General features: G+C 42.0%; 1 protein-coding gene across 5 annotated transcripts; it reads right to left on the reverse strand.

Moving 5' to 3' along the window:
- Nucleotides 1-7,752: 7,752 nt before the first annotated feature.
- LOC147446474 (beta-phenylalanine coenzyme A ligase-like) lies at nt 7,753-34,425 on the reverse strand. 5 transcript variants are annotated; one of them, XR_015189865.1, is made up of 7 exons: nt 33,310-34,425; nt 32,547-32,736; nt 32,321-32,466; nt 30,718-30,785; nt 30,540-30,642; nt 14,841-14,979; nt 7,753-7,892 (listed from the first exon to the last, which is right to left on the reverse strand). XR_015189865.1 is itself a non-coding variant. In XM_086525681.1 (6 exons), the coding sequence occupies exons 1-6, from the start codon at nt 34,393-34,395 to the stop codon at nt 14,926-14,928; spliced, it is 1,647 nt and encodes a 548-aa protein (XP_086381807.1). In that variant the 5' UTR covers nt 34,396-34,425; the 3' UTR covers nt 14,572-14,925. The 5 variants fall into 5 exon arrangements, 2 of the variants coding, with proteins under 2 accessions (XP_086381807.1, XP_086381806.1); XM_086525681.1 differs by lacking the exon at nt 7,753-7,892 and having other exon boundaries at nt 14,572-14,979; XM_086525680.1 differs by lacking the exons at nt 7,753-7,892; nt 14,841-14,979 and adding an exon at nt 29,720-30,043.
- Nucleotides 34,426-72,089: the final 37,664 nt, after the last annotated feature.

Genomic DNA, 72,089 nt, shown 5'->3' on the forward strand with positions numbered 1-72,089 from the left:
ATGGCGCGAGAGAGGGGGGTGCTGAGCGTGCACGGGGAGGGTGAGCTAGGGCAGCTGCGAGGTCTCAATCCCCAAAAGTCTTTCTAGATTCTTCATCAGTTTAATTTTCAAAATTGGAGAGCCCTATTTGTATTGTGAATGGGCTATAATGCACAAATTGGTGTAGGTCATAAATAGGGTTAAGTGGGGGGAGTCTCACTTGGGGGGGAGGGGGTAAGATGAAAGAGAAGAGAGAGAGATGTATTGGAAGGAGAAGAAACTATGTTCTCTCTATGAAGTCCTTCAGTAACACATCTCCATTGATATTCATCAAACTTCAACATTGCTGGCAGGATATATATATATGTAAATCCCATCTGGTGCTCTTGAGGTCTATGTCAAAATATGTAAGTGTTGCATGTGAGTTCATTGGTAGGGGTTTTGTAACTTGGTAGAGTTAAAGAATTAAATTTATAAGAGGGGCTAAACCATGGCGAGGATTTTCGAGTAATCTTTGGCCAAGCAAAGAGAAGAATAACTTAAAGTGCATTATATACACATGTAGAGACTAAAGGGCATAACTAATGAGAACATGTTAAGCTCAGATGCTTCTCAATTAACCACAGCTTAACTAGTTTCCCAGCTTTTATTTGCAACATTGTCTCTGAATTGAGCGGGAAATTAATGCTTCACTAGTGATCACATATCAATCGACTCAAGTTTCACAATCGCTGGCTTTTGGAGCTCACAATGGTTTTGAGAGCTCAGGTTCTTCTCATGCTTCTCATTTTTTGTGGTTAATGAATATCCCAGCATTACCTACCATAGAACAGCTTTAATTCCATTGACAGATCATGGGAAGAAGCAACATTCGCTACATGAGAATTCATGACCAGTCTAAGACCGTATCTCACTAAAAAGATTTGTACCAAGTTGTAGAACACACTAAACTTCACAATATTGTGTTATTTCTAAAAGTGCATATTTAGGAGTACATTGGTGAGTGCGTATGTTAACGCATGGAAGCATGCAAAGTTCTTGATGGTCTTCTTGTCCAGAATGCTATCATTGGGAATGCATTGTTTCTAGATATGGCCAACTGTTTTGTGTTCACCGGTTTCAAAAGGAAGTTCTCTCTCTAGATGCAATCACCCGCTAGCACTATGTACGCCAAATGTGGTTCCCTCACAAAAGCACGAAAAGTTATTGATGGGCATCCTCTTTGAGATGACATCTCTTGGAGCATGTTGATTGCAAAATAGGCCCCAGCATAGCTGTGGCAAGGAAGTTTTGATCTATTTAACCCAATGCAAAGGGAAGGCCTTTCTTCAATTGCAATCATATATGCTTGCACCATGAAATCCCGTGGCCATGTGCAAGACCTTCACGTGGATGAGAGAATATATGAAGTTGTTGAAAAGATGTTTTGCTTGGCAATGCTTTGGTTGTATGTATGCCAAATGTGGTGCCACTGTGAAAGAACAAAATATTTGATGAGCTTTCTAGGAAAATGTTCTCTTGGAGGACATTGATTGCAAGACATGCCTAAGATGTGGCAAGAAGCTCTGGTCTTTTTCAACCACATGCGAAGTGAGGGTTTCTATCCAAACGAAGTCTCGTAGAGTGCTTTTATAGTTGGATATACCCAGCAAGGGTAGGTTGAAGAAGCTCTCAAGTGTTTTTCTTGGATGCATCACCTTTGCAATTGCAATCACTTCTCTTAATGTGTAGTCACTCAAGTTAATTTTTTGTTCGAATTGTCCTCCCTTGAAGCACAATAATTGCAAGATATACTCAAGATGGTTGTGGCAAGGACTATTTTAACTAGGTGCGAAGTGACTGCTAGTCAAGGGTTGTCAGAGAAAGATGTGTTGGGTGGTGCTTAGGTCAATAGATAGTGTTGTCATGGAAGCACAAAAAGTTCTTATATGGGCATTCTCTCTAGAATGTCATGACGTGGAGCATGTTGGTTGCAAGATAGGTCCAACATGGGTGTGCTATGGGATGAAGGAAAGGTCTTCCTAGTCGAAAGGAAGTTGGCTTGGTAAAGGTAAGGGCTTTAAGCACAACCACTACGGTTCAACCCTTGAGACATGAGGGTGTGGGTGAGTGGGCACAATCTTGTAAAACTAGTCAAAGCAAAGCTTTGAATGTCTTTTTTAAATTATTAAAAGAAAGGCCTTTCTCCAAATGCATTCACTTATGCTTGCACCTTGAAGGTTTGTGGCCTTATGCATAAGGCGATGTTGCAAATCAGGGGCGACAATTACATAGATATCAACAACTCTCCAGTACGAAAAGCAACTCCTAGGTCTTTGTGGTTGATAAAATATCCAGTAAGCATCATCGGTTTTGAGTCCACATACCTACAGTCTTTGTGGTGGTTCATTGGATGCGAAGAAAACTCTAGATGCAATCACCTACGCTGGCCTTATGCAAGACTATATAGAGGATAGAGTTCACGATGACATTTCTAGCCAAGGGCACCACCTATGCTTGCACCTTGAAGGCTTTTATCGTTCCACAAGACAAGGAAGTTCAATGTTCTAGTTCACCGGATTGAGGGAAAGGCCTCTCTCCATATGCAAACACCTATGCTTGCTTGCACTTTTTCAAGGTCTAGGCCCTTCCGCAAGACGTTGACATGTGTGAGAGCATCCATGATGAGATTGTTGATATGGATGTTGAATGTCACAGAAGCAAGAAAGTTCTTGATAGGCATGTTCTTGGAGCATGTTGATTGTAGGATATGCCTAGCATGGTTGATTGTGGCAAAGAAGCTTTAAGACCTAGGGGATTGGCACATGATAATCACCACCGAACCATGCCCTATATAGGCCCTTCGTCATATTATTTATAGGACCCTCTTTACTACATGTCTGCCTTGGTCCTTAGCCTGTGTGGTCTTACAGTAGGCCTGGCATTACTCCGCCCTTGGACAAGTGTTTTTGTCCTTCAAAACAAAATTGGTGATATCTTCATAAAAACACTTATGCTTTCCTCAGTGGCATCCTTCATGGTTTCCGTTATCCATTTGACTAGAATATGGTTCACTAAAATCAAGAATAGCATCTTGATTTTCTACATTGTTGTCCCTGTGCAACCATATTGTGTAACTTGATTATGTCTAATATGAAGTGTAAACTCTATTATAACTCACTAGAGTATACTTAATGAGTAACTAACTAATAGGTGTTTGAAAAAATACTTCTTTTCACTTTCCATGAAAGTAACATGTTGAAATAACTCATCAATAAAGATGAAGTCCTTGACTTAATCAGTAAAGAACCTCACCATAGTTGATGATTGAGGTTGAGAACCCGACTTAAACATGAAGGGACTAAACTTTGTTGTAATATGCTTTGCCTCATAGTAAGCAAACTTTTACTAGAGAGATAATTTTTCTAATTGGATTGCTTGGTGCTAGGGTATGTACTTACCATATCCTTTAGCACAAGATCAACATCTATCCTCTCTGGATGACTGGTAGTACTAAGGGTGTGGTTTTCCTACTGTTGATAGACGGTCCTCCAAAATGACTAATAAATAGGGATCACAATCTTTGCAACATTGATAAGGAAACAACAATGTTACAAACAAAGAACTTGGTTAAATTTAGTGAACTGATCTACAAGCTCCCAAACCGAGCCATGACCTTATTGGTGATTGGTAGATTTACAATTAATCTCATAGAGATATTGCACATAGTGTGAAATGCTTTAAAAGCTACTAATGTCATGAATGTGCATGCCACTCCAAATCAGTCTTTGCTAAACACTACTGTCCATAACACCTAGTGTGCATGCATTTGGCAGAAACAAATCGGAACTTGCTTATCTATGACTATATTTGCCAATGCTTATAGCTAATGTTATGCTCACAGGCCACAGGAAAATACTATATTTTTTCCACATGAAAACCATGCTAATATACTTGGATCATAATAAAATATGAAAATCAATCACATCTAAGTACTAAATAAAACATAGAGCAGAGCTTTGCTACATGTGTAAATAACCACCGTTACAGTTGTTGAACCATAGTAACCTTAACAAGTCTTACTAGGTATTCGATAATTTTTTGCCACTTAAATTGTTTCTAATATGATGTGCTTAGATTCTAGAATGGTCCAACGAACGGAGCGAACCAACACTTCAAAACTCTGTCGCAACACATAATTGAAATATGATTGTCAGTGTCAGTTCCAAAGACTTGTATTCTCTATAAGTGGAATATGTCTCATATAAGGATGTCCCAAAAAATGACATCTATCAAGTACAAGATATACTTGTGTCTGGAAATAAATGTAAACACTCAATGACATGAGTGAGAGGGACCTCGTAAACCTTGCTCCACATTGGCTAAACCGAGCTCCATGAGTTCTTAAACCATGTTGCTCCACTTGTGACAATATGTGTCAAACAAAACCCTATCATATGGGTCCATAACTATAAGATGCAGAAATGTATTTGGTACCCTGTGGTCCCAAATTCCTTGCTCCTACATAACCGTGTCATGTGTGTGAAGACCAAAATGGATGAAAACATTCTAACTTATACATCTTGGAAACTTAAAGTAAAACATATGATGCAGAAAATGAAATAAACCAAATCATAGGCTTATGTAAAGGTGAAAAATAGTGTACCTAGAGGTTGTACATAGCGTTCACTTACCCGTAGTCAAGTGCATATGATTAAAAATCCTAAGTATGTGTTTGATCTAAAAAACATTAATTGAAAGATTAGTGAAAATCAAATAGTATTGAATCTGTAATCTCGGGTGTTGCCTTTGCACTCCAAATCCCTTAGTTAAATTTTGCATGGAATTTGCTCAAACTAGTAGTCAAATGTGACCAAGACAGTCTACCGTGTTTAATAGTGATTGAAATCAACTTGAAGAATTGAAGTCGTCACTATCCCTTGGTAAATTGTGAACTTGTTTCCTTGAAAGTACAAGTGTGAGGAGGCTAATCAATGACCATCAACATTCATGGAGTGATTTGGCATTGGGTAGGTCATACCCCTGAAAATACCGCCAATATAGCCACGATCTTCTCTCAAGTAGATCATCTGCATGCTTGGTAAACAAAGTAGTTTCAACTCAACTATTCTAAAAACCATGCGCGTCCACATAAGCATATATCTTTTCATACCAAGCACATGGAGTTTGCTTCAAATCATACAGTAGTTTCAACTCAACTATTCTAAAAACCATGTGCGTCCACATAAGCATATATCTTTTCATACCAAGCACATGGAGTTTGCTTCAAATCATACAGTCATTTTGTGCCTATATATCTTGTTTTGAAGCAAAACCTTGGGTCAAAGCTTCATACAATTCTTCATGAAAATCACCATTTGAAGATGCAACCTTTGTGTTCGAACGTGTGTATAATATAACCGTTATGAGTTACCAATGCACAATGCTATGAATGTAGTGGTACTTGCCCCCAAAAGGTGGATGTACCCACCCCACAAAAGGGACAAACATTTGGAAAATGTTTGGAATTTGCTTATGTGTCGTGCTATGATTTGTTGAAAAGTGTATGAGTACTTGCCCTCTTAAAAGTCTATTCCAATTTTCTCAAATAGAGCATTGAGATGAAATCCAAAAAATATCAATCTTGGTATCAACTAATTCCCCTTTTCATGAGGAATCTAGCACAATCTTCAAATTTCAAATTTGGCAAGATACGAAAAATCTGCCCAAAATAATTACTTTTTTCTTAGTTGTTTCACTGCTGGCTTCTTACCCTAGGGCAAATGTGGTTGTCTTACTTGTTGAAGCCCCATCTCAGTGGTTTGCCTTCATATGTTCCCCTCTAGGATAATTGCAGGCCGAGGCCTGCAGGCTTGTGATTGCTCTTAAAAAGATCCTATGTACATGGCTGGCTTGAATGGTGTTGAAGTCTCTGCATTTTGAAAGCATCTTGAGTTGCCCCTCAATTGGTGTATGAGTGCTTACTTCATGTTTGCTCATGGACCGGCCCCCTTGGAGCGCGCTCGATTGCTTTGTATCAAACATGTGTATGTGTCTTGGGTAGTTTGATATCTTTGTATCCTTGTGCTATATTGAACTCATGCTATGGTTCGTGCCATCATGGCATCATGGCTTGTAGGAGTGATGGGTTTTGGGCCAAAATTCACCTCGTGTGAAGTTGCATATCCATGTGCTCTTGGTGGCCCACTTGTGTAGGCCTCATGGTTGCTTTTCTCCATGCTTCATTACCTCTTACAGAAAGTCTTCAAGCAGGTATTTAGCCTCATGGTCTCTTGGTTCATGGGCAAGTTGCATAACCAGGAGCCTTAAGGACTTGGAGCAAGCATTGGTTACCATGTGTCAAGCTCATAGATCGTGTCTATAGTTGTGCTCTATCACTAGATGAGGGGTCACTAATTATGAGCTTGACTATTCTCCACAACCTCTTTTCATTTACCCTTTCAACTTGGTCTTCCAATTGCGAAATCCCTCTTCATTAAATTTCCTAAGCACTTTTTCTTTCATTGTGCAAGATTAGAGGGGTCTTAGTGTTTGGAGACTCTCCAAGTACGAGTGTCTGTCTCTTTTACAAGAGCACAATAACTCTCGAGTGCTAAATTTATGTTGTGCGAAGGTGCAATTCTTTGATACAAAATGAGAGAGAGAGAGAGAGAGAGAGAGAGAGAGAGAGAGAGAGAGATCCCTTTGATGTGAAGCGCCTCTTCACCTAGGGTGAAGTCACTCTTTACATGAGAGTAGTAAGAATATCCTTTTCCTTTATTTCTTGCCTTCTTGAGATTCTTTTGAATCTTTGGTTGAAGTCCCTTTAATAAGAGATAACCATTAAAAAATCCGATACCTTAGAGCTAATGCGCGAAGTCCATTAAAAGACTTTGCTTGAGATTGATTGAAGAGACTTATGGCTCGTGGTGGGGAAAGGCACCCGTGGGTAGAGGCTCTTATGCTTACGAGCCTTGAGGCACTCCTTACCAAGGTACTACTCTCTGAGAGACTACTGTGCGAACCTGAATTCAAGACAAAAAGGCATTTTGAATACTTTTCATGTCCAGCTGCACCAAATATTCTTGCATACGTGCACCATAGCTACTAAACCAAGCTACAATTGAAAGTGCACAGGGCCTGCAAATATACAACAACAAAATCAACAGATCTACATATCTGGCAATGCATAAACACCCATGATCCAAGGCAAGAGCAATCGAAGAGAGAACTAGAGAGAGAGAGAGAGAGAGACCTCTTAGAGAAGAGTGCTATGCATAAGGCAGGAGAGGAGAGAAGAAGAACACATAGCACTAGGTGCAATCTCCCCTTGTGTAAGAGTGAGCATTTTGGTCTTGCTTGAAACTACTTATAGATTTTGGGAATGTTCAAGTTGATTGCAAATTATCTTCCCGAACATAAGTGATCATAGCTCATAAAGAGCACTTTAATAATAAAATATCCATAACTTGTTATCCTTTCGCATAGTCCATAATTCGCTTATGCTTTTGCCACTTGTCAGCTGCAATAAATAAGTCTTTATCAATTTCCATTGCATACCTCCCCGTTAAGAAAGCAATTGTCCTCAATTGCTAAGTTATTAATCTGTAAATTATGCTTGTAAAAATTAATGGTTAAAATTATGTGTCAAAAATGTCGTATAAAAATAGAAACTTGTATACAAATAAATTTTCTTATGTATGTTGTCATCCATATACTACATATTCTAGTGTCCCTTAATACAAGAATAAAACAGTATATGTCATATCTTGATGTATCAGGATATCATTGCCCATAGTCGTTGTTCTAATCAATTCTCATTAATTTTAAGTTAAATATACTAAACATTGTCGACATCAAATCATCATGAACCAAATTCAAATCCAAATCCAAGTCCATATCCAAATTACTTCGCAGTTGAAAGTGTGGTGTGCCTGCAAAATACATAAACAACATGCACAACCATTAAATCAACAAACCTACATACCTGGCAATGCATATATACCCATGATTCAACATGAGAGCAATCAAAAAGAGACATAGAGCAAGAGAAATCAAAGAGAGATAGATAATGTGTGTGTGTGTGTGTGTGTGTGTGTGTGTGTGTGTGTGAGTGTGTGTGTGTGTGTGTGTGTGTGTGTGTGTGTGTGTGTGTGTGTAGTGTGAGAGTGTGTGTGTGTGTGTGTGTGTGAGAGAGAGAGAGAGAGAGAGAGAGAGAGAGAGAGAGAGCTTGTGCACCTCTTAGAGTAGGGTGCTACGCATACCACGTGAGAGTAGATAGGAGAGGAGAGAAAAAGGCACCCAGCACTGGGTGCAATCTTCCCCCATGCAAAAGTAAGCATTTTTCTCTTGCACGTATTTTTTGTTCGATTTTTTGAATACTCAAAATGATTACAAACTATCGGCCTGGACATAACCATAGCTCATGAATAGCAGTTTAATCATGAATTATTCATAAACTTGATATCCTTTCGCATAGTCCATAATTCACTTATACTTTTGCGACATGTCAGCTGCTATAAATAAATATCTATCAATGTCTATTACAAACCCACCTTTGAATATAAGTCCGATTAGATGCAATTTAGCGGGTATGTCCAAAATTGGCTATGGAATTTGTGTGTGAACACACTAGGACTGCCAGGGCATTTTTTCCCTCTTTAGGAGGTCTTTTCCCCCGTGCATTGTCTATACGCCCATCACTCTAGGGCTTTCTATCTTTCCATTGCACACCAAGTGGCACACTCTCTAATGTGTGCCTTGAGCTTCCTTCGTCTTCTCCAAGCTGTGTGCGTTTCTCTGTAGCCCTAATTCCAAAAATTGGTATTCGGGCAGGTTGCATACTCTCGGGCTTGGTCGCCAGCTGCTCAGCACACGCCTGCTCACTTTCATCGATTACAGTGAGGTTTGGCGAGCGTTCGCAGGTCGACCAATATTTCGGGTGAGCTCGTAGAGCATAGTCTGCTCAGATTTCTGATTTGGGCTCATTTCAGCCTTCGTTTCCACTACATGCAGGTCTGCACAAGCAATTTCCTCATTTTGTGCATAATTTTTGTCAGTGTCGTTTTTTGCACAATAGGTGCCTTACAGTCTTCTACGGTTTGCTATATAGCACGTGTTGTTTCCGCTCCATTTCTCCTATTTTCGGGCAGTTTTCACATCAGCTCTGCAGCATTTGCCATGGCTGACAACAACACAGATGTCTTCAAGATGTTTGCTGCTGAGGACAGGTTGGATGGGGATAATTACCCTATGTGGGCTTATATGATACAACACGTTCTTGTGTCAAAGGGCGTCTGGAATATTGTGCAAGGCATTGATGTACGTCCTGGTTCTGAGGATGTAGACGATGTTGAGGATGTTGTAGGTCTTGCTGCAATGATTGCTGCTATTAGAGTTGTTTTGTTGTCCACGGCAGAACAAGCTCATTGGGATGTAAAGGATGCGCAGGCTCATGCATTGATTGCGTTGTCTGTGAAGCGCACCATTGTTCCTCACATCCGTTCAGCAAAATCTGCAAAACAGGCTTGGGATATTTTGGCTGGTCTTTATGCAAGTCGCAATGAGGCTAAAATTGCTTTGCTACGTAAAGAGCTAGAGTCGAAGATTATGCATGAGGAGGATGATATGGACACTTTTCTTGCTGGTGTCAAGGATATTAATGAGCAACTTATTTCTGCAGGTGGTCATTTCAGACAGTTCCCTTGTGCAGACTGTTCTTGATGCCTTACCAGATTCTTACCAGACTTTTGCTAGTACTTAGAGACTTATGACCCAAGGAAATCCAAAATTTATCAAGTTTGATGCATTATGCACATTGCTGTTGCAAGAGTCACTTTCCATAAAAAACAGGAGTAGACAGCGTGCAATTGAACAGGCTTTTATTGCTTCTCAAAGAAAGGGTGGTAACAGCAATGCAACCACTTCTTATGGTTCTGCTGCGAGTGGCAAAACTTCTGTTCCCCATGCTTCTGCTGGCAGCACTTTGTCTAGCAATTCTAGTGATAAGGGCAAAAAGAAGATGCGTTGCCATTATTGTAAAGCTAATGATCACTTGATCAAGCAGTGTCCTACGTTGAAGGCCAAAGAGGCTAAGAAGAAAGAGGGTGGTTCCACTACAAATGCAGCCATTGTTGAGTCTTCTGTAAAAAGAGATTGTAATGCTGATGTTGATGCACAATGGGCTTTTAGTGTAGAGTGCACTTATAATCCTGTTGTCCATGATGCATGCATGTCAGTTGTTGCAAATTCACATGTGTGGTATTTTGACAGTGGTGCTATAAAGCACATTACCTCACATCGTGAATTGTTCACCTCTCTCGAGTCTGTCCCTCATGGGATTTTAGTCACTTGTGCCAACAATGCCTCTTATCCGGTTCAGGGAGTTGGAAAGATTGTGCTTACTGCTGCTAATGGCAGTCTTTCACACTTGTTAATGCACTTTATGTATCAAGAAGAATCTTTTGTCTGTATCTGCACTTGCAAGACTTGGACTTGTAGTCAAATTTGTGGATGACAGATGTACAGTTCATGATCTTAGTTTTGGTGATGAAATCGTTGCATCTGGCTTTTGTGCCGTGGGCTGTATAAGCTCACTTTGTATGACAAGTATGGACAAAATTTTGCAAATGCAGTTGCAGATTCAAGGGCTATTTCATATGTAAACTTTGGCATGCATGTTTTGGTCATCTGAATTTTACCAGTTTGCTGCGTTTGCAGAAATCTGATATGGTTGCTTCTTTGCCGCCTCTTGAAGCACTTGTCAAACATGTTTGTGAAGGCTGTATTTTGAGTAAGATGCAGTGTTCTAAGTTTCTAAAGGATGGTTCAGCTCAGGCCACATGCAGGTTTCAGCTTGTGCATAGTGATGTTTGTGAGCCCATGCAAACTCCTTCCTTGGGCAATTACCTTTACTTTGTGACTTTCATTGATGATTGCTCCAGGCATGCATGGGTATTTCCGCTTAAAGCGAAGTGGCCAAGTTTTTATGTGCTTCAAACAATTTCTGGCTATGGCTAAAAATGTATCGAAATGTACTATGGACACCCTCCCTTCCGATCGAGGGGGGGAGTATATGTCTCATGAATTTAATGCATTTCTGGCTAGTTGTGGGATAAAACACCAATGTACAGTGCCTTATACACCTCAGAAAAATGGTGTTGCTAAGAGGGAAAATAGGTCACTTACGGAAATGGCACGATGTATGGTCAAAAGTCAAGCTTCGCCACATTCTTTTTGGCTTGAGGCCATCATGTATGCCACTTATGTACTAAACATGTGTCCCACGAAAGCTTTGCAATCTATTACTCCATATGAAACATGGCATGATAGAAAGCCTTCTACTGAGCACATGCTTGTTTTTGGTTGTTTGGCATATGCTTTCGTGCCACAAACACAGCGCAGAAAATTGGATGCTAAGGCTGTCAAATGTATTTTTATTGGTTATAGTACTGAAGCAAAGGTTACAGGTTGTATCATCCGCAAACAAAGCGTATTCTGGTTTCACGGGATATAGTGTTTGTGGAAGATACTGTTCAGCCCTTGCTGTCATGTACTAGAGACAATAATGTAAGCTCACAGGACATTTATGACACTTGGTTGCCTCTTTTCAGTGGTGGAAATACAAATGTAAATTCCAATGAGGCAAATGTACAGCCTATGGGGGTTTTCAAAAATGTTACAGATCAGCATATTACTGATGTAGATGTACATGATGTACATGATGAGGAAAGGGCTGAAAATGAGCAGGCTAGAGGCATGCCAAAATCGCTGGTGCATACATTGCATGACAGTAAATTGGATGCACCTTTGTCTAGTCGTACTCGTTCAGGCTCTCGCCATGCACCTTATGCATTATATTGTTATGCTTGACTTTGTCTAGCTTTTGATGAAGCACAGAATTCAAAAAATTGGATGGTTGCCATGCAATCAGAATATGATGCACTTATAGAAAATGACACATGGACTTTATGTGATTTGCCTCCTGGCAATAAGGCCATTGGTACGAAGTGGGTTTACAAGTTGAAACGCAAGCCGGATGGTGAGATCGATCGCCATAAGGCTCGACTTGTTGCAAAGGGTTATGCACAACAAAATGGCATAGATTATGAAGAGACCTTTGCTCCCACTTGTTGTATGACTACTGTGTGTTTTCTATGTGCATTGGCAGCTCTTTTTGGTTGGGATGTACATCAATCAGACATTGTTAGTGCTTTCTTGAATGGTGACATATTTGAGGAAGTTAATGTAATGCAACCTCGCGGTTTTGTCAAGAAAAGACAAGAGGACAAAGTGTGCACATGTAAGAAGGCTTTCTATGGGTTGAAGCAATCTCCTCGTTCTTGGTATGAGAAAGCTGACACTCATTTGGTCAAACAAGGCTTTCGTAACAATCCAACAGAAAGCACATGGTATGTAATGCATGAGGGTGATGTACTTCTCATTGTGGTTCTTTATGTCAGTGATTTTTTGATGACTGGACCAAATGAGAGACATATTGCTAAATTTAAGGCTGATTTGAATGCTACTTTCAAGAGGAAAGATTTGGGGCTGTTGCATCATTACTTGGGTATACAGTTGAAGCAGTGTGATGGTGGTATTTCCTTGTGCCAGAAAAGTTACACAGAGACATTCCTATGTAAGTTTGGACTTGAGGATTGCAAACCTATTGCCACTCCCATGGAAACAGGTTTGAAATTGAGTCTTTATGACGCTGGTGATCCTGTTGATGTCACTCTTTACCAAACTATTGTTGGATGCCTCATTTATGTATGCAACACGAGGCCAATATTCAGTTTGCAGTCTCACTAGTCAACAGATTTATGCATAGCCCAGGGTCTAAGCATTGGCAGGCTGTCAAGAGGATTTTTCGCTACCTTAGTGGCACTTTACATCTTGGCTTGTTTTATCCCAAGGGAGGTCATTGCCGCCATACTTACATGCTTTTTCGGACTCAGATTGGGATGGTTGTTTTGACACGCGAGTGTCCACAAGTGGTTTTTGTTTCATGCTTGGCAGTTCATGTATATCATGGTTGAGCAAGAAGCAACCTACTGTGGCCACTTCGAGTTGTGAGGCTGAGTACAGGGCAGTCTTCACAGCTACGATTGAGTGTGTATGGCTCAAACGCCTTATGGGTGATTTGGGTGTTGGACAGGACACTGCCAACACTATCTACACTGACAGTCGAGCGCATTGGCAGTTGCGAGGAACCCAATTTTTCATGCTCGCACAAAGCACATTGAGGTGCATTACCACTATGTCAGGGAGAGGCTCTCAGCAGGAGAGATCGGCTTGGCTTATGTGCCAATGCAGGACAACCTTGCAGATATTTTCACAAGGGCATTGTCTAGTGAGAAGCTCGAAGCTTTCCTCAAAGCTTTGGGCTTACTCCCCTTTGTGGACTGATCATGTCCTCAGGGCATGGCACTTCCCTTTACGCATGTGCCATCTCTCGTCCACCGCATCACTCTAGGGGGGATTTGTTACCATATACATGTGGTAGTGATGTGTGGGGGAATTTCAAACTCCGAGCAAAACTTTCAACCAATCATAAAACCAAGCAGATCCAAACATGATTGATACAAAGGAAAACCATAAAAGGCATTTGCATAGAAAAAGACATACAATAGTTTAGCTATCCCTAAACACCCCCCCCCCCTTCTCTCTCTGCCCAAACTGTAACTTATTTGAAATTCTCTCTACTCTCAGATATCCCTATATCATCATTTTAGATTGGCCATCATAGCTGTCGATTATTAGTCCTAAGCTTCCCCACTACTATTACCCATCCACAAGTGTCAATGCTAGTAATAATGGCTAAAAACTAATAGGACTCACCACTTTATGATACTCTTTGTAGAGAGACATATTTGTGAAGATTTTAAGGGCAGTCAATAGCATATGAGGTAACCGTGTTGTTAAAAGAAGCACGCTAATCCTCTCTGTAAGGTGGTAGGTCATGCATCTTTTACTAGAAGAAAGTGAAGGGTGTCATGCAAGCACCCTAGTGCTTTTCAGAAGGTGGTAGGTCTTACTAGAGGAAAGCAAAGGGTGTCAGGCAATCATCATGGATGCCAAGTTGGTCACGATTGTAGCTTCACATCTGAAGCACTCACCCTCAATTAAGCTTTACGTAGGATGTATATCTATATTATCTCTTTGATGCCTTTGATAGGAGAAGAAAGAAGCTCAATCCTTTGAATCCTTATGGTATTGCAATCGATCTTGGGACGTCTTTTGAAGCCTTCTGGTATTTTAGTCTGCCTTGGGAAATCTTTGTAGAAGAGCTTCCCTTCCTCATGTCTCAGAAGCTTGACACTAACTATGGCATCCAATTGTGTTGGAGTGGTGCTACAAGCTAGCAATGAATTTCAAGGCTTTTGAATTGCAATGCAGTGTATGTTGGTTGATGCCATTCAGAACATCAACAAGAGTTGTGTATGGTTGTTTGCAAGAGCTTTGCTTAGTGCCAATTTGAGGGTTTTTTTTTTTTTTTTTGGAGGTCTCCACCATGTCGACTCTCTCTCTCTCTCTCTCTCTCTCTCTCTCTCTCTCTCTCAAATGCATTTCTTGAGTAGTCTTATGTCTACAAGTGTTTACAAGTATGTTGGAAAATTTTACAAGTATGGATGCTAACCAACCAACCAACCGCAAAATGTTACAATTAGGTGTTCTTGACATGATGCACCTAGGTACGTAGACCATGAAGGGAGAGAGATACATATTCAAACCCTTATTTGGGTATGCTCATAACATCACTCGAATAAATATCTTTATCATCATATCCATTTGCAACTTTTGAATCATGCACTAAAACGGTGAAACCCTATTATAGCGCGCAATGGAGTAGAGAGCGTCCCCTCTTTCAATGTTGTACTTACGTGGTATACTTGGGTTTGCAAAGAAATGCTAGATGCTCCATGCAATGCCACAATAACACTTGTCGTCTTTGCCACCACTCCATCGTTACTCCCATTCTCGCTGGATTAGCAAAGGACGTGCTCTCGGGTCTCTTCTAAGCTGCAGTAGGTAGTAAAAAACCCCACAAGCATAATTCACAATTTGCTATAGTTGAAAGCATCTCTCTCTCTCTCTCTCTCTCTCTCTCTCTCTCTCTCTCTCTCTCTCTCTCTCTCTCTCTCAAATTTAAAGACAAACCCTCCGAAAACAGTCCGCGCCGGCGAGGACTATTTCAAGGGGGTTTTTAAAAAGGTTTTGGACATGCTACGGACACTCCTTTTGTCTCTCTCCCTCGTGTATCCCGTTAGCAAGAACCCCATGATCCACTAAAACTGCGCCGTCGGGAGCTGCAGAAGAAACCTATGGGTGGTGGAGTGGCCTCAATGATGGAAATAGTAGAAGATGATGATGACGTCCACCGGATGGAGAAGCTTATTCTGATTGTGAATGATGTCAAGGTGGGAGAGAGAGAGAGAGAGAGAGAGAGAGAGAGAGAGAGAGAGAGAGAGAGAGAGAGAGAGAGAGAGAGAGAGAGAGAGAGAGAGAGAGAGAGAGAGAGAGAGCTGCGCGGAAGAGACACAGAGAGAAATCTATGGACTGCAGCATTGAGAGAGCTACCACACACTTTGCAAGCGTCTAGGACTCTTAGATCTGCTGGTTGCACAAGTTGGATATCATTTTATGGCAAAGTATGTGAGAGCGATGCACCTACATTCTGCTCATTAGCTCAACAAGAAGGAATCCATCCTTAAGCCTATTGGTGAAGGAGTGTCCCCAAAGCGCATGTCAATCATGGTCATCGTAATATAGTGGACTTCCCACGGGCACGGCACCTGGAGCATCAATGACGCAAAGCAAGAAAAGGATAATACTCAATGCTCTTTATATTGAGCCAAGAAATGTCTTTTTGTCTTTCTCTCTCTTGCGTTCAATTGAGAACTCAAGAAACGTCTCTCTCTCTCTACCGGCGCGGACTGTTTCCAGTAGTTTTTTTTAGGTTTCTGGTGGAGAGAGAGAGAGAGAGAGAGAGAGAGAGAGAGAGAGAGAGAGAGAGACGTTTCTTGAGTTCTCAAGTCACCTGCAAAGCATGAACGCCTTAAAAAAATAATGGAAGTGTAGAGAGAGAGAGAGGTTTCTCGGGTTCTCAACTCACCTGCAAAGCATGAACGCCTAGAAAAACTACTGAAAAGAGTCCGTGCCGGCGCGGACTGTTTCCATTAGTTTTTGGTGTAGGGAGAGAGAGACGTTTCTTGAGTTCTGAGGTCACTTGTAAAGCATGAATGCGCACGCATGAGAGAGAGAGAGAGAGAGAGAGAGAGAGAGAGAGAGAGAGAGAGAGAGAGAGAGAGAGAGAGAGGGCGTCAGTGTTCAACAGAAAATCAGTTTTACAAACAAACAAAAATTTCCAAATAATCGACATTTTTTCACACTTTAACTTGAGATTTTGAATTTTCTCCTCCTTCCCTCCCTTTAATCGGCTATTTTGATTTTTCAACATCAATGTTCACAAAATCAGTGTGATAAAATCGGCTCAAGGCTAAGCTGAGGTACAATTTTCTCAAACACTATTTTGATTTTTCAACATCAGTGCTCACAAAATAAGTGATAAAATCGGCTCAAGGCTAAGCTGAGGTACACTTTTCTAATCAAACACTGGTCCACATGGCAGAGAGAGAGAGAGAGAGAGAGAGAGAGAGAGAGAGAGAGAGAGAGAGAGAGAGAGAGAGAGAGAGAGAGAGAGAGAGAGAGAGAGTTGGCATGGTGACAACATCAAACTTCCAAAAACTAAGAAAACTCTTGAAACAATCCATGCCGGCGTGGGCTGTTTCAAGCGGTCCCTTCATCAAGTATGACTACGAAACATTTGATGTCTAAGGATTGTAGACTTCTAAATAATCATGTTAGAAGCTTCCTTAGTCTCTTTAAGAACTGCTTCCGTGGAAATCTAGAAGGGTTCTGGAGTTTCGTTTTTCATATTCAATGTAAACCTCATTATCTCCATAAAATTTGAAGAGCTTGCTTATAACTCAGGTCGATCAGAATCAAGCAACCCAAAATTTCAACTCTTTGTTCTGCAAACATGTTTTATTCTTCGTGCCACAAGGTCCAATTGTGACACCAAGGATCTACACCTAACTAGATACACTCAGATAAGCATTGACTATCTGTCACCAATCTAAATAGCACCAAAAGAATTAATGGCTAAGATAAGCATTGTGCAGTTTCATCAAAACCACTTTCTATCCATATACCTTCTACTACTAAAGAAAAAGCCAAAGTTCCAACACAAAGAAAGGGGCAACAGAGAAAGGAGAAAAAATATTCTAGCTCAATGCATGAGGCTTCTTGGCATAGGTGTGTATAATAGTGTGTATATGCGCGCGCTATGTATATCTACAACAATGTACATGTGTGTGTGCACATTTGTGTGCGTATCATTGACAGTGCAAGCTCACTAACTTCAAGCTGGTTTTGAAATATCAGGAAGCTACAATCAAAGTGGGTTGTAGCTAGCTTCAACTATAGAATATTACCAAATGAACTTCCACCGCTGATGAGGAGGCGTAGACTATTTCACATAGGTTTTTGTATGGAAAAATTTGTGTGCATGCACAAAGAGAGAGAGAGAGAGAGAGAGAGAGAGAGAGAGAGAGAGAGAGAGGAACACTGCTCAATGCGATGAAGAATGTATTCTCATTAGTTGCATTGAAACTCTACAACCCAAACTTCAATTGCCCATGTTTTTGGGTCTCAATTATCAAATGCATGGAGAGCTCCTCTTTCTCACGGGAGACCATGGAGTGAACTTTTTTGATCGATCCTATTTTGCAAAACTAGACTGACCAATTGGGGAGGCAACAAATAGAGTTCACAAGTGGTTGCAACATTGATAGAATGTCACATGAGATGTTGCTAACAACAAAGCCCAATGTTTGTGAGAAGGTTGCTCGGTTTTTTCTTTGCTCGAGAATGTTTGCTCGCCGTTTGGTAAGACTCTGATGTGTGTGAACACACTAGGACCGCTGGGGCATTTTTCCCCTCTTTAGGAGGTTTTTTCCCCCGTGCATTGTGTATACGCCCATCACTCTAGGGCTATCTATCTTTCCATTGCACACCAAGTGGAACACTCTCTATTGTGTGCCTTGAGCTTCCTTCGTCTTCTCCAAGCTGTGTGCGTTTCTCTGCAACCATTATTCCAACACAGCATCCTTAGGCTCAACAACTTCCATCTTTAGTAGGCTAACCTTCCAATTCAGTTGTGTGAGGACTCCACAAAAGTATACCTTTGTATTCGGTTGTGTAGAGTAAACACACACGCACGCGCACACGTGCACACACACTCAAAATATCAGCTCCGATTAGGATGTGCAATTCACCTCGGTTTCCAAAGCTTAAGGGCTCTAACTGGAGCAAGTAAAAAGGACTCTTCAACGGTGCAATTCCTAATTGAGTTGAAGAGTGTGATGGAAATTGAAAATTGAGGAGCACACCTAAAAAGAAGAAACACCCCTAATTCTTAACCCCAAATAGACATGCCATTAACAAGAAACGTGGCCATATAGAAATATCCAAGGCTCATGACATAATCTAATGAGCATCAAGATAATCCATCTTGAAGATTTATGAATCAATCTAATGCTTACAAGGAGAGGGAAGCATTAGATCTAGATCTAAACCAAGTGTAATTAATAGATATTAATCATACATATATGTCTCTTATACCATATGTTAGGTTTAGGGAGGCTAGATTAGAGAACCGTTCATGGCATTGGCATGATAAAATGACACTTGAATACACGACGGAGGTAGAACAGATACTAATCATACATATATGTCTCTAATACCATATGTTAGGTTTAGGGAGGCTAGATTAGAGAACCATTCATGGTATTGGCATGATAAAATGACACTTGAATACACAACGGAGGTAGAATAGAATATAGAAACAAACTCAACTGATTGATTGAATCAAAGTGTGTGCAAAGAGGCTTCTTATATAGAGCTAGTGTAGGCATCTCATCTAACTTCATGCATGACATCACATAGAGGCTCCAAATCAACCCAACCGACTTGCAAACTCGTGGGTGACCTTTCAAGGCACTTTAGGAACCTCTTAATTATCTCTAGGTGAGTCCACACCCTCTAATAAAGGACCTCATGAGCACCTACACACCTTAAGTGCCTTTTCCACATGCTACCACATGGTTCTATGCCGCCTACACATTCCAATAGACAAGAGGTTTTACACACAAGCATAAGCTAAAGCTTAAAACCTAACAATTTAGAGGCGCTTTAAAGGAAATTATTAATTTTGGGGGAAATTTTCCAAGTCTAAAAATTTTAGAATGTGAAACTTGCATCAGATTTTTCGTGAAAAGACGGGTCGGATAATACCAATATTGATAGTTTTTTGCTTTTATTTCATGCTCTATCTTGAAAAATTCAATTTTCGGGCTTCTTTGAGGCATTATAGACAGCAAGACCCAATAATGATACACTTTTCAGCAACTCACAAAGTGACATGAAATGTGATGACAAGATGTTAGGCTCATGTTGTAGGGTTACAGAATCAAATTTAGGAATGGTGGGCACTGGGTTGTAAAATTGAAAGTGGATTTTCAGGCATGAAGTGATTTTCACTGTGCCCATCCCAAAACTTGCAGTGTTAGGATTTTAAGGGCTCCCTATTCATTCAAAAGAAGTGATACCCTTCCCTATGGAAGGCCATAGTTTCATTTTTCCCTTCTAATGATGAGATATCACAAAATATTACAAGTCAATTTTTGTAACGAAGCAACATGTTTGGTGAAGAATATGATAAGGCTTTGCGCTTGGTGAGAATATTGGTAAGATTTCTATTTAGAAGCTTTTGTGTAGGTAGAGGAGTCAGTTTAGAGACTATTCTCCAATAAGAAAGCAACACCCCAATTTAAGGACAAAAATTTGGAACCTTGCTCCCTTGCCAAACCCCCACGGTTAGCAATGAGTCACTGCAATGCCCATGTTCGCCCTCAATGCTGCTCTCACAAACTAGTTGCCCTACCTTGTTGAATTAGTTGTATGCCCAACAAGCTACCCTCTCCATTTGTCACCTGTTCCTCTTATACCAACTTACTCACTGCTTTCATACCAATTGCCATTGCTAGTATCCCCTCAATGCAAATATTTGGGGGGTGCCCTAACTAAACTTCAGTCCCCTCTCTATGAGGAGGTTGGTTTTGGGGGGGGCGGGGGCGGGGGCGGGGGGTTTGTCAAGTGAGATAGCCTTACAACAAAGGAGGTCCTAACTGAGGTCATTGCAGCTAGAGGGGCGGCCGACAAGCCTAAGCAATCGAGCACATTGCACTACTAGGCAACAGGGATGAAGTGTGAGGCAAGGAAGAGGCTGTTGTTGAGTGGAGAAGAAACCAAGCATTTTGATTAGACTAGCAAATTGTGAATCAACCAGTTGGAAGAGGTAGCTCTTGAGCTTTGTCTACCAACAACTGGCCAAAAGGTGCCCTGCATGTGATGATTTCAATAAGCGGCTTGGGCTCATTACAAGAGATGAAAGAGGGGCACTTTGTGGAATCTACTGTTGAATAAGGTGTTTTCTTTCAACTACACACCTCTCAAGCGTCTTCACTTTCCATGTAGCAATTTCCTTGCTTCATGGTTGAGAAACTCATATGTTGGATCTTAAATTTGGACCTTGAAAGTTAAGGAGGCATTTCCTTGCTTCATTCTTGAGGAACTCATTCTTGATGTTCAAATTTGGACCTTAAAAATGATGGCAAGTGTTAACCCTCACGGCACACGGACACCCTATGATCTATAAACGTTGTATTATTTAGAGTCAGGTAACGGGCTTGTCGGACCAATAAGAAAAGGGTAGGAGTGATCGCCGATGAGAGGCGCACTTTAACTTGGACATTCAAGGGATTAGTTGGTTAAGCATGGGCGTCCAAGTGTGAATGGGGTGAGCTCCTATAAAAGACAACTAAACCTAATTTTTACTCATTCTCTCATTTGTGCAATAGAAGAGTGCTCTTGCTCCATCTCCATCTCCATCTTCTTCTTCTTCACCTCCTTGTGTGTGTGTGTGTGAGAGAGAGAGAGAGAGAGAGAGGGAGAGTGTGTGTGCGATCGAGCATTACGAAGGCACGACGACGACGAAGCGGTTGAGCGTGGCACGACTGCAGCTTCTTCTTCATCGCGGCGAGGAATCCACCACGAAGGCGAGCGTAGAGCGGTGAGTGACACACCCTTTGCTCTCTTGAGCTTGCTAGTTTAGGCTTGTTGTGTGCTTGGAGCCGTTTGTGGCTCGCACACGGTGTATTGGCAAGTCCCTTGCTTCGACAGTGCGGCAAGGAGCGCACATTTTGGCGCCGCTGCCGGGGATATGCCCTACACTAAGCTCGGTTAGCACTTTACGCTTCCTTGTGGTGCAATTTCTATCATAGGAAAGGCAGGGAAGGAGTGTGTGAAGATTTCTGTTTTTTGCGTTTTCTGCATTTTCTGTCAAGTTTCAATTTCTGCTATTGTCTGTGCTTTTTCAATTTTCTGCATTTCTTGCGTTTTTTCAATTTCTACAATTCCTGCATTTTCAATTTCGGCGTTTTCAGTTTCTGCAATTTTCTGCATTTCTACGTTTTTTCAATTTTCTGCATTTCTGCAATTTTCTGCATTTCTCGTTTTTTTAATTTTCTGCATTTTTAATTTCTGTATTTTCTGCATCAAAAAAAAAAATCTGAAAAAAAAAGTGATTTAAAAAATTTGTGAAAAAAAAAAAAACGGAAAATAAAAACGCGAGCGAGCGGACGGTTAAATTTTTCGAAAATAAAAAACGTGACTTTTAAAACGGACGGGTTGGTTTGTATAAAAGATAGATCGGGATCATTTCCCCAAGCCCAAGCCCAAGCCCAGGCCCAGGCCTCAATCCTCAGTCTTATGATATATAATAGACTCACTCTTATATATATACCCTACTCCCTCAAGAGAGAATGAGAGCATGTGGGACAAGTCCTCCACTCTCCTCCTTTCTCTTCCCACTTGCACCCTTAGACTTTCTAGTTTGGGCGTAGTTCCCTACTGGAAATTGACAGTTTTAGGGATTCCGAGGGCATAGAGTGACCAAACGGAGGGCTGTAAAGTACGGCACGACCCTCTGACCCATACGCTCGTTTCGAGCTATCACACGGCCCATTCCACGACATGCTCTAAAAAATCTAGCAAAAAAACAAACAAAAAACACGCTAAAAACTAGTCACAAGGCCTCCTAGAGCAGCTTTTTGACACCTTAGGGTATCAAAAACACATGCACTTACGCTTTGGGCGGGTGCTAGAACACGAGCATATTGAGGGTGCCTCTGTTCATACGGACACCCATTACCCATCCACGATAAGCATTACCCATCCACGATAAGCTCTAGACCCTGAGCGGGGACACAAGGTAGCACCACATGAGAGAAGGCCATGCACCTCCCGAAGCTCCACAGCCTAGTACTAGTATGTTTAGCCGTTTCATGGAAACATTAGGTAGAGCTACTCGCTCGGAACCTGATGCAAATGAAGCACACGAAGGGGGTGGGGAAGTGGACTCTCCTTTCACATCGCACGTGGACCCCACACCCCCAAAGAGTGTCCATGTGGATATCCTACCAACTTCTTACCAAGAAGGCCCTGTTGAGCTGCCTCCTTCAGAAGTTCCCTCTAGAGTACCGTTGGTGACAAGTAAAACCACGGGGAGCAACATTGCTTCTACCTCACAAGAAACCGTTAACACGTCGACTCTAGAAGGATTGTTCATTAATGATCATTGGACATACGACCTCCACACTGAGGTGTTGACGGATCTACACTCTGGCCACGCCTACCATGTAGGATGGATAGAGATTGTACAATCCACCTCTAGTGCCACGAGCATCGAAGATCAACAGAAAATGATCTGTAATGTTATCCATGGCATTATTCAATCAGAAAGGCAAAACCGAGGGGTAAATATACTCTCAACTGGCCCCATGAGATTTCTGGATACGAGCAAGGCTCAACAGCCTACTCTATCACAAATGGAGACTCCTCTAATGAGCCCCATGGACCCATCTTACGTCATTTCACCTGGGGTCTCTATGCAATCTGAGCCTCCGAGCGAAAACTTTAGCTTCCCTAACTTGGCTCAACCCTCTATCAAGGAAAACACAGTGCTCACTCCAGGGATAAGCCTGACAGAGAATGTACCGATGACATCTACGGTTAGCGCAGTGCCACTACCTAGTGTCGTAGTACCTAATATGGGGCCTCGACCATATGTGCCTCTAGCCCCTTATGCACACATGGCCCCCACACCTCCAATTGTACCACTTGCTTATGCTCCTCGAGTGCCGCTCCCTAGCTCTTATCCGAGTGGACCTATGCCCGGTTATGTTCCATATCCTGCATCATCCACACATATGCCAAGACCGGTACCCGTTCCTCTCCCACATATGATTCCAAGAGTACCTCCACCGGCCCTGCCTCCTCACATAGGTGACTTGGCAGCGTTTGCTCAAACCATAGGTCGATCTATCGCGGAAAATATGCGTCATGCATCTGATAGAGAGCCTAGAAGTAAGGCAGTACAAATTGCCAAACTCACGCAAAAATTCAATGGGGACGAAGATGCTAGAAAACACATTGAAGTGTTTGAACAAGTATGTGATTCCTTAGGGGAACGCAACGAACTACATAAGTGCAATGCCTTAAGCTTGACATTAAGTGGGAAGGCTGGAGATTGGTATAGGACCCTAAGGGTGGACGAGAAAACAATCTACCCTACCCTTCGAAGGTTGTTTCTAAAGGAGTACATACGAGAAGGTGTGCTTTGGGGTGTAGCATCTCAGCTACAGAAGGCCGAACGTAAGGAAGGAGAGTCAGTAAGGGACTTCATTAGTCGTCTAAAGCACTTAAACTCTCGCTGCCCTGTAAATGAGCGCTTCAACAATAACCAACTGCTTGATCGATTCATTCGAGGGTTGAGGAATGAAGGAATCTATAATGGACTAGTGATTAGAGGTATCACAACCTGGGAAGATGTCACTGCCAATGCAATCCAATTAGAGGACAACTTGATGATAGCAGGCATGAGGGTGTCTACTGACACGAGATCCACTAGCTCACAAGCCATTGAGTATGAACCCATGACTGCAAAGCCCATTGCCAATGAGCCAAAGGTATTTGAGACATTCTTGACAGACCTCACCAAGGCAATCCAAGAGTCTCTTAAGGATAATCGACCCCCTCAAAATAGTCACATGTATCCAAGAAGGGAGCAACAATGGTGTTCCATTTGCTTAGGTCCACATAGCACTAGTGAGTGCCCTACGTTTAGAGTAAAATTTAATGGAACTTGCAACGCATGTGGTAGGTATGGTCACCAAGCTAAGGATTGTTTAATGATCAAACGTATGATGGCAAATAGACCACCTATAGCCTGGACGGATGCACCTCGAGCTCCTGTATTGATGCCTACTCCACCTGTTGAGCAACTACCGCAACACATGGTCCCTAGATCTCAAAATGTTGTACAAGCTACACCGCTACCACCTCCTGTGCTAGGACCGCAGCCCCCGCATCCAAGAGTCGCCCCTATGAACCAAGTGGGTTGCGAGCCATCTAATGCTTATGCAGATGGCTGTGAGGAGGAAATAGATACTAGTATTGCCTACGGACTTGATACATTGGAAGAGTGTCCTATATACTACATGGAAGATTGTTGGGGGCAAGTCAAGCCGGTTTATCAAGCTGCTGCTCTCGCGTCCAGAGGTCAAAATATCAACACCCAGGCTAGGAGGCCACCTCTTCAATGCTACGAGTGTGGTGGACCACATCGAGCAGCGGAGTGCCCTATTAGGCTGCAAAAGAATGCTGCACAGATGCAAATGAATCAAGGGAGCACGTCTGCAATGCCAATACTCACATATAATCGTTGTGGCATAGATCACTTGATTGCCCAATGCCCCTATAACCCAAATGCGCCTAAAATCACACCCCTGAATTTGGTCGAAATTGCTAGTGTGACATCGCCAATACCACCCGTCGCACCCGCTTATGCGATTACACGGTCCATGCTTCAAGGGCCAGGCCATATCCTCGAAGAGAGAGATACCGCGTCAGTTATCCAAGCAAAGAAAAAGAAGACACGAAGGAAGAAGTCGCAGAATACGGAAAATTCAAAGCCAAGTTCCAAAACAAACATAGGAACAGGAGATGACCCCGTGTATATGAATGACCTCGAGGATGATTCAGATTCAGTCGAGACAATGGAGACTAGAACCAATACCACAAAGGGAAAGACCGACAAAGAAAACCGTAACATGGAACCAAATGAAAACCGAATAAGAGAAAACCATAAAGAGCCTCTGAAAACACCACAAGTGTTTCCAAATCCAATCCAAGACCCCCAAGATAAACCGCAGGGGCAAAAAGGGAAAAATCGTAAAAAGAAGATTGGGACGTACCCAAACCCAGTAGACGAGATTAAGCAGGTGAAACATCTAAGAGGTTTAGTGGAGGAGACTCAAAGGAAACTAGAACCAGAACCCATGCATGTCAAAATTCATGACACAGTGTTTCCCACGCAAGTTCATCCACCCCACATGAACCATAGACCGTTAGCCATATCTAGTATCATCCAAGAAGGGAGTGAGGACGGGACATCAGAAAGTGAGCATACACCTTTCTTGTTGGAAAGGATGTTTAACGAAGGAATACCTGATCCCATTGAGGAATATGAGATTCCATCCTCACCAGTTCCTAGTCAAGGACCTACACCCTGCAAAACGCCAATGAATGTTGCCAAACTAGTGGACTTCATGTCTTCTGAGGTCCGAACCACGATCATAGCAAAGCTGTATGGAGATCCTGAGTTATTCCTTGCACTTCGAGCATTCCTTAACGGAGAGCTACGAACGGGATTACCGCAGTTTGCGCAACCAAATAGGCCTGACTCGATTATGATTGATGAGGAAAATCATGTGCAATCACTTGACTTAGATGGACACGAGTCTGTGATCGAGGTACCCATTAACGAATTAGGGCAGTATTTTGAAGGCGACGAGTCTAATGCGACCCTACCCATCACTACCAAGGGATTAACTATAAAGGGAATTCTTGATGGTGGTGCGGGAGTTAGCATCGTTACAAAAGATTGTTGGGAATCCATGGGAAAACCCCGCCTCAGTGTTACTAACATTGTGGTAAAGATGGCAAATGGTACCATAGCCAAACCTATGGGGATGCTCAAGGATCTTAAGATCAAAGTTCTAGGACACAAGGTACGACATACGTTCATTGTAATGGATTTCTCTAAACACCTTATGTCATATGAAATGATTTTAGGACGACCATTCATGAGGGAAGCACAAATGGTTCATGATTGGTCTAAAAATCATGTCTATTTGCAATTCCAAGACTCTGTCCTTAGAGTGGATTTGGTGACTGGTAAGGTACACCCCTTAGGGAGTAAAACCATTATTGATCATCGCTCTGACACCACAGTTCACTCGGCCCCACTACAATATTGTTACACTTGTAAGAAGGATACAGACATTGGCCAAGATTCTCCTTATATGGATATCCTACCTGGGATGACTGAGTCGGACAATGTGGATTGGGTCCACCTAGCATCAACCATAGACACTTGGGGAAATAGGGGACGACCTGGGTAACACCTGAGGGGGATGAAATGCCTATACCCTTAAATATGCTACAAGCAATGCATATCGCTTCCGACAAGACTCATCCTAATGTAACGAAGAAAACATACAAGTGGGTCCCTAAAGCTTCTTTAGTGACCATAGCTAGTGCTAAAAAACAGAAGCCTTGTAAGAAACGTACCACTCGCTCCAAGAAAAGTAAGAAAATGTTGCGATGGATCCCTAAACGACTATTGGAAGCCCAAGGCTACTATCAAGGAAATGATCAAATCTGGGTGCCAAAACGTAGATTGTGCTCTTACCTATCACCTGACCCAAGTGAGCCCAATCCCGTAGCTCCAAAACGAATCAATGATCGTGGAAAGAAAAAAATCACAGAATGCTACACACCCGCTTCCGAGCTAGTTTGGGTACCAAAGAAAGAACGATTTGTTCCACCTAGCTCAGGAAGGGGGGAGTCCCATGAAGATTCTAGCTCCTCATGTAATACATCCATAGAGGTAAAAGCTTCTACACAGCCTCCATCTATAGTAGTGGACCTCCATGAAGCTACAAAAGAATCCACACCTCCCAATGTTCAAGAATCACCTGATGAACCACTTCAAGTTCGATCCTGGGAGAGTACCTTACCACCGTTGCAACTTGACGAGGCACCTAGGGTAATAGAAAACTACTGGCAAAAATCCTCACCTATTACCAACTGGAACAATTGGTTTCAAAGGGTGACAAGCTCATTTCAAACGGTATGATCTACCCAAGGAAGGGGGGAGTGTTTGTGAACATCCATCATTCACTTGCTTCCCTCTCAACCTTTTTCCCTGACCTCTCAATTCTAATCTTAGGGAATGTACATATAAAGCTTTATACTCACAAAAAAAAAAAAAAAAGAGCAAGAGCAATTAGCAAACGAGTATGCACAATAAAAGTCAAAACATTGACTCAGACCTACACATGTCACATCTGGTACAGTGAAACAGAAACCTATGCCATAAAAAACCTTTGATCCTCATCACTTGAGTGATGGAGGGTAGGTAAGATTAGTACGATAGGAGTGTTTCTGTTTTAGAGTTGAGTGATTAGCAAAGTTCTCTTTTCCCACTGATGTGCCTCCTGGAGGTATTGTTTGTGTTTCATAGTGTGTACAGGAGCGTGTTGCTATTGATAGGATTTGGACCTTCATGGAACCTTTCTCTCGTTCACACTTCAAATCAAGCGCGACCATCAACACAAACAGGTGTTTCTTGTCCATTAGCATTGCCCTTATCTTTTTGCATCCATGTTGTCTGCTTTGATTGTGATTGGTAGCATAATATTCAGCGCATTTGCTTAGTATCAAACATTTAATTCAATGTAATGTTTTGTCATAATCACTTGTCTAGGTTTAAAAATCAAGCAGTCCGACTAAGCTAGTTTGACCAAGCTAGGTATTAGAAATCTTCTCTTAATACCATGGGGAATGCCTTCCTAATAAGCAATGGTTACTTAGGTTCTTAATCCGATTTAGGCAGCATTGTATGAAATGTACTAGGGCTTTCTAGTGGGCTTAACCCTAGTGACCTTTAGCTTAAGTATTATAAAGGGAGTTTACTAATGTGATGAGCCTGGGGAGGGTAACAGTGTTATATGACCCCCCAAAGTTACAAAATTTAAATGCTGAAAATGAACAAGCAAAAAATCAAAGTGCCACAATGTAAAATTTTAAGCTGGAAGAGAAATCTCAGCTTGATTTGGTACTTCACTCACATGTATCGCCTATGGTACTAGAGCCCTAGAGGTTCCCAGTGTGGGCGCTTTTCCTTGAAAAGCAAAAAACCCAAGGCATACAAAATAAGCACACACATCATAATTGAATCAATGTGAAAAGACTTGGGGGGGTCAAAGAAAAAGTAATCAGTCAGGCGATGATTTCATGAGAAATTCCTTTTATGGTAGCTTAACTACAAAGTCTTCTAAATATAGCGTCTAGTCAACCCTCGAACATGAATACTTGGCTCTCGCGATTAAACAACTTAATTGACCAGTGAAAATTAAGAAGCTTACCCATGGTATTAATATTCGATCTCTAGTGCCTTTCGACCGTCAAATTAGCGACCCCAGACTTGTTTAATTTTCTACCTGTACATCTGTTTATGCATTTGATTACATTGCAATTTAATGTTCATTGCTAACAAATTGTTTGAAATTCTTTTACCAATCAATTTGTCTACCTAAAACTGCATATGCTTTTTAAGAGAATACCACTACTGTGCCAATGTTGTTTGATTTTGCAGTGACTGAAGAAGGCTAAGGACATTCATCTCAAATGCTCTTCCACCTCGACGAACCAGCTTCAAATCAATAGCTTCCGAGGACGGAATCTACATCAGGAAGGGGAGAATGTTAACCCTCACGACACACGGACACCCTATGATCTATAAACGTTGTATTATTTAGAGTCAGGTAACGGACTTGTCGGACCAATAGGAAAAGGGTAGGAGCGATCGTCGATGAGAGGCGCACTTTAACTTGGACATTCAAGGGATTAGTTGGTTAAGCATGGGCGCCCAAGTGTGAATGGGGTGAGCTCCTATAAAAGCCAACTAAACCTAAATTTTACTCATTCTCTCATTTATGCAATAGAAGAGTGCTCTTGCTCCATCTCCATCTTCTTCTTCTTCACCTCCTTGTGTGTGTGTGTGTGTGTGTGAGAGAGAGAGAGAGAGAGTGTGTGCGCGATCGAGCATTACGAAGACACGACGGCGACGAAGCGGTTGAGCGCGGCACGACTGCAGCTTCTTCTTCATCGCGACGAGGAATCCACCACGAAGGCGAACGTAGAGCGGTGAGTGACACACCCTTTGCTCTCTTGAGCTTGTTAGTTTAGGCTTGTTGTGTGCTTGGAGCCGTTTGTGGTTCGCACACGGTATATTGGCAAGTCCCTTGCTTCGACAGTGCGGCAAGGAGCGCACAGCAAGACAAAGGAACAAAAGAGACCAATAGTAGGGACACATTGACAGTGAGGTCTTGCAAAGGGACAATGGTTGTCAGTAACAAGGTGAGAAACCATAAGAGAAAAAATATAATTGTGCAAAAAAGAAGGAAGCGCACCCAAGAAAAGGAAAGCTGAACCACAGTAGAAATTACAAGGATTGAAAAACACAAATTTTCCTTCATTTAGTGCTTTGTCAGAATCGGCGTTACTTATGATGGGCGCTCGGTTCCTTAAAAGATGACAGCATTAGATATATAACATTGTTGCATGGTTCCAAATGGCATTGGTGCGTTCTATTCAGTAGAATATGATGTTGGGATGCTATCTTGCAGGCATAATGCAAATCTCAAGTAAGATGTTCTCTTATTCACAATTTAGAAGCTGCAACAGCCGAAAGTTGCCGTCTCAAAATTTTCCCTGACGCCGTCTTCGGGATGCATTCAACAAAAGCCACTCTTCTTATTTTCTTATAGGGAGCTACCTGTAACAAAGCATTAGAATGTAATCGAAGAAAGAGCTGCACACAAAGCCTTGATCATCCTAGCACACAACTATCCTAAATAGATGCACCCAACAATGATTTTGATGAGAAAAACGCTACTACTTAACCCTCACACCACATAAGGGATTAGCGGTGTGCTCAATCACCCACAGCATTTTTAGTTCCTTTTTGCATCCTTTTTATAAAAAAACCTTGCTTTCACATTTTCTTTAATGTGTAAAGCTTTTCTTTCTCCACCTCTAAAAGCATAACCGAGAATCTGTTTCACATGAGAAGCCTAGCAAAATGGTGACTAAATTTTAATGTAAATAACTTCATCACTCTAAACTTGCAAATGTATCAGCTATATTATTCCCTTGCCTGTTATCGGAGGCATAAAAAAGCTAAAAACAAGGAAAGGAAAAAAAAAAGGGGGGGGGGGGGGGGGTTTAAATTAGGACGTTAGGAAAGCCCTTCAAGCTAATACAAATCATACCTGCTCTGCCACAAACTCCATGACCTCCACCTCTGTAAGTGAGCTCTGAGGATGTAAAACAACAAAAGCCATGGGTACTTGACCTGCCTCCTTATCTGGAGATCTGTGTGAAAACACAAAATATGACATGCAGAATGGACCACACATGCAAACTACAAAGACTAGACCAAAGACTTACCCAACTACTGCTGCGTCAACAATCTTAGGGTTTGACAAGAGCACTGCCTCCAGTTCTGCAGGGGCCACCTGCCAAATGCTCTCTTTCTCAACACGGGGCTTGTACTCTGACATATTACTACACACAATCGAAGTCGAAACACAAGATGTCCTAGTAAAAACCAGTGAAATATAGATATACAATGGTTACAAACCAGCTTGGAAAGCCGAACAACCCAGAGCTACAGAAAAATAAAGGGGATTGCAAAAATGAACGTGCAGCTTAAAGGACAAGCTAGAGCTTGAATCTGCAATATGCCCAAAGCACTTGGGATTATATAGCTCGTATGACCATACAACTTCACAAATCTGCCTGAAGCTCTTGGGTCCACTAGCCCTTTAGAGTACTCCTTGGATGCACCATTGCTCCCATTCACAGGTTCAGAGATATACAGTTTATCAGAACATATCTCATGCAGATTGATAGGGAGAGGACATGGATGACGACTCCTCGAAAGAGGGATTTCACAAAAAGCATCTTCTTCAGACTACTGAGGATGGATATATTTTACGGCCAGACCAATGGATTCGCAAATAATCGTCCCATCAACTACAGATAGAGAGACGACGATACATTTCAGTACCTCCGGGGCAGTGGAGATGCCAGCTTTGCGACTTAAAGCCACAGACAGAGTCTACAGGAGTATTACAAATGTTGGCACCCAGGATATTATGAGGTATGAGGACGATTTTATTGTCTTGTCAGTGAGTACTTTCAGGCCTCTGCCAAGATGACACTGATCAAAGATGCCTCCGGCTATTCTTGCTGGAGCTATGCAGACACAAACATGCTTTATTACCAAGTTTCACACATTCTAGCAGAGGACCCACTCAGAGGCAAGTGACAGATTTCTTCCATAGCAAAAGCTGTTCTCAGCAGTACCCTAGAACACGCCACTTTTCTGCCAAGGGCTCTCCCCTAGATAGAGCTACAATGATTAGTAGATCTCAACACCCTCGTCCCTCTGGCACATCACATCACCAATATATCCATCATCAGCGCATCCAGGCCATTATTAAGAGAGAGAGAGCAGCTCGTACAAGGTTCTTTCCAGGGAAGAAGATTGATGCCATGATGCATAGTTGTAGGAGAGAGTTTATGTGATGGTACTTACAATGGCAGCCCCTGAGGAGATCTGGCTTTGCGAGACACCAGCTGGCTCCACTGGTTCACTTATTTCTTCCATTTTAGCATTTGTTGCATTGGTCTTTTGTACTTTGTATACTGGACAATTGAATCGCGTGATGATGATGTAATTTTCTGACCTTGTAGGCCTTTTGCAAATGTGAAAAAACATTTCATCATCTCTTTGTGCACGCATTTGTGAACAAACAACCCCCCCCCCCACCCCCCCCCCCCCCCCCCCCCAAAAAAAAAAAAAAAAAAAAGCGAAACAAATATCAAACATGTGTGCATCTACAGCCTGAGCTTCTACAGTTTGCCTCTTCTTCTCAGGACTAGCATAACATGACTGAAGAAAGGAGAACTGAGAAAGAGCATGTTAGCATGCATTCCAAAAACTGATAGAAAGAGCAAACTAGTCTTCTTAATAACAAAGCCATACCTGAAATCCCTTGTACTTTATAAGCTCTTTTAAGCGATCAATGACAAAGAGGTATCCTTCCTCATCAATGTAGCCTAAATCGCCAGTATGCAGCCAGCTCTCCTTGTCAATGGTGGCTGACGTTTCCCCCACTCTACCAAAGTATCCTGCAATCTACATCATCAACAAAGAGGCTCCAGAATAGGGGCATGAAACACTTCTCTCATGAAAAATATCAAGCTTGCACCTTTCATTATGCATGGCCCACGAATCCATATCTCTCCCTTTTTCTTAGGGGGAAGAGGCTTCCCTGACACTATGCAAATAATCTTCACCTCACTGTTGGCAGAAATTCTACCAACAGAACCATAATGCATTGACTCCTCTTTAGTTGCTGTGTATGCTCCAACTGAAGTAGATTCTGTCAGGCCATATCCCTAATCTTGAATCAAAACCAATGTCAATAAGTAGGTTTCAACATTGTGAGGAATAGCACAGAGTAACCATGTCAATGCACCCTTCTCTCTCATAACACAAGAAATGGATGGTACACAGTAACCATGTTAACATGCTGCCCTCCTCACACCATGCTGCATATCTTCTCGGCAATCTGTCTAGCCTATTATCGCTAAGAGCTCCTCCCCAATCACATTCGAGGATGAATCCCAAACAAGCTCAAATTCACCTTTAAAGAACTTATAAGCTGATCATAATGATCCACAAGACAATGTATATACCATCAGCTCCATCATGCATAATATTGACTAAAAACCTACCACATCCAAATTCACATCGTCAATGCGCAACAGTAGGTGTCGAACTAGGTATACTAGGTATCCGTATAAGCTGCCACACACCAATTCACATGCATCAGCATAGTACATACATTTATATGATACCGGCCACTCCCCTCCAATCACTTCAGAAAGGAAACTCTCTTTTCAATACAAAGGCTGGCACAGTTAAACAGCTGTAACAAGACTTTTTGTGATTGTTATGTGCACACAAACCTGACGAAGGCATATTTTGGGAAACCGGATGCGAAAGGCGCCCATCACTTCTTTGCTTAATGGAGCTGCTCCAGATCCAACCTCCAGAAGAGAGGACAGATTGAACTTGTCCACCAGAGGTGTTTTCGTCAGCAAGAGCACTATTGGTGGAACAACAGGCATATGTGTCACTCTATATTTCTCAATGGACTCCAGGGTTTTTGCGATCTCAAATTTTCCCTGAATAACCACTGTTGAACCCCTCACAAGGAGCCCACTTGCAAAAAAACCCATGCCATACACATGGAACATTGGAAGCAGGCACATGTAGATGCGCGAAGTCCATGGTATTCCATCATCTCCAGGGAGGCTGAAATGGACCTGGGCTATGAAGTTTCTGTGTGTAATGATCACCCCTTTGCTCGTTCCTGTTGTGCCGGACGAGTAGAGCAGAGCAGCTGTATCTTCTTGTAGGCCTTTGAATGTAGGGAAGACATCATGGCGTGGCGAACTCAGAAGCTGTGAGAGTGTTGTGTTTTGAGGGAACTCTGAGTTGAGGGCCTTAAGGCTGCTCTCTGGCTCAGGAAGGAGGATCAATGGCAGCTTCAAGCTCGGAAGCTTATGCCGGAGAGAGGGCACGGAGGAGAAGAACATGGCACCCGAATCTGCAGCTTGATGTGCGATCTCCGAAGGGTGATTGAGAGGGTTTGTGGTGGTGACAATGGCACCCACAGACATAATGGCGAGTAAGATAACAGGAAATGCAATGCAGTTAGGGCAAAGGAGAAGAACGACATTACCAGGGCGGAGTCCAAAGCTGAAGAGACCTGCAGAAGCAGCTTGCACTTGCGACCTGAGATGGCCGTAGGTTAGGGTTTGACCTGTGGAGGAGTCGATGAAGGCGAGTGCAGTGGGATCGAAGAGAGGACGATTGAAGATAAGTGCGGGCAAGGAGATATCAGGGTCGTCGGGGAGCTTTACGAACTCGCGCCTGCTGTAAAAGATGCCGTTCTCTGCGCAGAAGCCACTCTTCGAGTCGATCGAGGGCGCCATTGCTTCCACTCGCAGGGCTCTACAGAAGAAGACTTGTCTTCCAAAGGTGGCCATTTTTTTTTTCAATACAGACACCAATGCAGATCTGCCAGCTCGGATTCGGCGTGATGGCCTTTTGAGTCTCTGACCTCACAACTAAGGCCTATGTCACACAGGGGCGGCGCCCATCCATGACATGGCACGTTTGAGGCGGGCGCGTGAAAAAAGGATGTCCGAGAACCCAGTCAGACAAGGCGGACGGAATTTATATAACTAGTTTGCCTTGATTGCTTAACTATGTTTATGGTAAATGGTAAGAAGTAAAAAAGTGATAATGATGTGGATTTTACCGCATAGCATAGCTCGTGACGATGGCTCCATAGCATCTCTCTCGAAGCTTTCGCCAAAAACTCTATGACCTCGCATCACAAATGAGATTTTGCATGAAAAGATTATGGATGTAAACATTTCCATACTATAATAAAAACGAAACGAGATGCATTTCGTGCATTTGCGATGCTTGTGCCCGTAAAAAGAAGGAAAAGACCATACGTACGTATGGTGTGGAGTTGGCACCGTTCTCCACATTTATAAAGATACCGTAGGGAACGTACCCTTCCCCCGCCACTTTTATCTCCTCCAGTGTTGAAGGGGTACTTATGCTTTTCTTCCGGTGTCGTAGGGACTTTTTATTGTAAAAATATTTTAATTATACAAGGAAGAACTCATTACCGATGTTTTATAAAGACATGTATCATTCCACGTTGCCAAATACATTCCACGTTGCCATGTGTTGGTGTATTGTCCGTATGTTCCTTTGTTGGACATAACAAGTCTTTGCCACCTTCATCTGAAATCTTTTCAATAAAAATGATATAAATTCATTGCTTTATTGTATACACTATGTAATCTAAGAACTTTTGAGATCACATAGAGGAAATCAAAACACAAAATATAAGTGTACTTTTGCTATTGGTCGTCTACATTGAAGCACAATATTGAATGGATCGATTGCTAGACCTCCCTTGCATTGTTGCATCACCTTCCCACCAATATGTTTTGTGTCATCGTCATCCCTTCCGCAACTTCTGTCAACATGTCGACTGTCACATTCAGTTTTTCTATCATGCCTACCATTAACTGCATTACTGTGAAAATGGTGTGAATTAATGAAGAGGAGCAGTGTTGTACCTTTCACCTCATATCATCTCTTATTCTGGAGGCTTCGTAGCATTTCACCTCGAAGCTGTTACTAGAAGCTCCACGACCTCGCAAGACAAATGAAATATGACATAAACAGATGTGTGGAGGAGAAAACTTGCAAATAGTAATTTTAAAGATGAAAGAAGATGCATTTCGTGCATAGGGATGCTTATGTCCATTAAAAAAAAAACCATACATACGTAAGGTGTGGAGTTGGCACCGTTCTCCACATTTATAATAATACCATAGGGAACGTGCCCTTCCTCCGTCACTTTTATCCCCTCCAGTTTTAAAGGGGGACTTATGCTTCTCCTCCAGTGTTGGAGGGACTTTCTTATTTCAAAAATCTTGCAATTGCACGAGGAAGAACTCATTACCGTTGATTTATGTCAGCTTGTGAAATTTTAAATTGCCATGCCGCGGTGTACTCTCGAAGTGTCCCTTTGTTGAACGTCACAAAAGTTCTGCAGTCCTTGTCACGTTCATCTACAATATTCTTTTCAACAAATCTGATGTGTATCGACTGCTAAATAATCCTTTCTAAGCACTTTTGGTCCTTGTAAAGCGCACCACATTTGGCATACATATCAACCAAGGCAATGCCAAGCACGGCATGTTTTTTCAACAGCTCCTGACTAACAATATAATTGTGAATTTTTGTGCTTATATCACATGCCTTCAAGATGCATGCATAAGTGGTTGCATCTGGAGGGAGCCCCTTGCTTCACATCTGCTGAAAACTCTCGGGCCCTGCCCCTATGGGGCAAATCCTGCAATCACTGTATTCCAAGAGTCCACAATCCAGACAGAACGCTCCTCTAGCTTTGAACTTGTCAAACTCACCCCATGAGATTTTGTTGTTATGATGAACCAACCTGTTAAACACGAGGAGCATCTAGAAAGCTTTCCACATAGGCACTCAGTAGTTGTCAAGACATTTATGCGTGTCCAACCAATTTTTGGGTAAGTTATATAATTGAGAACCACAAATCTATAAGTTTTTGTCGACAAGATTGGATCTTGGAAGCCATCTACTCACAAGCACGAATATCGATCAATGTTTGGCTCCTCTTGGAACTAGTCAAACATCAATATGGTCAGCATATCCATCTCCACAACAGTAGTCCTATCCAGCTTGTTGCTCCCATTGCCCACCACCACGGTTCATCCCTTTCTGTGTCCTCCATCTGATCAGAGTCAATAATGGTAGCAAGCCCATTCAAGACATGACGATGTCTCATACCTGCTGCGACATAGATTTGTTGTTTACATATCGCATGGCACTACCACAGTACCACCATTGCAATGCTTGTACCTATTGTACTTTCATTAAATCACACCATTCATCCCTAGATGCGCCATCAAAACTCCCTCATTAAGCACCACAAAAGCACTTCTTATCATGAGCCCCTCCTTCATCAAGGCTCACCTACCCTGATCGCCACGATGCCGGTGCCTTTATTTTGTGCTTGTTACCCTTTCTTTGCCCAACACCTCACCAAAGCTAGAGAACATGTAGGGATGATAGAGCCTATCAAAGTCGAGTTGTTTTTGATCCATCCACATGGAAATCTGCATATGAAGTAGCCAGCTTGGATTGTGCTACTTGTGAAGGCAGCAACGCGTCATCAGATTCTTGAATTCTCTCATGAGAGAGCTACCCTCAATTATAATAGGGACGAATATGTTGTTGTCTCACATACAAAGGTCATATTATACACCTGATGGAAGAAGAGAAGGCTCCTCCTACGATGCCCGTCCGACGTACAAACACCTGAAACCATAATTTTATTGATCATAAGTTGGTCTAACTAGAGTGATCAAGTACAAGCATTTACATTGCTACAGCTCTAAACAGTGTCAGTCGGAGGCGAAGCTTGTCCATAAAAATTTTCGCCCCAGCAATCGACCTGACCAAGATTGTCTGTTGTGTTATCTCTTATTGCGCATGCATGCCAACCACCTGAATTGATGTTGGAATAGCTAGTGCTCTGAAATTTAGAGGGAATGGCTGAATTATTAACATACCCCCAACAAGAAGGATAATGAGAGTCATACAGCAGCCCACACACGAAATAGCCTCCATTAGAGATCGCCCAGAATGACGTGTTTGTAGGAGGCGAGGTGTCATTGTAAAAGACCTGTGTGCCCCAGCATTGCGGATAGAGGGTGCCCACCTCTAGAGCACATGCAGCATAGTCCGCCCCTGTCGTAGAGCCCCATAATCCTGCCAATGTTGTCATGTATCCTACCCCCTCTGACAGTGGAGGTAACATGAAGCTAAAAATTAGAAAGCAGCAACAACAAGCTAAAGAATGATATGGGAGAGAGTACTGATGATGGTCTGCCATTGAAATCAGGCTTGGTCATCCTTCTCCTTCTTTTTCTCCTCCTAGTGACTGATGTTATGAGCTGCGGTTGAAATGGATCATACATTGAACAGGCTCTTTTTTGGTGAGGGAAACCTAGAGCAGCATGTCAAGGTCTCTTGAATTGGTCTTGCCAGCGGCAGCAGCTTTCATCCCTCTTACCCTGCTCTGCTCGTAGTGAGGATTGAGCGAGGCAGGGCATGAGCAGGGAATTACTGCAGGTAGATGCAGGCTCGACCTAAAGATTTCTCTGCTGCGTGACATCGTAGGTAAGGGCAACGGTTCTGTTGCGTGAAGTCGGCACCTGCAAGCTGCCACTGCTCAACTGCCGCCTACAGAATCGGCTGTCCTGGCTTCCAAGTTCCAAGTTCCACTTCTCATCGTGGCTCCTCCTACGTTGGGCAATCTGCGCCTCGCGCTACAACGCAACCATCTGGTTTTTTTCTTGCCTTTAAGCTTTCGTTCCATAAAACCAATTTTGCCTTTAAGCTTCCGTTCAATTTTCAAAACCAATCATATTGTGCCAAGTGGCACATCTCTCCTTCCTCCTTTCTCCAAATCGATCTTAGATAATCAAGGTAAAAAGAATTGACACTGCAAGAAATTGACGAATCAGAGCTGTCGAAATCCTTCTTGGCCGCGCGTAGGCAGAGTGGGGGGGTCGCCCAACTGTGAGGGGTTGTTGTCCATGACTTGGCATGCCAGCACAACATTGAGGGAGATGTCCTCCGGACGTGTGTGACAGTTGAAAGCTATGATAGCTTCTCCGATTGGTCCAACGACGCATCAGAGAAAGGCGTCCGCCCCGTTTGACAGGGGCCTAATAAGTGACATGGAGCTTTTAAAAGGCAGGCCCCACGGCCCAGTGCTCGAAAAAAACCTAGGTTTAGTGTAATCCCACCTACAAATTTTGAAATTTACCTCTAAAATTTTATTTTGAAGGTGAGAAAACCTACAAATTATTGAAAAAATTAGTGTAATTTGGTGTAAAAACCTTCAAATTTTGTCAATTTACCTGTGTTGTTTTACATATGTAGGTTTGTCAAGTTTTTGAAAAAATGAGTTTTTCGAGCATTGGCCCGCAGCCCAGGCGGGGGGGGGGGGCTCATCTCTAATTGACACCCTCAGTTTTTAGAGACACCCTCAGTTTTAAGAGGGGATCTACAGTTGAAAATCGGTGTCGCTTGTCGGTGAAAATCACGACCGTTGATCCAAAATGTAAACTTGATGTAAACTAAATGTAAACTTGGACAAATGTGAACTTGAATGTAAACTAGATGTGAACTTTGCAAACTATGTCTACTATAGTTTTGTGGTGTAAACTCAATGTGAACTCGTTGTAAACTCGATGTGAACTGGGACCGCGGCGGGCCAGATCTATACATATAATGCTATCGTTCTACATGCATATCAAAACGCGTGCGAGCGTAGTGGTAGCCCATTGGTCTTGAGACGGGGAGGTGGTGAGGTCAAATCCCATCCAATTCTATTTTTTCCTCCAAATGAATCGATGGCCCACGATCCACAATGATCGGGGACCGTAGATCCCCTCTAAAAGTTGAGGGTGTCAATTAGAGATGGGGGGGGGATCAAGGGATGGGAACTCCATGTGCGGCCATCGAGGCGATCTGCATCACAAATGGCTTGTTAAAATTAAACCCGACCAAGAATTAAACACGGACAGCCCCCTGTCTAGGTTTAGTTCTAGGCCAGTCGGGGTTTATTGTTTATAACACAATGTAAAATGGGAAACCTTTCACATGTACGCGGACGGGCGACGTGGTTAGCCCAAGCCTCAAAAGGCGTTGGGGCATGAGGTTGTGGGTTCCAATCAGGGCTCCTCAATCCCTCCGCCCTTTTTTTTTCTTTTTTTGGGGGAGGGGGGGGGGGGGGGGCTCCACCTCGGGATGCCTGCTAGCCCTCCTGTGTCGTCGATCCCCTTACCCGCCCCCACGTACGTCCCCATGTCACTTAGTGCCATGGGTAGTATGGAGTCTCTAGCATTCAACTTTCACACCGTACAAGACCTACGAGAACCTCCAAGGTGAGGGCCAATTCACGTGGAAGCTTAGGGCGTGGTCACACAAGGCTTAGTTATCTGCAAGCCTTGACAATTTTTTATAGAAGCTTAGAGCAGAAACCGGGAGTAGCACATAGAGAGAGGGAGAGCAAGGCACATGCATGAGAGAGAATAGATGAGCTGACCAGCAGTGGAAAGGCATAGTTTTGTAACTATGCCTTTTTAGGCATAGTTACGTTACAAAGTCGGTGGAAAGTTGCCTCGTGTCAGAGCTAGTCAACCGAACTAAGCATTGCATGACCATAGCCTTAATCGGCAACTTGTTGCAAACTTTTTATGTTTCCATGCCTTGGTTTTGAGAAGTTTGTTGATTTTTGGTTGCCAACCAGCTGCGCTTCTGCTCCACCCCCAAGATGTGAAGCAAGAAGGCAATCGCATCACATGACAAAGAGTGGAGCCGTGAATGTCCATTTCGTAAACACTACATTTTTGGAGAATAAAGAACTCTCTCTCTGTCTCTCTCTCTCTCTCTCTCTCTCTCTCTCTCTCTCTCTCTCTCTCTCTCTCTCTCTCTCTCTCTCTCTCTCTCTCTCTTACATGTGCTGCAAAGCGAACCATGTGCATGGAAACGTAGCAGGGATCAGTGCTCGATTGAATCAGTTGTTTATTTATGCTAGGCAATGCGGTGCTCATGAGAACTCAACAGGGAACAATTTCTTATCTAATTTGGGTAGTGTTGGTTTGCAAGGCAATGGTCTATTATAAAAGTGTATCATGAATTAGGGGTTGGTTGAGACACCCCCCATCGAAAAGTTTGCAATCATCTCTCGGTTGCAGCTTTTCAGTTGTATTTGGGTATGGGGTATGTTGGAGAAATTATAAGGGCTGGAGCTTTAGGGGAGCCCTCTAAAGGGGCCATTTATGCAACATGATAAAGGGGACCAATGCAAATCTTACAATAGGAATTGATTCCCATGGACTCCCATCTTCAATTGTATGACTGTCAAACTTTTTCATGAGTCTGTGTAGATAGTGGGAACCTGCCTCTGAAAATGGCATCTACGAATTACTTAATGGAATTACGAGTAGTCACCATTAGTTACCATTTTGTAACTCTATCGTCAGTTAAAACCTGGTAGAGCTTTCATTTTGGATGTGTCTATCGATCGTGATGAGGCTGGGATCAGTACCAAATCCTACAAGGATATTTTTAAACTCCTAAAGGATTCCTTGGGAGAGCGGGATATCGTGGAGAACCTGCTTTCTGTTTTGCACAAGGTCAACCTTGCAAAGAAGGCCACATACTATGTTGTATTCTCTCGCATTGGGGCATACCTACACATTGAGGACACAATGTCAGCTTCACTTTATGCTTCATGCACACCAAAGACAACGGGAAAGCTAGGCAAAACTTCATACGACCTTCGGAGAAGGGCTTCCCTTACACAATGCGGAACAATATATTTTTGGACCTCAGAAGGCTTCAACAAGCTATGGTTAGATTCTATGAGCTACCTCAAGAAGGTGACACAATATACTTCTTACTTTTGGTTGTGTTTTTCTTATCATAGACTTTAAAGTCTAAGGTCTTGCCTCTACTTGTTTTGGAGTAATTGGTACAAAGGTCACTTTTGTGGTGAAACTCAATGAGTTTCAAATAGTGAAAGGTCAAAGTTAGAGAGCTTAAGTGTCACTCTAATGAATAAAGCCCTATTGCAAACCAAGCAAAGGGATTCAATCGAGCCATCTTACACCCCGTATTTTGGTGTGCAATCAGAGAAAGACATTTGGTGGCTGGGTGCTATAGAGGCGCCCAAAGAGATCAATGGAGTACTTTCATCAATTTTTGAGAGGACTCCATGTATTATAGAAGTAATACACTCCCAACTTGCAAGTGAGAAGTTGGAGGTTGAGGGTTTTGGTAGCTTTGATGTAGAGTGGCACTCGGGTGGGGACTAAAAGACCATAAAGTGTTTCTTGGCTGCAAACAAGGGGCTTCTTCACTCTATTGTTGTCCATTTTTCACTCGGGGGTGCAAATCTAACATACAAAAAACAAAAAATAACTCTGCAAAGGGCGGTGCAATGCTTCCATGGCAAGAGGATGAAGACGAAGCATTGGACAATTTTGATGTTGGTGGTGAAGGTAGGAAATGTGAAGCATCTGTTTTGAGATGCCCCATCCTCAAGGCCCCAGATTGTGCACTAAAGGACAAGGCTTGGAATCCATCATTTCCATTTCCTCTATCTAATGTACATTTTTGTACACTATACGCATTCGTGTGCATTTTTGATAGGCTATTGAAGCTCCACATTGACTATGCTTTCACAATGAATCCATTGCAAAAGTCCCACGAAGCAATCTTTAGGGTGGAGCCACTTAAACATGAAGGGACTGAAAGTTGAGGGTGTCAATTAGAGACGGGGGGGGGGGGGGGGGGGATGGAAACTCCATATGCCGCCGTCGAGGCGATCTGCATCGCAGATGGCTTGTTAAAATTAAACCCGGCCAAGAATTAAACCCGGACAGGCCCTCTGTCCGGGTTTAGTTCAAGTCCAGTCAGGGTTTATTGTTTATAACACTATGTAAAATGGAAAACCTTTCACATGTACGCGGACGCGCAACATGGTTAGCCCAAGCCTCAAAAGGCGTTTGGGGCATAAGGTTGTGGGTTCCAATAAGGGCCCCTCAATCGAGCCGCCATTTTTTGTTTTTGGGGGCGGGGGGGCTCCACCTCGGGATGCCTGCTAGCCCTCCTGCGTCATCGATCCCCTTACCCGCCTCCACCTGCGTCCCCATGCCACTTAGTGCCATGGGTAGTATGGCGTCTCTAACATTCAACTTTCACACCGTACCAGACCTCACGAGAACCTCCAAGGTGAGGGCCAATTCACGTGGAAGCTTAGGGCGTGGTCACACAAGGCTTAGTTATCTACAAGCCTTGACAATTTCTGATAGAAGCTCAGAGCAGAGACTTGGAGCAACACATAGAGGGAGGGAGAGCAAGGCATAGGCATGAGAGAGAATAGATGTAATGGAATTAGCCTTTTAACTTGAGTTGGAGCGGAAAGTAAATAACATATTGAGCATTTCCTTGAGTATTCTTTAGTGTGTAGATGTATAGTGAGAAAGAAAGTGCTTGGATAGGGAGAGCGACACTTAACACATTACTTCATTAACATGGCATGATCAATACTTGTAAAAGAGAGTGAGAGTTTAGAGAATTTGACACCAATAGAGGACCGGATTAGTTGGAGCCGGTCCCCCCTCCAATAGGCATTTGTATTATAGATTCTTCCATGACGGAAGACTTGTTTACAATACAATTGTTTGTGTTCCTTGAGACCTTCTTGATGAGATGAAGATGGTAAGCTTCACTCACCAAGCATTAGCATAACTACAACAATAAACATGATTAGCATGAGCTTGAAAAATGCCCAGCCTCAATCCCAAGACCTCAAACACCATGAAAGGTGAGGAGAGCTAGCAAGAAGTGAGGAAGAAGAGAGAAGTAGGAGTAGCTCTACTAGAAAGAATTAACCCCTTGCACATAATCACTCATAGCTCTTGTAGCATAGCTTAGCATAGAGTTAATGGAGATTAGAGAGATTGATAAGCAAGCATAAGCATTCTCTTGTGTGAATTTGCATCCATAGCCAAGAGCTTGTGGTAGTAGGCACTCGACTTCTCAAGCTTGGAGAAGGAGGTGGAATCCTTGCTTCACAAGAGTGTGTGAAGGGAAGAATGAAGGAGAGAGAGCTCGTGGGAGGCTCAAATGAGAGAGAGAGAGAGAGAGAGAGAGAGAGAGAGAGAGAGAGAGAGAGAGAGAGAGAGCTAGCTAGGTCGACCCCCTTTCCTAGGGTTCCTTTGAAGCTGATTGGGCCATGTAGCCCTCTAGCCAATGAGAGTTGGGCTCCCTTTGGGGCAAGGTGTGTAGCCTCTTGACAAGTGTCCTTCTTTCCCTTTGTGAGGCTAAGCTAGCACCCCCCTTGCTTAAGCAGAGCCCCTGCTTAAGCACAACCCCTACTTGCTTGAGTAGTGTGTCTCTACACTTGACAAGTGGCCCCTTTCCTTTCATAAGGGTATGGGTCCTTGGTGAGGTGATCACTTACTATCTACCTCCCCCTTTGTAGGGCTCGCCCCCTCTTTAGTAGCAAGTACTTTGAACTTGGTAAGCAGGCAACCCCCCTGCTTAAGCAAGCTACCCCCTTGCCTGCTTGGACTTTAGTGACTAAACAGTAAAATTTTAAAGACTATGTCTTAAATCTTTCTTACCTTTGGAGGCTTTAATGAAGACAACCCTAAGGTCTTTTGCTCCATTAGTTAACCTTTCTCTTTGATAGACCTTTTCTCATATGGGCCCCTTTACCATTGGCCCCGTGCTTAAATAGATCTATAAGAACATCTATATCTTAACCCTTGTTCCCGTTTATTCTCCCACATTAAATGATCAGTTTAATATGAGAAAATCATTTGGGTTGGTCAGATATTAGATTTTATGACAATAGATGAGTTGACCAGCAGTGGAAAGGCATAGTTATAACTATGTCTTTTTAGGCATAGTTACGTTACAAAGTTGGTGGAAAGTTGCCTTGTGTCAGAGCTCGTCAGAGAACTAAGCATTGCATGACCATAGCATTAATTCGCAACTCGTTGCAAAATTTTTATGTTTCCATGCCTTGGTTTTGAGAAGTTTGCTGATTTTTGGTTTCCAACCAGTTGCACTTCTGCTCCACCCCCAAGATGTGAAGCAAGAAGGCTATCGCATCACATGACAAAGAGTGGAGCCGTGAATGTCCATTTCTTTAAGTAAACGCTACATTTTTGGAGAATAAAGAACTCTCTCTCTCTCTCTCTCTCTCTCTCTCTCTCTCTCTCTCTCTCTCTCTCTCTCTCTCTGTATCCTTCTAAAGGACATGAGACTCTTCATCCATGGTGATTTCCTGGGGTTTGCGTTCACCCTTGGCAATCATTGAATACACAAATATCTCTCCTATTTGGAATGTATCTTGCTCTCAGATAGCATCCAAGGGAAAGGCCTTTCCCTCTCTCTCTAACTCTCTTTCTCTCTACATCCTGATAGAATCTATCAGGTTTTTTATCCTGAATTATCATTCTTCTTCTCTCAAGATGCTTTCAACCCCAATAATCTCTCTCTCTCTCTCTCTCTCTCTCTCTCTCTCTCTCTCTCTCTCTCTCTCTCTCTCTCTTTTGCTCTTTCTCCCTCTCACTGTATCTGGTTATCCCTCTAAAAACAATCGGACTCCATATCTAGTGTTGCCATAATATCACTTGGTTTTACTTTAACCCTTGGCAATCATAGGTTGCATGGTTTTCCACCTTTATTGATATATTCAGCTCTCCTTATGCATAGAAACTGCTATCAATGTTTACCCCAGTAAATGGGTCTTTTGCTTGAACTACCTCATGGCCTGAAAAATGATGTGTTGCCATGTGGGCATGGGTGCCCAACGCGTGTGTAAATGGACTTTTGGGCACCTACTGGCTTTAATTAAATTGCTATTTTTAGGCCATCATTTTGGCGTGACAGAGGTACATAACAAGCTGGATGCAGATTTTGTTCGCCGTTCGCTCTATTTGGAGGCTCTTGAAAATGGCGCCGCCGCATATCGTGTGCCTTGGTGGGTAGATATTCAAGAGATGTAGATCCGTTTGCTTCGGATTGGGCTCCACAGCCAGCTAGTCGTGTGGAGAGAACGTCACCTTATAAGGTGAGCTGATGCTCACTTAGATTCCATTCGGTTAAAGGGTTTCTATTTCTATTTTCATTCTGTTGTGTACATTCAATCGGGTGTGTGCTTCAACTCTGCAAGCATTTCTAGTGACGACTTCTAGCAAGAAAACACCTGTCAACACTGTAGAGGTACTTATGCGGTCTATTTTGGCATTGGTGAATATGATTATGTTTTATGGAATATTCCACTGCTGTCGATTATACTGTATGGGTTGTGATATGCAGTATGTACTCAATGATCGTATAGATGTATTATTTAATGAGCTATATGCCTTTGAATGGTTTGGTGAACTGGCCATATGGGTGTACAATGGTTGGGTGTAAAAATGGATGGATGCATTGTCTAAATAATGATTTTGAACTTAGTATATTGGCCATGGCTGGATAAATTTCGGATGTTCCATTATGTGTTGACTTTGAAATAATAGATTGGCTCCTTGCCGATCCTTGATATGTGGTACTCGGAGTTGTTCTCTGCTGGCCTTAGCAGTTGCCGACTGGCCCTATGTCTAAATATAGGATGTATGTGTTTTTGGATTTTCTATTGAATATTGGTTATGAGGTAGTGTATGCTATCTGGTCCTAACTTCTTGCCGAGACTGGTTGGTCTTTCTTTATATGGCTTTGTTACAAAATCTTAAGCTGTTTGTTTCGGGCTGTAGCACGGCTCATTGTATCCATTATGGTGTTTGGATTGAGAAAAAGAGGAGTCTCGGGCTATGGAACTGATCTTCTCTCTCTGTTTGAGGGGTTGGGGTTGATTTACCTTAACTCTTGGTGTATCTGGTAGTGGTATGTTGGAATGGATGGACTAACCATATGTTTACTCATTGGTTGAACTTTGATGTGATGTTCTATTGTGTGTGGTTAGTGGAATAGATAATCGGGTCCTTACTGATGTTTGGTAGGAAAGGATATAGTTTGCTGGAATTTGTTGATTATGTTTTATGGAATATTCCACTGCTGTCGATTATACTGTATGGGTTGTGATATGCAGTATGTACTCAATGATCGTATAGATGTATTATTTAATGAGCTATATGCCTTTGAATGGTTTGGTGAACTGGCCATATGGGTGTACAATGGTTGGGTGTAAAAATGGATGGATGCATTGTCTAAATAATGATTTTGAACTTAGTATATTGGCCATGGCTGGATAAATTTCGGATGTTCCATTATGTGTTGACTTTGAAATAATAGATTGGCTCCTTGCCGATCCTTGATATGTGGTACTCGGAGTTGTTCTCTGCTGGCCTTAGCAGTTGCCGACTGGCCCTATGTCTAAATATAGGATGTATGTGTTTTTGGATTTTCTATTGAATATTGGTTATGAGGTAGCGTATGCTATCTGGTCCTAACTTCTTGCCGAGACTGGTTGGTCTTTCTTTATATGGCTTTGTTACAAAATCTTAAGCTGTTTGTTTCGGGCTGTAGCACGGCTCATTGTATCCATTATGGTGTTTGGATTGAGAAAAAGAGGAGTCTCGGGCTATGGAACTGATCTTCTCTCTCTGTTTGAGGGGTTGGGGTTGTTTTACCTTAACTCTTGGTGTATCTGGTAGTGGTATGTTGGAATGGATGGACTGACCATATGTCTAATAATTGGTTGAACTTTGATGGGATGTTCTATTGTGTGTGGTTAGTGGAATAGATAATCGGGTCCTTACTGATGTTTGGTATAAGGGAGGATATGCTACCCTTTGCTGGTCCTCGCTGTTTTTTACCGACTAGTTTGCTGATTATTTCACTGCTGCCAACTCTTGGGGTTGATTTACCTTGACTCTTGGCATTATCTTGTTTTAGTGTTGGAAAGGATGGACTAGTCATGTGTCTAATCATTGGTTGGACTTTGATGAGCTGTTCTACTATGTGTGGTTATTGAAATAAGTTGATCGGGTCCTTGCCGATGTTTGCTATAAGGTAGGATTTGGTGATAGGTTCCAAGCCGACCTTCGGGAAGGGGTAATGGTTGCTATACATTACTGGCCCTGGCTATTGCGGTTAATCCTCTCTCTATCTCTTTTCTATGTCTCTCACCAGCTATTGTACAAAAAACATATGGATGGTATGAAGGACTAGGTGCTATGTGGCCGGTTGGCTGGACTGGTTGGCCGAGTGTATGGCTTGGTTGGTTGGGTTATCCTCGACTGACTCTTGTGTTGTTGTTGGCTGGGTACAACACTAATATAATTACTGACTGGTTGGCTGACTTTATGGCTTTGTTGGTTGGTTTACCCTTGACTAACTCTTGTTTTACTGGTCGGTTGGATGCAGCAATAATGTTTTTGCTAAACTGTTGGGTATTCTTATGATGGGAAGGGGTAATGTTTGTTGTACATTCCTGGCCCTGGCTATTGTGGTTAATCCTTTATTTCTCTCTCCTTTTTATGTCTCTCACCAGCTATTGTGTACATAAAACATATGGACTGTGTGAAGGACTTGGTGCTATCTGGCCGGTTGGCTGGACTGGTTGGCCGATTATATGGCTTGGTTGGTTAGTTTATCCTCGACTGAATCTTGTATTGTTGCTGGCTGGGTGCAGCACTAATAGAATTACTAATTGGTTGGCCGATTATATGGTTTGGTTGGTTGGTTTACCCTCGACTAACTCTTGTTTTATTGGTTGGTTGGTTGCAGCAATAATGTTTTTGCTAAACTGTTGGTTATTCTTATGTTGGGAATTGAACCAGCAACTACTATAGACACATCTTGAGTAAATCCAAAGGTTTGTTTGGGGATTCGAGACTAGAATAATATGGTTTATACGGCCCCTTGTTCGGTTTGAGAAAACTGGTTGAAGCTTATGTTTGTAAATGCTTACACTATTTTTTTGGAAGCAGACATACATGGCTTGATGGATAACGTAATTTGACTTGTTAAATAGGTGGCGGATATGTGGTTTTTTATCTGCTGACCATGGTTGGTTTCAAAGGGAATGTGACTTTCAGATTGCTTACACTCATGAAAATCTACGTTCTAGGGAAACTTTTTAATGATAGAAGTTTTTTGGCAACAAGCAAGCTGTTCTTGCTGGGAATTAATCCTGTAGGAATGAACCCAATCAGGGCTTGAATTCATAGTAGTTTTTTTAAATAAAAAACGATTGTTATAACAGGAATTGTGTCTTGACCTGTTAAAACTTCACTTTAAAATTGAAAATTTTGAACTGAAACCTTCAAGTTTTTTTCAAGGAAGTTTCATATATTGTTAGAAACATAAAAAAATTATGGCATATGGAATACAAAAAATTACTTTTCACTATATTTATTAGCAGTGTTATTTTTCTTTTTTGGTACCTCGGTGACATGGATGACAACTGGGTCACCCTAGTTACCTGCAATGCTGTTTGGAAGCTAACCGAAAGTTTGTTTTCTTACTGTGGATGAAGGTAAGGGTGTCCTTTCCTTGGCTGCTATTTGAGAAGATGAAATGATGTACACTTATACTATAACATTAATCAGGACCTTCTTTCCCTAATATGGCCAGATACTGAGATGTTATTTTTTTGGATATTCAGTCGAACGGAATAAATGATTTTGTACTTTGTACTGTAGACATTGGTCTTTGTAGTTAGTTTCATGTGTTATGTATATTGTAAATAGATTAAACTCTCTCTCCTTAAGCACATGGGTGCTTTGAGTCTTAATACCTATGGCACCAGGACCTAGTCTACATAGTTTTTTCCTTAGGAGATACAGCTTGAAACTGGATTTTCTAGGGTTGGGGGTATCCCACACAACCATTATGACCTAGGTCTTGGTTGGTTTTAGGATGGAATACCTACCAGCTCCTCTTTTTAGATCTTAGTAATTTTGATGTTTTTCACTTCAGATTGTCTCTGTCTCGGCTGCTCTTGACCTTTCCACCCTTCCCTTCTCCCTAGCATCCCTGCTAGTGATTAAACTTATTCACGACCCTTTGGCGGTTTCTCTAAAGGGGAAGAATCTCCCTAATAATCAAGAAAATGTTTAACTCTTAATTTTATTGCCCTTTCAGATCAATCGGACTGCTTCTGGAAAGTTGTTTTTATGCAAGGAAGAGAATCAAAAGAAGCGAATTGTTCATTGGCATTTTGCGAATCGTATTCTGGATTTGTTTACTCCAAAAAGTTTGATACAATATGCTTTTTTACATGTGTTTAACAACACTGACAAAGTGGATGAACTAACCTTTGGTTGGACCTTTGATCCTCCTGTGAAAAACTTTATATATTCCACTGAATTTCTCACTTCAGGCAAACAACCATCTTGTACATGCTCTATCTTTGGAAATTTTTGTTCTGACTTCCGAGTTTTTGGAAAACACGTATGCACTACAAATTTATCTCTTATTAATTATGGGGAAATCAAGGACCTATTGTGTAAAGGCCTGAATCATATCCCACTCCAACCACTGAATCCACACTTGGCGTTTGCCTCATTACTTACTTGCTTGACTAACATAGTCAAAATACTGAATTTGGACAGTCTACAACATGCTAGACTTGCTGATTCTCTATCTGCTCGCTTTCAAACGTGTATTGAGTCAATTCCACCTTCATGGATTAGTCAGGATACAACATGGCTTTCCCCTTCACTATCCTCTCTGATACATAAACTCAAAAAAGATTGGTTTGTGGTAGGACTTGACAAAGCCTCTCATATACCCACTATTATCTATAAACACTTAGCCAGGATAATGGCTCAGTCAAGGCTTAATGGATTGGAATTTTTGCTTTCTGAGATGGGTCCTGAAGAAGCCATTCGGTATCTAGATTCCTCCATGGAATACTTCAAATTAGATACTCAGAGTTCGTAACTACCTATACTTTTTCCCACTTATAAAAGTCACAAGCATAAGTTCAGGTGGATTTCAGATGCCTCCAACTGTATCATGTTACATGCCACCAATGTTATCACTGCTTGCCTCAATCTTATTCTTACTGACTTTAATAACATTTGTGAAGAAAAGTTTCTAATGGTGAAGACCTTCACTGGACTTATGATTAATAACCTCTGGCTTGTGAGGAACTCTTCTGAGGTATTCATTAATCTGCCGCAAAACATTTTTTCAATGTTTTCAGCTCATATCACACAATGTTACGAAAACATATCCCTCTTTGGGCCTTCTGGGCCCGGGGCGGTCACTTATCAAAAGCTTCCTATATCACATGCGTTCAAGAGGTTATTAATAATACCTCAATATACATACTATATTTACACTATGTGCCTATTTAAAAAACCCCCACCCCCCTCTGTATGTATACATTTTGATACATTTTGATCTTTTAATAATCCTCTCCGGTTAACTCACGTGATAGCATACACATTCTAAAAAGTGACTGCCCCGGGCTTCTGGGCTGTTCTTTGTTCTACAGTAGATAGGAAAAATGGTTTTTGCAAGGAGGAATGAGATGGGACACCAAACTATCTCATTAGTTAGAAGCCCGAGATGGGTAAAAAACATGCAAAAAGGACCACCACCCATTATAATCTCTATAATCTAATGGAGATTATTGAATGGCTCTTTCGGAATTGCTTTGCTATGCTAGGTGAGCAATGCTTTCAACAAATCCATGGTATCCCGATGGGATTCTCATGTTCACCAGTCATGTGCAATCTGTACTTGGCTTTTTTTGAGTATAAATGGATACTTAAACAGTTGGAGACAACTGACACTACCATCGATCAACACACTTATAGATATATGGATGATCTACTAAGCTTAAACAATCCCAGCTTTCACAATGCTTACCGCTAATCTATCTTGATACTCTTAAAATTGAACCAACCTTTTTGGAGTACCTTAATATTGACAACAAAATTGTTGTTAATAAAACGGTTTTCTTAAATATGGAATTGTCACTCTATTCTCCATTTACGGGGAGGTATATCACTGAGTTTTCCTAGAGGAGAGACAAGCTACACCTCGGCCTCATTGAATTTGTTAGGAGAAGAGTAATCGTCCACGAAAGATAGCTATAAAAACTTGTCTGGGCATGATATATCTCATTATGTATTCATCCTCTGACTCTTTCATTGCGTTTCAGGCAATGTGTCATCTTATGAACAAATATGTAGCGAATGGGTTCGCTATGAATGAGATGATTGCCACTATTAGGCATTTTCTTAATAAAAACTCTTGGCCATTATGCTTGGCTAGAAAAGAGACAGTTATTGAACTTTTAGAACTTATTCACTAATACACTGGTTGTAGGGGAGGTCTCACCACATAGTGATGACCCTCCTCACCAGGCGGTAGACCTCTTTCTGGGTAAGGGTGGGTCTCTCTCTCTCTCTCTCTCTCTCTCTCTCTCTCTCTCTCTCTCTCTCTCTCTCTCTCTCTCTCTCTCTCTCTGTCTTTATCCTTCTAAAGGACTCTTCATCCATGGTGATTTCCTGGGGTTTGCTTTCACCCTTGGCAATCATTGAATACAAAAATATCTCTCCTATTTCGAATGTATCTTGCCCTCAGATAGCATCCAAAGGAAAGGCCTTTCCCTCTCTCTCTAACTCTCTTTCTCTCTACATCCTGATAGAATCTATCAGGTTTTCTATCCTGAATTATCATTCTGCTTCTCTCAGGATGCTTTCAACCCCAATAATATATATATATATATATATCTTTTGCTCTTTCTCCCTCTCACTGTATCTGGTTATCCCTCTAAAAACAATCGGACTCTATATCTAGTGTTGCCATAATATATCACTTGGTTTTACTTTAACCCTCGGCAATTATATGTTGCATGGTTTTCCACCTTTACTGATATATTTTGCTCTCCTTATGCATAGAAACTGCTATTAATGTTTACCACAGTAAATGGGTCTTTTGCTTGAACTACCTCATGGCCTAAAAAATGATGTGTTGCCACGTGGGCATGGGTGCCCAAGGGGTGTATAAATGGACTTTTGGGTGCCTACTGGGCTTTAATTAAATTGCTGTTTTTAGGCCATCATTTTGGCGTGACAGAGGTACAGAACGAGCTGGATGCAGATTTTGTTCGCCGTTCGCTCTCTTTGGGGTTTCTTGTACATGGCATCGCTGCATATCCTGTGCCTTGGTGGGTAGATATTCAAGAGATGCAGATCCTTTTGCTTCGGATTGGGCTCCACAGCCAGCTAGTCGTGTGGGGAGAACATCACCTTATAAGGTGAGCTGATACTCACTTAGCTTCCATTCGGTTAAAGGGTTTCTATTTCTATTTTCATTCTGTTGTGTACATTCAATCGGGTGTGTGCTTCAACTCTGCAAGCGTTTCTGGTGATGGCTCCTAGCAAGAAACACATGTCGACACTACAGAGGTACTTATGCGGTCTATTTTGGCATTGGTGAATAAACTCTTTGGTAGGAAAGGATATAGTTTGCTGGAATTTGTTGATTATGTTTTATTGAATATTCCATTGTTGTCGATTATACTATATGGGTTGTGATATGCAGTACGTACTCAATGATCGTATAGATGTATTATTTAATGAGGTATATGCCTTTGAATGGTTTGGTGAACTGGCCATATGGGTGTACAATGGCTGGGTGTACAAATGGATGGATGCATTGTCTAAATAATGATTTTGAACTTAGTATACTGGCCATGGTTGGATAAATTTCGGATGTTCCATTATATGCTGACTTTGAAATAATAGATTGGCTCCTTGCCGATCCTTGATATGTGTTACTCGGAGTTGTTCTCTGCTTGCCTTAGTAGTTGGCGACTGGCCCTATGTCAAAATATAAGATGTATGTGTTTCGGATTTTCTATTGAATATTGGTTATGAGGTAGTGTATGCTATCTGGTCCTAACTTCTTCCGAGACTGGTTGGTCTTTCTTTATATGGCTTTGTTACAAAATATTAAGCTGTTTGTTTCGGGCTGTAGCACGGCTCATTGTATCCATTATGGTGTTTGGATTGAGAAAAAGAGGAGTCTCGGGCTATGGAACCGATCTTATCTCTCTGTTTGAGGGGTTGGGGTTGATTTACCTTAACTCTTGGCTTTATCTGGTAGTGGTATGTTGGAATGGGTGGATTGACCATATGTCTAATAATTGGTTGAACTTTGATGGGATGTTCTATTGTGTGTGGTTAGTGGAATAGATAATCGGGTCCTTACTGATGTTTGGTGTAAGGGAGGATATGCTACCCTTTGCTGGTCCTAGCTGTTTTTTGCCAACTGGTTTGCTGGTTATTTCACTGCTGCCGACTCTTGGGGTTGATTTACCTTGACTTTTGGCATTATCTTGTTTTAGTGTTGGAAAGGATGGACTAGCCATGTGTCTAATCATTGGTTGGACTTTAATGAGTTGTTCTACTGTGTGTGGTTATTGAAATAAGTTGATCGGGTCCTTGCCAATGTTTGCTATAAGGTAGGATTTGGTGATAGGTTCCAAGCCGACCTTTGGGAAGGGGTAATGGTTGTTGTACATTACTGGCCCTGGCTATTGTGGTTAATCCTCTCTCTATCTCTTTTCTATGTCTCTCACCATCTATTGTATACAAAAAACATATGGATGGTATGAAGGACTAGGTGCTATTGTATACAAAAAACATATGGATGGTATGAAGGACTAGGTGCTATCTGGCCGGTTGGCTGGACTGGTTGGCCGAGTGTATGGCTTGGCTGGTTGGGTTATCCTCGACTAGATCTTGTGTTGTTGCTGGCTGGATACATCACTAATAGAATTACTGACTGGTTGGCCGACTATATGGCTTTGTTGGTTGGTTTACCCTCGACTAACACTTGTTTTACTTGTCGGTTGGATGCAACGATAATGTTTTTGCTACACTGTTGGGTATTCTTATGATGGGAAGGGGTAATGTTGGCCGGTTGGCCGGTTGGTTGGTTTACCCTCGACTAACTCTTGTTTTACTGGTTGGTTGGTTGCATCAATAATGTTTTTGCTAAACTATTGGTTATTCTTATGTTGGGAATTGAACCAGCAGCTACTATAGACACATCTTGAGTAAATCCAAAGGTTTGTTTGGGGATTCAAGACTAGAATAATATGGTTTATACGGCCCCTTTTTCGGTTTGAGAAAACTGGTTGAAGCTTATGTTTGTAAATGCTTACACTATTTTTTGGAAGCAGACATACATGGCTTGATGGATAACGTAATTTGACTTGTTAACTGGCTCGCGGATATGTGGTTTTTTATCTGCTGACCATGATTGGTTTCAAAGGGAATGTGACTTTCAGATTGCTTACACTCATGAAAATCCACTTTCTAGGGAAACTTTTTAATGATAGAAGTTTTTTGGCAACAAGCAAACTGTTCTTGCGGGGAATTAATCCTGTAGGAATGAACCCAATCAGTGCTTGAATTCACAATAGTTTTTTTTAAAAAAATATAAAAAACGATTGTTATAACAGGAACTATGTCTTGACCTGTTAAAACTTCACTTTAAAATTGAAATTTTTGAACTAAAACCTTCAAGTTCTTTTCAAGGAATTTTCATATATTGTTAGAAACATAAAAAAATTATGGCATATGGAGTACAAAAAATTACTTTTCACTATATTTATTAGGAGTGTGATTTTTCTTTTTTGGTACCTCGGTGACATGGATGACAACTGGGTCACCCTAGTTACCTGCAATGCTTTGTGGAAGCTAATCGAAAGTTTTTTTTCTTACTGTGGATGCAGGTAAGGGTGTCCTTTCCTTGGCTGCTACTTGATAAGATGAAATGATGTACACTTATACTGTAACATTAATCAGGACCTTCTTTCCCTAATATGGCGTGATACTAAGATATATGTTTTTTGGATATTCAGTCGAAAGGAATACATGATTTTGTACTTTGGATTGTAGACATTGGTCTTTGTGGTTAGTCTCATGTGTTATGCATATTGTAAATAGATTAAACTCTCTCTTACAGGGCTGCAAAGCGACCATGTGCATGGAAACGTAGCAAGGATCAGTGCTCGGTTGAATCAGTTGTTTATTTAGGCAATGTGGTGCTCATGAGAACTCAACAGGGAAGAATTGCTTATCTAATTTGGGTAGTGTTGGTTCGCTAGGGAATGGTCTATTATAAAAGCGCATCATGAATGGGGGGTTGGTTGAGACACTCCCCATCGAAAAGTTTGCAATCATCTCTCGGTTGTAGCTTTTCAGTTGTAATTGGGTATGGGCCACGTTGGAGAAATTACAAGGGCCAGGGCTTTAGGGGAGCCCTCTTAGGGGGCCATTTATGCAACATGATAAAGGGGACCAATGAAAATCTTACAATAGGAATTGACTCCCATGGACTCCCATCTTCAATTGTATGACTGTCAAACTTTTTTATGAGTCTGTATAGATAGTGGGAACCTGCCTCTGGAAACGGCATCTACGAATTACTTAATGGAGTTACGAGTAGTCACCATTAGTCACCATTTTGTAATTCTATCGTCAGTCAAAACCTGCTAGAGCAACTATAAATAGGACCCATTACTTTCATTTTGGATCTGTCTGTTGATCGTGATGAGGTTGGGATCAGTACCATATCCTACAAGGATATTTTTAAACTCCTAAAGGATTCCTCGGGAGAGCGGGGTATCGTGGAGAACCTGCCTTCCGTTCTGCACAAGGTCAACCTTGCAAAGACTGCCACAAACTAAGTTGTGTTCTCTTGCATTGGGGCATACCTACACATGGAGGACACAATGCCAGCTTCACTTTATGCTTCATGCACACCAAAGACAAGGGAAAAAGCTAAGCAAAACTCAATAAGATCTTTGGAGAAGGGCTTCCCTTACACAATGTGGAACAATATATTTCTGGATCTGAGAGGGCTTCAACAAGCTATGCTTAGATTCTATGAGCTACCTCAAGAAGGTGACACAATATAGTTCTTACTTTTGGTTGTGTTCTTCTTATCATAGACTAAATTTAAAGTTTAAGGTCTTGCCTCTACTTGTTTTGGAGTAATTGGTACAAAGGTCACTTTTGTGGTGAAACTCGATGAGTTTCAAATAGTGAAAGGTCAAAGGTTAGAGAGATTAAGTGTCACTTTAATGAATAAAGCCCTATTGCAAACCAAGCAAAGGGATTCAATCGAGCCATCTTCCACCCCGTATTTTGGTGTGCAATTAGAGAAAGACATGAGGTGGATGGGTGCTATAGAGGTTGCCAAAGAGACCAATGGAGTACTTTCATCAATTTTTGAGAGAACTCCATGGACTCAGAAGTAATACACTCCCAACTTGCAAGTGAGAAGTTCGAGGTTGAGGGTTTTGGTAGCTTTGATGTGGAGTGGCACTCGGGTGGGGACTTAAAGACCATAAAGTGTTTTCTTGGCTGCAAACAAGGGGCTTCTTCACTCTATCGTTGTCCATTTTGCACTCGGGGGTGCAAATCTAACATACAAAAAACAAAAAATAACTCTGCAAAGGGCTGTGCAATGCTTCCATGGCAAGAGGATGAAGACGAAGCATGGGACAATTTTGATGTTGGAGATGAAGGTAGGAAATGTGAAGCATCTGTTTTGAGATGCCCCATACTCAATGCCCCAGATCGTGCAGTAAAGGACAAGGCTTGGAATCCTACCTTTCCATTTTCTCTATCTAATCTACATTTTGGTACATTATACGCATTCGTGTGCATTTTTGATAGGCTATTGAAGTTCCACATTGACTATGCTTTCACCATGAATCCATTGCAAAAGTCTCAGGAAGCAATCTTTAGGGTGGAGCCACTTCCTTCATTGGCTGTCTCACAGTGGAAATGTGTCAATTGTTGTTGCAAAGAACAATGGGGAGGTCCATGAGATCACCCAACAAGTGTCAATGAGTGGACAGAAAGACAGACACTTCTTGAAGAAAGCAACACAGGGAAACCCATGCCGACATGATGCTCAAAATAGCTTCAACCACAAGGCAACTAACCTTTGGAGCTCTGGAAGGAATTATGAAAAGCTACTTTTGACAATGACTCAAATGGAGAGCTTGCAAACAAGTGCAAACAATTTTGGGTAAGTTTTGATAAGATGTCCAAGCTTATGGGTCTTACCAGCACAACAAAGTAGCAACACAAATCATTTCAAGTGGTGTTGGTAGATTTCACCAAGGTCTTTACCCTTGCTTGGGGTGAAAATAACATCATACATTACATGGTAAGCCATGTCACATAGTGACAAGTATTACAAGAGATTGTTTTCATTTCATATTTTGTAAAGTTTTCTGATGTGAAAAACACATATTGTTTGCACATGAAGCATTTTTTATGCACAAATATAGTTCTCTTGAGATTTTTAGCACTCAAGGCATGGAGAAGTCCCATTATCAAGCTCAGGGGTGTACTTTAAAATACTCAACATGGTGGTGGTATGGTACAATCTAATTATTTGGAAGAGATGCTCAACTAGTTCTTTTGCGTGACATTTGCTCGTAAGCTCACCATGGAGCGTACACGACAATCCAAGATTGCAAGGGAAGTGCACAAATTGAGTCATCAAGAGCACAAAAACAAGTGGAAAATGTCACAAGGCCCAGCCAAACACGCTGCATGGCGCCAACATAGGGTCTAGCAAAGGTCAAGGTGGATTCAACACTAGTACCTACATGCCCAGGCAGGGTTCGAGAAGGGTCAAGGTGGATTCAACTCTAATAACTACTCTTCTTTACATATTTTTTTATTAACGTTTGGGGGCACCCTTTTAAAAATTAATACCTTCTAAAAACAAATTAAAGTGTGAATGTGCCTTTTTAAAATGGGCTCTTATAAATATAAGATCCACTCACTTGTCACTTATTTCTTCTCCACAAGGTGAGCTCCCACCATATCCCATGGTGCGCACGAAACAAACCCCCAAAGAGCATCCGTTTGCTAAGAAAAACACTCTCCAAGGTTGCAAGAAGCTAGTGTGGCTTAAAAACACAAGAAAATTGTAAGGCTTATTTACTGATTACGGTGGATAATCATTGCTCGCATTCATAACAATAAACAACCTATAGTAAGCTAAGTTAACACTTGAAATAGAACTTGATAATACTATACAAAAAAGGATGCAATAGATTATAATCTATCGAGAGAGAGAGTGGGTTTGTACAATGGATATTCATTTATAGATGGAGTAGTGCATGAAAATGATGAAAGTGGCATATGCTAGTGCATCCACCTAGATAGGTGTTGTGCACATGAGGAGTTTTATACAAGTGTATGCTCCATGTGGCATGCAAATGGAGTGCTAGGTGTAGGCATATTTCCCACAATGATGTGAGAGAAGCTAGTAGATAGGATGAATATAGGGTTTAACCTAACAAGTGCCCCCTTAAACCTAGATTCATCCTAGTTATGCCATGATACATCATGGCTAGTTCTCAATGGATGCACTAGCTCATGGTTCAACTGATACACTTAGGAAAATACATGAGTACACATTTGGATTCATCAAACAAGGTTCTAGAAAGATCTATAATGCTTGGGTTCACACTTGGATACATCAATGCTAAGCTAGAGGGTAGGTTGTAAATCTTTATAGTACAACAGTGATGAAGAGGGCTTGTGGTGGCTCCTCTTCTTCTTCTTCTCCATCATTGGTGAGGTTGACGTTGCCTTTATCCTTGTTTTGGGTCTTCTTAAAACATCTTGAAGGTGTATGTCCAAGATTTCCACATAGGGTGCATGCCTTGGTCTTGAAGCAATCACTTGATTTGTGATTGCGCTTGCCACAATGCTTACATAAATTCCATTTGGTGGAGAGCTTTCATTAGAGTGCTTCTTCTCTTCATCTTGAAGTGAATTGACCACATCTTCAAACTTAGGCACATGTTCCTTTTCCTTAATCATTGTGACTATGTGATCATACTCTAGCGGAAGTGCTTTGAGTAAAACCGCAATTTCGTCATCATCATCTACTGTAGCATCTAGAGATGCTAACTGAGTGAAAATGGATTGAAGCCTATTGATAAGGCTAGCTAAATTTTCATTAACATCCATCATAACCACCTTAGCAATTATTTGCACACAATATTGATCGTGTGAATGTGTGATCGTCTTTACTTTAGAAAAAAGCTCTCAAAACGCCACTTTTTTCATTAAATGAAGATTGACACTTGCCTCCAAATACATGTTTCCCTATGCCACTTAGCACAAGCTAAATGAGACACCTAGACTATAGAAGATACTTACACGTAGCATGCATGTAGATAGAGAGACACTTAAAAAACAAAAGAAAAATAAAAGATAAAAATATTTACAATGAGTAATAATGCTAATATTAATTATAGTGAGCCTCACAATTGCTCTGATACCACTAGTAAGGCTTACTGATCACGGTGAATAATGATTGCTTGCATTCATAATAATAAACAACCTATACTAAGCTAACACTTGAAATAACACTTGATAATACTATACAAAAAAGGATCCAATAGATTATAATTTATAGAGAGAGAGTGGATTTGTATAGTGGATCTCCATTTATAGATGGAGAAGTGCATGTAAATGATGGAAGTGGTGGATGCACTAGATAGGTGTTGTGTGCATGAGGAGTTTTATACAAGTGTATGCTCCATGTGGCACGCAAATGCAGTGCTAGGTGTAGGCATGTTTTCCACAATGATGTGAGTGAGGGACAAAATCTAGTACATAGAATGAAGTTAGGGTTTAACCTAACAGAAATTCCCACGAGCACCTGGTTGTTCGTGGTGCTCCTCAAGCATTGGGTAGGATAGTCAGGCAACACACTCATCGTGGACACAAGAGAAACAACCGTAACAATAGCAACAAGGAGAGTAGACACCATGTCAAAGATTCAAGAAACACATCGAACGATGGCGGGAAGAAGAATTGGAATCATCATCCGCAAGTAACAAGAACAACCCCCATGCCAACAATTGCAAGCAGGACCATCTAGAGCTCGAGTGGTGCATATAGCAGTGAGTCAGAGATAAAGCCACCATGGTAGCGTGCTGGGCAGCACACTCATCGTGGACACAAGAGAAACAACCGTAACAATAGCAACAAGGAGAGTTGACACCATGTCAAAGATTCAAGAAACACATCGAACGATGGCGGGAAGAAGAATTGGAATCATCATCCGCAAGTAACAAGAACAACCACCATGCCAACAATTGCAAGCAGGACCATCTAGAGCTCGAGTGGTGCATATAGGCAGTGAGTCAGAGATAGAGCCACCATGGTAGCGTGCTGGGATACCACACACACACAGACCGAGTGTCAATGGCAAGGAAGACACTACCCTGTGGACAAGGATCTCTCCCTACAACAGAAGATTGGGAGGCAAGAGGAGAGGAGGACAAGAGCTAGAGGAGGCAGCACCACCATCGGCAAAGCATGAAATTGTCACAAATAAAAAATCTTTAAGAAGCCCAAGCGCCACCCACCAGTAAATGTGCAAAGTGCCCCCCACACAACCTCAACGTTGTTGCAAAATGGCAAGGGCATTTGCAAAAAATTGGCACTACCAGAAGACAACCTAGCTACTCGTTCAACGATCCCTCTTTGCTCGCATGGTGAAGGAAGTGCTCCATGGCAATTAATATAGAATGCAAGCAATGGTGATGGAGGAAATTCAAGAAGCCGTAGAGGCGCACATTATTTTGGTGTTAGAGGATACCAACCTCTATGTCATACATGCAAAGAGATTGACATACAATCAAAGGACCGCTGGGGCATTTTTTCCCTCTTTAGGAGGTTTTTCCCCCCGAGCATTGTATATACGCCCATCACTCTAGGGCTATCTATCTTTCCATTGAACACTAAGTAACACACTCTCTATTGTGTGCCTTGAGCTTCCTTTGTCTTCTCCAAGCTGTGTGCGTTTCTCTGCAACCCTAATTCCAACAATTGGTATCAGAGCAGGTTGCGTCCTCCCGCACTTAGTCGCCAGCTGCTCTAGTACACGCCTGCTCACTTTCTCCGATTTTAGTGAGCTTTGGCAAGCGTTCACAGGTTGACAAATATTTCGGCCTAACTCGTAGAGCTAAGTCTGCTCAGATTTTTGATTTGGGCTCATTTCGGCCTCCATTTCCACTACAAGCAGTGCTGCACAGGCTATTTCGTCATTTAGTGTAAAGTTTTTGTCAGTGCTGTTTTCTGCATAATAGGTGCATTAGAGTCTTCTACGGTTTGTGCTATATAGCACGTGTTGTTCCCGCTCTGTTTCTCCTATTTTCGGGCAGTTTTCACATTAGGTGCAGCATTTACCATGGCTGACAACAACAACACAGATGTGTTCAAGATGTTTGCTGTTGAGGATAGGTTGGATGGGGACAATTACCCTATGTGGGCTTATATGATGCAACATGTTCTTGTTTTAAAGGGCGTCTGGAATATTGTGCAGGGCATTGATGTACGTCCTGGATTTGAGGATGTAGGCGATGTTGAGGATGTTGCAGGTCTCGCTGCAAGGATTGCTGCTTTTAGAGTTGTTTTGCCTACGGCAAAACAAGCTCGTTGGGATGTTAAGGATGCGCAGGCTCATGCATTGATTGCGTTGTCTATGAAGCGCACCATTGTTCTTCATATCCATTCAACAAAATCTGCAAAACAGGGTTGGGATATTTTGGCTGGTCTTTATGCAAGTCGCAATGAGGCTAAAACTGCTTTGCTACGTAAAGAGCTGGAGTCGAAGATTATGCATGAGGAGGATGATATGGACACTTTCCTTGCTAGTGTCAAGGATATCAATGAGAAACTTATTTCGGCAGGAGAAGTCATTTCAGACAGTTCCCTTGTGCAGATTGTTCTTGATGCCTTTCCAGATTCTTACCAGACTTTTGCTAGTACTTGGAGACTTATGAGCCAAGGAAATCCAGAAGTTGTCAAGTTTGATGCATTATGCACATTGCTGTTGCAAGAGTCACTTTCCATAAAAAACAGGACTAGACAACGTGCAATTGAACAGGCTTTTATTGCTTCTCAAAGAAAGGGTGGCAACAACAATGCAACCACTTCTTATGGTTATGCTGCGAGTGGCAAAACTTCTATTCCTAATGCTTCTGCTAGCAGCAATTCGTCGGGCAATTCTGGTGACAAGGCCAAAAAGAAGATGAGTTGCCATTATTGTAAAGCTAATGATCACTTGATCAAGTCGTGCCCTAATTTGAAGGCCAAAGAGGCTAAGAAGAAAGAGGGTGGTTCCACTGCAAATGCTCGTTCCACTACAAATGCAACCATTGTTGAGTCTTCTGTGAAAGGAAAAGAGACTAAGAAGAAAGAGGGTGGTTCCACTGCAAATGCTCGTTCCACTACAAATGCAGCCATTGTTGAGTCTTCTGTGAAAGGAGACTGTGATGCTGATGTTGATGTAGAATGGAATTTTAGCGCAAAGTGCACTTACAATCGTGCTGTCCATGATGCATGCTTGTCAGTTGCTGCAAATTCACATGTGTGGTATTTTGACAGTGGTGCTACAAAGCACATTACCTCACATCGTGAATTATTTACCTCTCTCGAGTCTGTCCCTCATGGGAATCCTGTCACTTGTGCCAACAATGCCTCTTATCCAGTTCAGGGAGTTGGAAGGATTGTGCTTACTGCTGCAAATGGCAGTTATTTCACACTTGTTGATGCACTTTCTGTACCTGGGATCAAGAAGAATCTCTTGTTTGTATCCGCACTTGCTAGACTTGGACTTGTAGTCAAATTTGTGGATGACAGATGTACAATTCATGATCTCAGTTTTGGTGATGAAATTGTTGCATCTGGCCTTTTATGCCGTGGGTTGTATAAGCTCACTTTGTATGACTTTGTATGACAAGTGTGGAAAAAATTTTGCAAATGCTATTGCAGATTCAAGGGCTATTTCAGATGCAAAACTTTGGCATGCACGTTTGGGTCATCTAAATTTTGCCAGTTTGCTGCATTTGCAGAAATCTGATATGGTTGCTTCTTTGCCGCCTCTTGAAGCACCTGTCAAATATGTTTGTGAAGTCTGTATTTTGGGTAACATGCAGCGTTCTAAGTTTCCAAAGGATGGTTCAGTTCGGGCCACATGCAGGTTGCAGCTTGTACATAGTGATGTTTGTGGGCCCATGTAAACTCCGTCCTTGGGCAATTACCTGTACTTCGTGACTTTCATTGATGATTACTCCAGGCATGCATGGGTATTATCGCTTAAAGCGAAGTCTGAAGTTTTTATGTGCTTCAAACAATTTTTGGCTATGGATGAAAATGTCTCGAAATGTACTATGGGCACCCTCCGTTCCGATCGAGGGGGGGAGTATATGTCTCATGAATTTAATGCATTTCTGGCTAGTCGTGGGATAAAACACCAATGTATTAGTGCCTTATACGCCTCAACAAAATGGTGCTGCTGAGAGGAAAAATAGGTCACTGAAGGAAATGGCACGATGTATGGTCAAAATTCAAGCTTTGCCGCATTCTTTTTGGCTTGAGGCCATCATGCGTGCCACTTATGTACTTAACAGGTGTCCTATGAAAGCTTTGCAGTCTATTACTCCATACGAAGCATGGCATGATAGAAAGCCTTCTATTGAGCACATGCGTATTTTTGGCTGTTTGGCATATGCTTTGGTGCCACAAACACAGCGCAGAAAATTGGATGATAAGGCTGTCAAATGTATTTTTGTTGGTTATAGTGCTAAAAGCAAACGTTACAGGTTGTATCATCCACAAACAAAACGTATTTTGGTTTCATGGGATGTAGTGTTTGTGGAAGATTCTGTTCAACCCTTGTTGTCATGTACTAGAGACAATAACATAAGCTCACATGACATTTATGACACTTTGTTGCCTCTTTTCAGTGCTGGAAATACAAATGTAAGTTCCAATGAGGCAAATGTACAGCCTATGGGGGTTTCTGAAAATGTTATAGATCAGCCTATTACTGATGCAGATATACATGATGTACTTGATGAGGAAAGGGCTGAAAATGAGTAGGCTAGAGGTATGCCAAAATGGCTGGTGCACACTTTGCGTGACAGTAAATTGGATGCACCTTTGTCTAGTCATACTCGTTCAGGCTCTCGCCATGCATCTTATGCATGAGATTGTTATGCTTTGGCTGTGTCTAGCTTACATGATGTTGAGGAGCCTCTGTCTTTTGATGAAGCACAGAATTAGAAAATTGGATGGCTGCCATGCAATCAGAATGTGATGCACTTATAGAAAATGACACATGGACTTTATTTGATTTGCCTCCTAGCAAAAAGGCCATTGGTACGAAGTGGGTTTACAAGTTGAAACGCAAGCCGGATGGTGAGATCGATCGCCATAAGGCTCGACTTGTTGCAAAGGGTTATGCACAACAAAATGGCATAGATTATGAAGAGACTTTTGCTCCCACTTGTCGTATGACTACTGTGCATTTTCTATGTGCATTGGCAGGTCATTTTGGTTGGGATGTACATCAGTCAGACATTGTTACTGCTTTCTTGAATAGTGAAATATTTGAAGAAGTTTATGTAACGCAGCCTCGCGGTTTTGTCATAAAAGGCTGTTGCATCATTACTTGGGTATACAGTTAAAGCAGTGTGATGGTGGTATTGCCTTGTGTCCGAATGCTCAATAGATCTATGTGTGTGCGCTTGTGATTAGTGTGTTTCATGATGAGATTAGTGATGTGTGCATCTTTGTATCGTTAGTGTGTGTGATTGGCTTGATTTGAGGTGAAGAGAAGTTGATATAGAGATTGCCAATCACTGTGGCTTAGGTAACATTTAATGGCCTAATAACTTGTATGTAGTGGAAATTAGCATGAACATAGTGGGCATTTCATTAGAATAGATTCCTAATGAGAATTACAAGAGTGCTTGGGTGGAGAGAGCAACAAAAATCATAACACCTAGTTAGATAGCATGGACAATACTTTCAAAAGAGAGAGAAATTAAGCTAATGACAACAGTTGAGGACCAGATTTGCATGGAGCCGGTCCCCCCTCCAAAAGGCTTTGTATTATGGTTTCTCCCATCAAGAGAGACATTGTACAATACAATTCTTTGTGTTCCTTCAAGACTAGCTAGTGTAATGAAGATGAAAGCTTCATGAACTAAGCAAAACACTTAACAAACACAACTTTAATTATCCCCGTTCTCAGACCCAAGACCTCACACACCTTTGAAGATGGTGAGAGCTAGCAGGGTATGAGAGTAGATTGAGAGGAAGAAGGAGTATCTTACGAGAAAGATGTACATCTCCTCACATAATCACTCATATTAGCATAGCTTTAGCTTAGTAATTAGCTTGGTAGAGGAGATGAGCATGCATTGAAGCTTGGCTCTTGGTTGGATTTGCATCCACATGCCAAGAGAGTGTTGATGTAGGCTTCTATCTCACAAGCTTGGAGTAGGTGATGAGCTCTCCATTAAAGCTTGGGAAGAGATAGTCTTCTTTGCTTCCATAGACTGTGTGTGAGTGTGTGTGTGATAATGCCTTTCAAAAATCAGTCCCCCCTCTCTCTCTTGGGCGAGCCCCCTTGCTATTTGCTCTTCCTACAGCCTCATTGGCCCTCCCCAAGTCAAGCCAATCACAATTAAGCAGCATAAGTGATAGCCTTCTGACATGTGTCCCCCTTTCCCCTTTTGTGAGAGCTTTAGGTAATTAAATAATTAAACTAAACTCTCATTGGACCCCTTTGCCTCCTGGCCAATAGGAATCAGGCAAGCCATGGGGCTCCTGAATGCTCATTGGACCCCTTGGGAGACTGCCCAATAGTCTTCTAGGAGACTTAATTCTCATTGGTTTCTGTTATTAAATGTTTTTAAATTAATTAAACTAGATTTACTCTATCTCAATTCTCATTGGTCCACTTCAAGGGTCATCCAATAGAAATTGGCACACCTTGTGGGCATCTGGGCTAGGGAGCTGACATGTGTCCCTCATTCCCTTTGTGTAAAGGGATCCTGTGTGTGTGTGTGTGTGACTTTCTCTCTCATCCCCTAGAAGAAGGGCTCGCCCCCTCCCATGTAGGGATGTGCAAAGACTTTTAGGGCACACACAAAGCATCCAATTTTCCCTAGGGTTGACCTTTGGACACAACTTTTTAATTTTGGAACCTTAGCATTTTGGAAGTCTTAATGGGCTGAACCTTAGGGTCTTTTTAGCCCATTGTTGCATATGGCTCTGTTGAAGATGCCCCCCCCCTTTGGATCCCTATTTTCCCTCCTTTGGATCCCTACTGTGACTGGTCTGCTAGCTTAACCAATATTGTAGCTTTTTCTCCCCTGGCACTTCCCCACATTAAATGATCAGTTTAATATGAGAAAATCATTTAGGAGAATTAGATATTGATTATTATGACATTACCTCTCTCTTGAAATCATAGTCATTCTCGACTATGGTGTAGAGAAGATAAAGCATGTTCATGAGTCCTTTTCTTAGCGGGTAGAGGATCCCTATGTTACCCTACGACATCATTCCATAATGGATGACTAGTCCATTTGGCGCTTGAGAGCCTGAGGCTGCCGCAAGCATGTTTGCACATTAGTCCTATCAGTCTTCCATAGTAGAGTGACAAGCTCTACTTGGTGTTTGGGAGACGTCGTCTCCATAAACTTGATCTAAGCATGCATACTACTTCATTTTTGTGCACAATAAAGAAAAAGAGAGTCTTATAAGACAAAACTTTGTTCATTTTTAACATTTTGTACATTTGCTTACTCTTGAGAAGCATTGTAAGCATTGACAAGGTTTAGGTTATCCTTTAATTGTATGCCTTGCATCCATCTAGCATCTTCAAAAGGATAATTCTTAAACTTAATAAGATATCGTCGGATAGTCTTATCGCCTCTTAGTACCTTGTCTTCATGTTGAAGAATGGACTCGGGCTGCAGCACCTCCTCTTGGTCCTCGATCTCCGGTGAGTCTTCAATAGTTGGTTCTTGAGGTGGCTCTCCTTTGTAAGGCTTTAATAGGCTCACATGGAAAGCATTGTGTATGAGCCAATGATTGGGCAACTTGAGTTGATAGGCCATCTCGTTGATTGACCTAAGAAGCTGGAAGGGACCATAGTACCTTTTTGCTAGTTTAGCATAGTACTTTTGGTGGCCCGTAGGATTCTTGCCCGTCGTGTGCCTTAATCGAGCCTTGGGAAACTTTAACAAGACCCAATCATTTTCTTTAAAGGCTTGGGCTCTTCTGTGCTTGTCAGCAGCAGCCTTTTGCCTTTGCTGTGAGATAGAGATAGCATCCTTAATCTGTTGAAAAGATTCTTGTAGGTCTCGGCTATACTCATCTGTAGCGAAGATCTTCCCATGTACTTTAAGTAGCAAGGGACTTTTTGATCTTCCCTCAATTACCTCGAAAGGTGCTTTTCCCCTGGAAGTATGTACAGTGTTATTGTAAGCATACTCCACTAAGGGTAAGTACTTCTCCCATTGGGATCTTTGATCTACTTCCGTTACATAGGCTTTTAGTAGATCGAGAATGGTTAGGTTAGCTATTTCACTTTGGCCATCCGTTTGTGGATGATAGGCCGAAGAGAATTTTAGCCTAGTCCCTAAATTCTCAAAGAGACCCTTCCAGAAATTACTGGTCATTCTAGGATCTCTATCCGACACTATGGACATTGGCAAGCCATGGTACTTGAAGATTTGTGAAATGAAGAGGGTTGCCATTTGATGGGCATTGATAGTCTTTTTGACAGGTATAAAATGAGCTTGTTTACTGAACCTGTCTACTATCGTCCATATTCCCATATTCCCATGTATAGACTTAGGCAACCCAAAGATAAAGTCCATGGATATGCTCTCCCCTGGTGAATTAGGGATTGGCAAAGGTCGAAGCAATCCAAGTTGCTTCCCTCTATCAAATTTTGTCTTTTGGCATACCACACATTTAGAAACATACTCTTGTATGTTCACTTTCATGGTAGGCCAATAGAAATATGTTTCAATTCCCTTTAAGGTAGACTGAATCCCTCTATGCCCCGCATAAGGTGGAGCATGAGATTCATACATTACTTTCTCACGTAGTGAGTTAGTAACGCATAGTCTATTGCCATAGAGAAGATAAGCATCTTGTAAGGTAAATGGTTCTTCTTTCTTCCCTAATGCAAGGGCTGAAATCACATCTCTAAAATCGGGATCAATAGCGTACTCATCTATCATTGAAGATAGATCATTGTGAGTTGCTATGGAAACCGCATTCACTCTCGGCCGTCTTGAGAGTGCATCGGCTACTTGATTATGCTTGCCAGCAATATGAGCAATATGAAAATGAAACTGTGAAAGGAAATTTGCCTACCTCATTTGTTTGTCGGAGAGCTTGGTATGCGTCATGAAGTACTTGAGACTTTGGTGATCCATTCGCAGAATGAAAGGAGTCCCTAATAAATAGTGCTTCCATGAGTCTAAGGCATGTAGAACTGCAAGGAGTTCCTTTTCATATATGCCTAGATCTTTCTCAACAGGGTCGAGCCTTCGACTCTCATAGCCGATGGCATGCCCTTCTTGGAGCAAAACATCTCCAAGGCAATCACCACAAGCATCACATTGGACCTCAAATGGTTTTGAGAGATCCGGTAGTGTAAGCACAGGTTGAGAGATAAGCTTTTCTTTAAGCTTTTCGAAAGCATTGTTCTCCTTAGCAGACCATGTATACCTAACGCTTTTCTTTGTTAGGTCATGTAATGGTCCCGCAATTTGTGAGAACTTTTCTATGAAGCATCTATAGTATGCACACATACCTATAAAGCTTCTTAGTTCATCGAGATTCCTTGGTTTAGGCCATCCTTTTATTACCTCTAACTTGGATGGATCCATTTGGATGCCATCTTGAGAGATAATATGACCTACATACTGAATCTCTTGCAAGAAAAATTTACTTTTCTTTCGATTAACATAAAGTTTATTCTCTCTTAAAACTTGAAATATTACCTGGAGGTGTTGCTTGTGTTCCTCCAATGAATTAGAGTAGATGATAATATCATCAAAGAACACTCCAGTGAAGGTTCGATGAGGCCTGAACAGCTTCTCCATCAAGCGGTTGAATGTGGCTGGTGCATTGGTCAAGCCAAAAGGCATGACAATGTATTTGTAAAGACCAAATGTGGTGCGAAATGCGGTCTTTACAATGTCTTGATCAACTATCCTTATTTGATGACAGCCACTTTTTAGGTCAATCCTACTGAAGTAGGTCGATCCTTGTAGCTTATCAAATAGGTCTTCTACCCGTGGAACGGGAAACCTATTTTTGATAGTGATCCTATTTAGTGCTCTATAGTCGACACACATACGACATGTGCCGTCTTTCTTTTGCACTAGTAGCACAGGTGAGCAAAATGGAGATGAGCTTGGCCTAACCATACCCTTCTCAACTAACTCATGCACTTGCCGCATAATCTCCTCTTGTTGAGCTTGAGAAACTCTATAAGGAGGTTTGTTAGGCGGTGAACTTCCTGGAAGAAGTTCAATTGCATGGTCATCATTACCTCGTTTAGGAGGTAGCTCACAAGGGATGTCGTCAATAAAAACATCTTGAAACCCCTTGAGAAAATTGGATAACTCTAATTCCTTTTGGTTGCTTTTATTTTCTTTTGCTAAAGCATTAGGTTCATTTTGAGAATCTTTAACAAAAATCATGTACACGGAAATAGAGCTCTTTATTGACTTGTTGAAAGCTGGTGTATGTACAATGGGAATAGTGTTACCCATTTCCTTAGCATCTATATACATGTCTTTTTCCCTGAACTTAAAGGAGATTCTCCTTTCAGGAAATTTAACATCAGCAGCCAGGCGGTCAAACCATGGTGTCCCTAGGATTACATCCTCATGCTTGAGAGGAGAGATAAAGAAGTCCTCTTTGTCCACATAGCCTTGGACATGAAGCCTCAATTTCCCGATTAAGGGAGTGACTGAAGCTTCTTGCCCCTTGAAGGCACAGTCTGCGGGTAGGACATCTCCCATCTCGTAGGATTGTATGCCTAGCTTGGTGGCTAACTCCATAGATATAAAATTGTGAGTAGAACCAGGGTCAAAGAGAATAAAAGCATCATGTTCTCTTACCTTTCCCCAAGCATGGCATAGAGGAGATCCTTTGTGGTGAGTTTGGTGAGTCTCCTCCTCTTGGATTTCAACCAAGGAAGCTCTAGGAGGATCTTGGCGGTTGTTCTTTTGGGGACAAGCACGGTACGCATGCCCTTGTTCGCCGCACTTGAAACACCGGTTATCCTCGCGATAACGCTCAAGCTCTTCAGGAGAGAGTTTATTCTTACCTTTGTAAACTCCTTTCTCTTTAGCTTTGTTGGAGTTGCCCTTAGGAGACTTTTGGACATTGTCCTTCCCCTTAGGCTCATTGGAACCCTTGTTTTCCGGGGGCTTATTATTTCTTTTAGCCCCCGTTTGGAAATTGATTCGAGAGGCCACCATAGTATGGTGTATTACCTCCGATATGGTACGTGGCCTTTTGGAGTTGACATACTCCGCCATTTCTTCGGTTAAGCCCGCACAAAATTGTTGCTTTTGCTCTCCAAAATCCAACTTTTTGAAGACAGTGGCTTTGAGTTGTAGGTCCCAAAACTTGTCTACATATTTATGGATGGATTCATTGGGAGAGAGATTTAAGCTTCGCCATTCGGTGAGTACCTTGTCTTTGGCATCGGTGGCCAAAAATTGCTTCATAATGGAAGCTCTTAAAGCTTTCCATGTTCGTGGAGCTTCACCGTTGGCTCGTAGACTAGACCACCATTGTCTGGCGGACTTTTGAAAGTGCATAGCTACATGGCGTAGCTTAGAGGACTCCGTGAAGCCCTCATCTCCAAACGCCGCATCAAATTGCTGGATAAAGGCCAAGACTTTGTCCGTAGCACCAAAGGTACCATCATAGGTAAGGAAAGAGATGCTCTTCCCTCCCTCTTTGAATTTCTTCAACTTGGACGACCTCTTCCATGCGGAATAGGATTTCCTATGGTCTCTTCTTTTTGATGGTTCAAAGGTTGCACCATCACTTTCTTCAGAAGGTGAAGGATTTGAAGAAGGTGGAGAAGAGGGTGACCTCTTTCTCGCCTTTTTCTTATCTTGATCTTTGTCATCTTCACCATAGCTTTCATAAGAGGAAGAGGATGAAGAAGATGGAGAAGAGGGTGTCCTCTTTCTCGCCTTTTTCTTCTCTTGCTTTTTATCATCCCTCTTTGAATTGTGGTGAGGAGAAGAATACGATGGTCTTCTCCACTTTGGTGGTGATGGAGAGCGTTTAGCCCTCCGTCTTCGTGGATCCATCTCCACCGAGGTGGCGGGAGACTCGCTTCTTTCTCGTTCCTTCGGTGGAGGCTCTTGAGTTCTCCTTTGGGAAGGAGATGCATCGTCAAGAAGTAAATTCTTGAGCCCTTTGTATGGATTCTCTTCTTATTCCCGAATCGGAGAGAGACCTCTTTTGGTAGTCTCACAAGGAGGCTTCCTAGGTGTTCTCTCGTCATGGTGATGAGCTTGGAGAATCCCGTGAGCACGGAGTTGCCGTTGCACTTCACTTTGGATAGATGTATTGCCCATGGCTTGTTGAAGCCTAGAAACAAGATAGTTAACAAGCATTGAAGCATCATTAGTAGC

The sequence above is a fragment of the Adiantum capillus-veneris genome, chromosome 12, assembly GCF_014529385.1.
Source record: "Adiantum capillus-veneris isolate H3 chromosome 12, ASM1452938v2, whole genome shotgun sequence".
Lineage (NCBI taxonomy): Eukaryota > Viridiplantae > Streptophyta > Polypodiopsida > Polypodiales > Pteridaceae > Adiantum > Adiantum capillus-veneris.

Excerpts from the sequence above, each read along its gene's own strand:
- LOC147446474 (XM_086525680.1), bottom strand. The coding sequence starts at position 34,395 with ATGGCCACCTTTGGAAGACAAGTCTTCTTCTGTAGAGCCCTGCGAGTG. Across the intron at positions 30,643-30,717 it reads GTTGACGCAGCAGTAGTTGG|ATCTCCAGATAAGGAGGCAG; the intron begins GTAAGTCTTTGG and ends GTTTTCACACAG. Across the intron at positions 30,044-30,539 it reads TGGAGTTTGTGGCAGAGCAG|GTAGCTCCCTATAAGAAAAT; the intron begins GTATGATTTGTA and ends GCTTTGTTACAG.